The 72,089-nt window shown below is 43.9% G+C and overlaps 1 protein-coding gene across 1 annotated transcript; it reads left to right on the top strand.

Annotated features, from left to right (window-relative positions):
• Nucleotides 1–36,029: 36,029 nt before the first annotated feature.
• Nucleotides 36,030–71,035, top strand: RIMS3 (regulating synaptic membrane exocytosis 3; the record flags this gene model as incomplete). The annotated part of the gene is made up of 6 exons (XM_081335211.1): nt 36,030–36,249; nt 65,235–65,376; nt 65,671–65,783; nt 66,979–67,080; nt 68,521–68,660; nt 70,716–71,035. The coding sequence occupies 6 exons, from the start codon at nt 36,030–36,032 to the stop codon at nt 70,926–70,928; spliced, it is 930 nt and encodes a 309-aa protein (XP_081191337.1). The 3' UTR covers nt 70,929–71,035.
• Nucleotides 71,036–72,089: the final 1,054 nt, after the last annotated feature.

The following is a 72,089-nucleotide window of genomic DNA, read 5'->3' as shown; positions in this document are numbered from 1 at the left end:
CTGGTAAGGAAAAAAAATGGAAGCAAAGATGGTTTCAAGTGGAAGATGGCATCTTCTGGGACCTCCAGAAAAATACTGTGAATCAGCAGGGCAATGGCTTGATAAACATCTCTGGGTTCCCAAATCCTGCTAAGTCACGGTCTATTTAAGCTCCTGGATGGTTGACCAAACGCCCAAATAGAGGGGCTGAATTTGCACACCCCACTGAGCCCAAAGCGAGCTTTTTCACGGGCAAAGGTATAAATGAGGCTACCTTTCTGACTTACAAGCTGGGTTCAGACAACCGTATCAACCCAAAGGAGGATTTTCTCCTACGGGCCGACCTGCCCCAAGCGGGCACAAATCAACCTTCCCTACGCCAAGGAGAAGAAGAAAAAAAGGGGGGGCCGCTGGTTTGGCAGCACCAGGCTAAATCAGGCTCCCCTTTACTCAGCCCGGCAGCTGCATTCATTCACACAGCTTCGTAAAAAAAGAGAAAAAGGCAGCGCGTGTCAACCTCGCCTTCGCCTCTGGTCCGAGGCGCGGCGCAGAGCCGTTTCCCCGGGTCCGCTCCGCCAACGGGGTCCGTCCGTCCGTCCATCCATCCATCCATCCATCCATCCATCCATCTGTCCGTCCATCCGTCCGTCCATCCATCCATCCGTCCGTCCATCCATCCATCCGTCCATCCATCTGTCCGTCCATCCGTCCGTCCATCCATCCATCCATCCATCATCCATCCATCCATCCAGGAAAAGCAGCCCCAGGTGCGCGTGGGCACCGGGGCAGGAGCTGCAGCCCGCCTCTGCCGCCCCCCCGCCCCCCCCCCGGCGTGGCCCAGCCCTTCTCCAGCCCGGCTTCGTTGGCCGCCGCCCCGGCTGAGGAGGCTGGGCCGCCTGCGGGAGAGGCCAGGGCCGGTCCCCACCCCGCGCGCTTAAAGCGGCCAGCCGGGCGCCTGGCACAGCATCTTTCTCCGCGGCTGGCCAGGGCGCCGGGTGGGCGGATGCAGGAGGCCGCGGGGAGCAGCTCGGCGCCGCCGCTGCCGCTGCCGCCGGCGGCAGGAGCCCAGCGGCGGGAGGTGAGTCAGCGGCTCCGGCCGTCCTGGAGGAAGGCAGCGCCCGTGTCCGCAGCCCGGCCGTCTCGGGGCACCAGCTTGGACCGGCAGCTCTCGGAAGCCTTGCCCTGAAAGAGCTAGCGCCCTCCTCTCCAGCCGGGCGCCTTCTTGGGGGACCACCACCACCCCACACACCCCCAACCCATCCTCCGAGGCGTGCCAAGGCTAGCCTGGGGGGTGGTGGTGATGGGCTACGACTTCGCCTGGGGTGTGTGTGTGTGTGTGTGTGTGTGTGTGTGTGTGTGCGTGGCTGGGGTGGGGGGTGGCTGGGGTGAGGGGGGTGGCTGGGCTAATGCCGATTAAGGCTGGCGGAGTTTCTCCTCCGTTTCTTCCCGTTTCCCCGCTGGCCCGCGCCATCCGTGTCTCTCGGATTTCCTTCGCGCTGGGCGCCGAAGTGCCGGGAAGCCTCCAAGCCTAGTTTAGCTGAGCGCGGTCGTGTGAATGCTGCCCATCTGCCTCCGTTTAGGGCCCCGTCCCTCGCGCCGACCCTAGCAAATGGCAAGAATTTAGGAACCCTTGGCTGACTTAAAACTGGGCGTGCGTCTCGAATAATCGCACTCCCTCTCTCTCTCTCTTTCTCTCTCTCTCTTTTCTCTCTCTCTCTCTCTCTCTCTCTCTCTCTCTCTCTTTTCTCTCTCTCTCTCTTCTCTCGCTCTCTCTCTCTTTCTCTTCTCTCTCTCTCTTCTCTCTCTCGCTCTCTCTCTCTTTCTCTTCTCTCTCTCTCTCTCTTCTCTCTCTCTCTCTCTCTCTCTCCCTCTCTCTCTCTCCCTCTCTCTCTCCCTCTCTCTCTCTCTCTCTCTCTCCCTCTCTCTCTCCCTCTCTCCCTCTCTCTCTCTCTCTCTCCCTCCCTCTCTCTCTCTCTCTCTTTTCTCTCTCTTTTCTCTCTCTCTCTCTCTCTCTCTCTCTCTCTCTCTCTCTCTCTCTCTCTCTCTCTCTCTCTCTCTCTCTCTCTCTCTCTCTCTCTCTCTCTCTCTCTCGACTGGGTCTTTAGGACTTTCTCTGCAGAAAGAAGCGAGTGAGTGCAAATTGCAGCCTCACGGGTAAGTTAGTGAGTGGGACCGTAGTTTATTCCATTAGCCTTAATTGCTGGTTCTGCCTGAAGCGGGCTCTTTGCTGAGAGGAACGGCTCGCCTGAATTTGCTTGCAATTTGCTAAGATGAAATCAAGTTGATCGGTTTATGCAAGATTTGCCGAGCTAAGTAACAAAATCTTGTACTGCGTTCGTCTACTAATTTTGGTTAACGCTTACCTGGATTTGATTTTGGGTCCTTGTGGTGACTGTTGCAAGCATTGAATCCGGCACAACTTAAAATATATTTCAATCCTAATTAGGTATTCTGGAGCTCCGAATCCTTGATTTTCAAGATTTGCTTCCTTTCTCTTAACTATAAGCATAATCAATCGTTGTACTTAATACAGCATTTAGAACATTAAATACTGAATTGCCTTTTCCCCATTTCAACAAACAGCTTAAAATTCAGAGTAAAAGGCAGTGATTTCACGGAGTTTGGTTAGAGAGGATGGTTGCCTGAATTCAGTGGTGGGGTCTTAAGTTCATTTGAGGATGATCAGTCTTAAATAAAGGCCTGGATTTGTCACAAACTCCAGCAATACCTTCCATTTAATTTTCTTGTCTTGATTGTAAGAATTGTGATACCGGTAGTTATACTTATGTTGCTCGTTATCTTTGCTGGGAGCAAGACTCTTAAGCACCGCTGAGTGCTTAAAGTAGTTGAAAACTTCTTTTTTTAAAAAAAAATGCCCCAGGTTCTGTAAGTTCAGTGTAATCTAGTTTTACATGTATTACTGCTTTGTAAATGTTTGTTATTTGCCATAAACGTCTGACACTGGATAACTGAGACTGAAAAAAACCAAATAAATATACAGTCAGAAATAGAGCATTCTGCTGTCGTTACAAAATGTTTGTCCAGATTCAGATCAAATTCTCAGATTAGGAGATATACTCTTTTTAAGAAGAGATAAACATAACTTAAATAAATAAAACAGTAAAGATCTCTATAGAGAAAGGGTTCAGCCTACAATTTGTTGTAGTTTCTGTTAAAGATTAGAGGAGAAAGCTTTTTATTTATTCCCATCCCATCTTTATTTTTTTTTTTACAAATAACTCAAGGTGGCAAACGTATCAAATGCTCCTTCCTCCTCTTATTTTCCCCCCAACAACAACCCTGTGAGGTAGGTTGGGCTGAGAGAGAGGGATTGACCCAAAGTCACCCAACCAGCTTTAACTCTAAGGCGGGATTAGAACTCACTGTCTCCTGGCGATTGGCCCAAAGTCACCCAACCAGCTTTAACTCTAAGGCGGGATTAGAACTCACTGTCTCCTGGTGATTGGCCCAAAGTCACCCAACCAGCATTCATGCCTAAACCAGGACTAGAACCCTTGGTTTTCTAGCTTCTAACTTGGTGTTTTAATCATAAGGCCAAACTGGCTGAATCATGGATAAGGTAGTCCTTTCCTACCTGGCACCCTCCAGATGGACTGGGAAACTATCTGGGTAGTCCTTATCTTACAACCACGATTGAGCCCAAAATTTCCATCACTAAGCAAGGCAGATGTTAATTGATTTCCCCCCTTATTTTATGACCTTTCTTGCCACCGTTATTAAGTGATTAAATTAGTAACACAGTTGTTAAGTGAATTAAATTAAATTAAATTATTAAATTATTAACACGGTTGTTAAGCGAATCTGACTTCCCCATCGACGTTGCTTGCCAGAAGATCACAAAAGGTGAACACATAACCCCGGGACGCTGCAACTGTCATACATACAAGCCATTTGCCAAGCATCCAGATTCAGATCACGTGACCAAGGGGCATGCTGCAACGGTTGTAATTGTGAAAAATGGTCATCAGCCACTTCTTTTTGGCGCTGTTTTAACCTCGAATGATTGCTAAACCAATGGCTTTAACTACCTTCTGTAGTTGCAGGATTCGAATCAGCACTGGAGAAAAATCCTCTTTCAAATCAAATCTAGTAATCCTATATTAAATAAGTTTATAAGGCTGTCAGATTCACACATGGTGATTCTGGATGGCACCAGCGGTCTCCAAAGACCAATGATGGTGGTGGGGGGGGGGAAGAGGGGATGGTTTCACATACGCACACGCTCACCCTAGGAAATGGCAAGAATTTAGGAACCCTTGGCTGACTTAAAACTGGGCGTGTGTCTCGGATAAGGCCCTTCTTCTTGTTCCCACTAGACAGATGAAACCTGTAACATATCCTGCCTTCCCGCTCTGGTGGGCTAGGTAGATGTAACTGGGCAAAGGGGGTCCTTCAAACCACTTGGCTACAAGCCACGTAGGTCTTTAAAAGTAACAACCAGCACCTGGAATTGAAACCCCCATAACCAATCATCACAAATGAAGGCACGGCGATGTTCACTCAATTCGATCCCTGAATTAATCCATTTTTAATGGTTTTGCCCAATATGTATAACCAAGCAGGGGGTGGGTTTACACAATCCCCACAACCAAATCAAATCAAAAGTGTTTTTTTTTCTTTTTTATCCTATTGCACAAATGCAACTGCTAGATTTCCAACTGACTTGGTTAAACATTTTTGTGTGAATGCAACCAGCGTATTTGCTGGAAAATGTGTTACCTGACAGGGCTAGCTGCCTTTGTCTCTACATCTCTGAGGGATGTAACAGGCCAGGATTGTCAGGGATCCAGTGAGGCTCTTTTGCAAAAACGTGGCCAGCCAAGGGTTAACACGTTACCTTTAAACACCAGAAGTTCTCTTCCAATTAGCTTTAATAAGGCTGTAGCAGTCCCTTTGGGGATATGTGGCCAGGGCTAAGTAGTGGCAAGCTGAAACTGTTTGCCCTATTGCTGTGATCTTAAAACCAAACTGGAGGAAGGGAGGAAAAGAACAAGAAAGAGAAAGAAAGAAAGAAGGAAGGAAGGAAGGAAGGAAGGAAGGAAGGAAAGAAAGAGAAAGAAAGAAAGAAAGAAAGAAAAAGAAAAAGAAAGAAAGAAAAAGAAAGAAAAAGAAAGAAAAAGAAAGAAAAAGAAAGAAAAAGAAAGAAAAGGAGGGAGGGAGGAAGGAAACGAAGGATTGGAAGAAAGAGCCAAGAATGAATGCTGGAAGGTCTCTGGGCTCTAGCTGGCATCTTCTTTAAGGCCAGCAAACAGTTGCATAAATGGCAAGAATCGAACAGGTTGAGCTGTCACCTCTCCAGAGCTTGCTGGATTGTTGCACATCTTGCCTAATATTGTGTCTTCCTAGGTTTGGTTTCTTGAAAGAGATGTGCTGTAAGCTTTAGACTCTCAGAGTGGTTGGTAGGGAAAACAAAGTGTTCTGTATATTTTAGGGTTAGTAGAGACTAAGCCAGGGGTCTTCAAACTTGGCCCTTTTATGACTTGTGGACTTCAACTCCCAGAATTCCTCAGCCAGGCAATTCTGGGAGTTGAAGTTCACAAGTCATAAAAGGGCCAAGTCTGAAGACCCCTGGACTAAGCCCTCTGTATATTCTCCAGGGCACTGCTGGCTGAGGTTTATAGGTTCTAGAATGGGTTGTATACTTCTGAATCTTGGGGTTCAGGCTCTTAAGCCATGCAACCGTCTCAAGGCTTGCAATGCATACTTTAGATATTGACTCGCTTGGCCAGAACAGCTGTCGCTTTCCTGTAGCAGCCCTAAACCGTCGCAGCCTCTTTCGGGACCTTGAGTGGTTATTCTGGAAATCAGTTCCATTCTGCTACGTAGATGATTGTTGAGCAGGTTTTGGTGAAGGTTATACCCTTTTGCTAAAACGACAGGGAAGACTCCATGGCTTAGAGTCTCCCTGTCTATGTTTTGAAATAACGAGTCCCTTGGAAAACAGAGTTTGCTGAAAGGGGTCTTCTGCAAGATGAAGTCCAACAAGAGGTTGGACTTCAGGACCCACCATCTCCCCAACTACCATTAATGCTGGCTGGGAAATGATGGGATTCGGTCCAAGGTATGTGGAGGAGGAGGAGGAGAGATCTGCAGCGCTTCTTCCAAGCTCTGCTAAACAAGCAATTAGCCTAGCGCTGGCTTACATCACCCGCTGCCCTGGGAGAGCATCTCGTGAGTCCAGAGTGGCTGATTTCATTAGCACCAGAGCAAGGTTGTAGCATGACATCTCCTAGGTCGACTGCTGCTGCTTGCTTTTATTTCAAAGCAAACATATCCAGTTCAGCAGATACAAATGATCAGAACTAGAAAAAGGCCTGGATCTGGGTCACACAATATCCAAAAACTCTGATTTATTTCACCACAATTCGTTCAAATGAGACAGAAGCACTACTGATTGTACATCTCACAGAACAACAACATCTCTGGATTACAAACCAGTTTGCTTGGGTTTATACAACAGACTAAACTAGAACTAATCAAGTGGCATCCAGTTCAGAACTAAAGGCCAGAACTGGAAATATATATATAGGTTGCAAACTTGTACTTCCTTTTCATTCCTGCCAAATTCCTAACTCTGTTCATTCTGACAGTGTGAGAACTCTTGCAAGAAAGTCAGGATCTTCCCTAGAATAGTCAACTTTATGTGGTCATCCATAGGACAGGTGAACCACTACGTAGGATACTAATTTGCCCGAACCCCTGACATCAATTGTTTTGGAATCTTCAGTAGATGGTTTACCTGAAACTCAGAGTAGATATGGACCTTTTCCTGCATTGTGAAACAACCTGCCTCCAGAAGTTGTGAATGCTCCAATACTGGAGATTTTTAAGATGAGATTGGACAACCATTTGTCTGAAATGGTATAGGTTTTCCTGTCTAAGCAGGGGGTTGGACTAGAAGATCTCCAAGGTCCCTTCCAACCTATTCCTATTCCTATTCCTATTCCTATTCCTATTCCTATTCCTATTCCTATTCCTATTCTTATTCCTACTCTACTCTACTCTACTCTACTCTACTCTACTCTACTCTACACTCTACTCTACTCTACTCTACTCTACTCCTGTTCCTGTTCCTGTTCCTGTTCCTGTTCCTACTCTACTCTACTCTACTCTACTCTACTCTACTCTACTCTACTCTACTCTACTCTACTCTACTCTACTCTATTCCTATTCCTATTCCTATTCCTATTCCTATTCCTATTCCTATTCCTACTCTACTCTACTCTACTCTACTCTACTCTACTCTACTCTACTCCTGTTCCTGTTCCTGTTCCTACTCTACTCTATTCCACTCCACGCCACTCTTCCTCAGTGCCCAATCTAACCCTCCTAACATTTTTAAAAAAATGTATTTTATGCTTTCCTGCAGGTGAAATCCAGCCTGGTATGGATTAAATGAAAACTTTGCACTAACTTTGCATTTTGGCTTTAGACATTTCCTGAACCTACAGATAGTCCTCACCTTACGACCATAGGTGAGACCAAAATTTCCATCATTAAGCAATGCAACTGTTGATTGAGTCACCTTTTTATTGCCTTTTTTTTGCCATGGTTGGTAAGCGAATCACCTGGTTGTTAAGCAAATCCGGCTCCCCCATTGACTTTGCTTGTGGGAAGCTGACAAATAGGGGTCCCCCGACCCTGGGATGTTGCAACTGTTGTCAACACAGGCCGGTTGCCAAGTGCTCAAATCGCAAATAAGTGACCGTGGGGATGCTGCGATGGTCATAAGTGGAAGGACCAGTCACAACTTGCATTTTTCAGCACCATCTTAACTTTGAATGGTTGCTAAACGAAGGACCATAAGTTGGGGATTGCAGGCTATCCCTAGTTAATGGTAATACAGGTAAAGCCAGTCAATTTTGAGCACCTGAATCCTAGCGATATTTGGCAATATTCTCCACCCAACACAACTGGTGATCTGGACTGGTTGCAGTATCACATATCCAGAGGAATCGGGATGTAAAGCAATTAGTGGTACTAATTGCCTCCGGATTATGGAAGGAGGTGTCCCCTGGAGCTATTTCTTTTTAATGCATTCGTGTGATGCTGATTACAAAAGTATTTCCTGGCAGAGCTTTTGTTGCCTTGCCTCATTCAGAACATTTGAGAGGGGGAGACTCAGATGCTGCACTCTTCTCTTTGTAGCCCACCGAATTTTCCCACAATTACTTCTGGCTCCAATAATGATCCATTAAGCAGAGGAAGAGGAAAGAACTCTGTAATTCCTGCTGGTATGGAAACACCTTTTAGCATCTAATCCATTAAACAGCAGCAATCAATTAAGGCTGGAAAGAACCATTCCCATGTACAAATGTTTTTTTTTTTCTGGAACAGTTCTTCCGAATCTGAAGGAAGCCTTGCATCCAAGCATTCTTTCCAACGAGAGCGAGGTGAGGTTCTCTCGCATGTCTTGCAAAAAAAAATTTTCTTATGCATATTTAGTGACCAAAGTAGCAAAAGTGTTTATGAAAATCTTGTTTTTCATTGAAGAATGAGGTCTTTGGCCTCCTTGGATGCCTACATTCCAAGTTAAGCTCAAAAGATTGGAGATATATATATATCTTCTTAAAAACCTCCAGTGATGGAGCACCCACAACTTCTGAAGGCAAGTCGTTCCACTGATCAATTGTTCCATCAAAAAATTTCTCATTAGTTCTAGGTTGCTTCTGTCCTTGATTAGTTTCCATCCGTTGCTTCTTGTTCTGCCTTCTGGTTGACTTCTTCTTCTTGTGGCAGCCCTTTAAATATTGGAACACTGTTAGCATGTCACCCCTGGTCTTTCTTTTCACTAGACTAGACGTACCCAATTCCTGCAACCGTTCTTCGTACGTTTTAGCCTCTAGGCCCCTAATCTTCTTCGTTGCTCGTCACAACTCAGTCGCTTTGGTATTAAAATGAGGACCCAATCTGTACTATGAAAGGTATTCTGCAACAGAAAAATTAAGAAGCACAGTTTTGCCATGCATACAGCCTGCCAGAAGAATTTAATTGTACCTTTTCAGGGTTGCCAGCTAGCCAAGCCATGGAGAATGATGGAAGTTGTAATCTGCCAAATGTCCAGGAATGGAAGCTTCTGCTGGATGTGGATTGGGTAATTGGAACTTAACTTAGAAACAGTATTTCCTGTAAAAATGTATTTCAAGAAAATGTGCTTTGAAGGAACACACTTAGCGCACTGTGCTAAGCCATGAATTGGGTTTCTCTGATTTTGGGTTAGCATGATATGTGAAACTATAGATATATCCTGAAGCTTGATTGATTATATGACTGCTTCACTTTTCTTGACTTATAAAGTCACTGCTTAACTTTGTACAATTCCTAAGCTGCCCTGTGGCTGATTACATTGTGCTCTCCTGTGTGTTGTATGAATCCAGGCAATTAGGATAAGTCAGACTAGGAGTAATCATGCTGCGTGAACCAATTTATGTTGTGCACACACAGACTTTTCTATTGTTTGTAATACACACCATCTCCTCTAGAGTTTTGTGCCAATCTCTTTAGAGGTCTCCCAAAGGAAAGATTAAATTCCCGTTGGTGAGGTTGCATTGTCCTAATAAAACTTGAGGACATTTCTTTTTGAAGATCAGCCAATGCTTCAGAAGCAGGCATTAAACAAGAAAAATATTGATTGCAAATCTCTTGCAGGACCTAATCTGGCTTTCTGGGATGTCCAGGAGTAGGTCCTCAGTTAGATAGCTAAATAAATGGATATAGGGCTTCTGCAGGACTGGTGCTTTTTCGATGTGATGGATGGCAGCTGTATTGACCACATTGGATGGGTATTATGGAAAATGAATTGCAGCATGCCTGAAGAACACCAGGTAAGGGGAATTGATGTAGAGGAGAGGAATTATTTCTTTCTTTTCCCCACTCTCTCCTAACACTAGAATTCTGAAATCAATGGGCAGGAGATTCTAAATGAAAGGTCACACTTTTATCAAAGATTTGCAACCTGGGTTGTAAAGCTATAGCTGTTGGGTTTACACAACGTGTCTGAACAAATGAAGCCGTATTGTAATTTAACCTAATGGCAAAGTTTACCTAATATAGTTAGATATTGACTCAATTTCCAAACTAAACTACAAATAACACTATGTTGGGCAAATCCTGGCAATGGAGTCCTACTAATTATGTCAAGGTCAGAGGCAAAATTGAGGGTTCATCAGATACTGGGAATGAAACTTTCAGGAAGGTACTGTCAGGCGGGAAAGATCAGATTCACATGTGAAGGTTCAGTTAAACTGATTTATTACTAATTGTGCCGATGCATAGAAATCTTTTCAACTAATGGTTAGCACCTGCTTGGAGTTAAATAAGGGTGAATGGAATGCAAGGGAGGTTGGACTTAATTCACCTGTAGCTATGTAGGGATTCTAGGCTGATCCCTCTTTTAACTCTGCCCCCAGCTTTTGCAACTCCTTCTACAGGTGCTGGAAATTCAGTAATATGCATTTTTTGGGGGGTGTCCTATCACTTTTTGAAATCTGAAAGCCATAGATCAGTGCTTCTCAACCTTGGCAGCTTTAAGATGTGTGGGCTTCAATTCTCAGAAATTCTGGGAGTTGAAGGCCACACATCCTACAGTTGGCTGAGAAATGCTGCTGTAGAGGTATGTTTGTATAATATGCTGACCTATAAAGGGGTTGTTTGTGCCTAAACCTGCCATATGAATTCTCATGGATTTATTCAGCAGATCTTGATTAAGAAAAGATGTATGATGAAAACAGTTTGGGTTGAATTAGGAATTCTTGGAGTGGTTCCCAGCGTCCCTGAGGGTTTCTGTTTTGGCGAAAATTGATTATTCATAGATGAATCTCATCTTCCGCTATATAGGCAAAGTGGTAGCTTGTGTCTTGCCATCTGTGCCAAATAGAGAGTCAAATATGACCATTTAGATGCATACAAGGATGGGCAGTAAGTGGAAAACCAAGGAAATCCAAGTATGTTTTTTTGTCTGTGTGATAAGCAGATGGAACAGGATACAAACAACATCACATCCTCCAAGCACACTAAGATATTGATAGGCCTCGTTTTTTGTGTCCTTCTCTTCCTTTTCCTCCCCCTGAAAAATAAAGTCCCTAGAGGCCTGATATGAGATATTCTATAGAGCTGAACTGACTTCAATGTGGTGTAAAGTCAATAAAGGATCTTATTATTAGCAATAAATGCATTAGCAATAAGTGAATGTTTTTTTCTCTCTCGTGAATTAAGTTAATAATCATAAAAATAATCACAGCTGTAATTGCACAGATCTGAAGGTCCCTTTGGCTTTGAACCTGGAAAGTTAGGTCAGTAGAGATGGATGAATGTTTTAGTGGTCACTTTCACCTTTCCCATATACAACATTTCTATAGGAAATGAAGGGACATGGTGGCTCAGTGGGTTAGGATGCTGAGCTTGTCGATCAGAAGATCGGCAGTTTAGCGGGTCGAATCCTGAGTGCCGCGTAACAGAGTGAGCGCCTGTTACTCGTCTCAGCTTCTGCCAACCTAGCAGTTTGAAAGCACGTAAAAATGCAAGTAGAAAAATAGGGACCACTACGGTGGGAAGGTAACAGCGTTCCGTGCACCTTTGGCGTCTAGTCATGCTGGCCACATGACCACGGAGACGTCCTCGGACAAGCACTGGCTCTCCAGCTTTGAAACGGAGATGAGCACCGGCCCCTAGAGTTGGAAACGACTAGCACGCATGTGCGGGGGAAACTTTACCTTTACCTTATAGGAAATGACCAGGCTGAGCCTGAGGGAGGGGTCAAATGCATCATCAGTCATGAGTCCCTTCATGCCCACAAGAGAGCTAAGAGAGCTAATTTCCTTTGTCTGTTAGTAATTCAGATTCCTGTAGAGACCTCAAGCTTGCAATGAATCTTTATAGCCATTTGAACTGCCTGGATCTGCTGATTTCCCTGGCACGTAACAATTTCTTCCAATATTGCCTGGAAATATTTGGCCTGGAAACAATAGCAATAGCAGACTTATATACCACTTCACAGTGCTTTACAACCCTCTCTAAGGGTTTACAGAGTCAGTCTATTGCCCCTAACAATCTAGGTCCTCATTTGACCGGCCTCAGAAAGATGGAAGGCTGAGTCAGCCTTGAGCCGGTCAGGATCGAACTCCTGGCAGTGGGCAGAGTCGGCCTGCAATACTGCATTCTAATCACTGCGCCACCACGGCTCTTAGCTCTAAGCAATCCCCTAATGCCACTGAACATCTGTAGATGTTTCTTTCTTTCCAGGTGTGTTGAGCTAAAACTTTCGTCGCTTTGCCTGAGCTGATAAAGCTAGGCATCTGTCATATATGACAAACATCAGTTTGGAAAAGCCTGGCTGGGGAATTCTGAGAGTTGAAGTCCAAACATCTTCAAGTTAACAAAGTTGTTCTCACCTGATCTCACCTGTTATCACCTTCTATTTCCCTCAATCTTTCCAAAATAATTAATTTTTATAGTGCATCATCTATGTGTACTGCAACTCAGAGTATTGAGGGAACGGTCAATCTTTGTTTCATCCACCACTGCTTGCTTGCTTGCTTGATTGATTCCTTGCAGTCTGTAATATTCTTAATAAATGTTGTCTAATTCATAATTCAAAGGCATCTAATTTCTTGTTCTTTCTCAAAGTCCAATTGTCATAGCCATGGCTTCATTGCCACAGGCTTAACCCTCATCATTCTGCCTAATTTTGTCTCTGCCTTCACCCTCATCCTTTTTCTTTTTCCACAACATTGGCCATCTTTATTATTCTTAAGCTAAAGAAAAACAAACTGACTTTCACTTTTCTGAACAGAAAAAGACAGAAGAAAAGGTGAGGTGGCTAGGAGGACACTGCCTTGTCTAATCTGAGCCTCTAACTTTATGAACAGATAAAAGATGCCTCAGATCAAACTTGATTCTGGGAGACATCATCCATATCATTTTATTGGGTGTTATAACATTGGCTTATCACTGTCTTTTGGGGAGATGTTTTTTTTAAAGTCAACTTCTCAAGAGTTTCTATGTGATCTAAGTTCTAACGAGAACCAGCTCTGTCTTTCAAGAGAACCAAATTCAGCTCAGCAATGTCATATCCTGAAGCTATACATAGATCCATACATTTAAAAACCTGGATTTTTCCAGCCCCTCTTTACACCTTGTAAGAAAGTTTCCCTTTGAGACAGTGGAGAACATCAGATGACTTGGTGATCCAACTTGTTCAGAACAGCATGACTACACGTGAAGACAATGTAAAGATAATTCAGTTACCTGGAAGTTCCCACCTCTTGAGGATGGCTTAATTGGTCAAGCTGCACTTTGCATGGGGTCCTGATAGCCCCTTCCATTTCCAGTAATAAAATCAGCCAATTTTATGAGTTTCTGCTCAAAAGGAGAATTATTCTCCTCTGTTGGTCTTTAGCCATCGGACTCATGACGTGCAGGTGTAGCACTGTGGCCAAGCTCCATAGCATGTTCCCAGCGCAGATGAATGCCTTTTGAGCACTAGAGCCGTGTGTGTGTGTGTGTGTGTGTGTGTGTGTGTGTGTAGACAACCTGATATCTTCCTCCCTTCCCCTTTTCTATTCTCCAAATATTATTGCAGCGGCATAGGATGCAGCCTCATGGAAGTGCCATCAGTTGAATTAGGGGAGGCATCAAGCAGCCCACCGTGGAATCACCTGATGTACGGGTGATACTCAAGCAAGCAACTGGTAGCCTCTTCCCCTCCCACCGCCTTGAAATTTGGGGGCATGCCTCCCCTGCTTTCAAAACCTCCCTCATTTGCATTCTTCTCTGTGATTGGGCAACCGATGCTGCAGAGTACAAGCGGATGGCAGTTGAGTGAGAGCCGGTCCATTGCAGCGTCTATTCTAGTCCCCATGTCCAAATTTCCTCACCTTCTTTATGCATCTCCCGGCTGGAGTGTCCATTCCTCTCTCCATGTGGACTCACTTTGCAGACATTGCTCCCGGCTGCTGTTTCTGCTGTTAACTGGATTAGGAAAGTTAACCAGCCATTTCATAGAAGTCTCAGCCTTTTCTGTTCCTGGGATTAAGGAAACTACTGCCAGAGATGTCAGCCATTGCTCAGACATCATAACTGCTATTTAGCTGCTGAAATATATTCTCTCTCTCTCTCTCTCTCTCTCTCTCTCTCTCTCTCTCTCTCTCTCTCTCTCTCTCTCTCTCTCTCTCTCTCTCTCTCTCTCTCTCTCTTTCCTTTCCTTTCCTTTCCTTTCCTTTCCTTTCCTTTCCTTTCCTTTCCTTTCCTTTCCTTTCCTTTCCTTTCCTTTCCTTTCCTTTCTGGCTGGAGGAAGAAAGAGCCATGGAAGAAATTGTATTGTTTTTTGATAAAATGTGCTGTCTTGGTGGCAAGTGGGTGGGTGGAGACCTTTCCTTCACAAGAAGAAGATGCGACAATTTCATTTATCCTTTGATAACCATGTTGCACAACTTGTGTAGATGCCAATTGCAAGAGAATATTTTTGAACGCTCGAAACTTACCTTGGGGATATATTTGCCCAGAGGATGGGGAGCCATAGTCAAGCGGGTAGTTCCAGTGGGGAATTTAATGTTTGAATATCGAGCTAAATGAAATTTCTGAGCAGTCTTCAAGGGTGGCTCTAAGCGTATAGCACGTTGCAAGAATCTGACTTTTCAACTTTCCACAGCACAGTCAGATCTGCCATGTTATATAGAGGGACATTTTCCACAATCCTTATTTGCAATAGATCTTGATTACCTTTTTTCCCCCCTGAGAAAACTGAGATTATCAGAAACCACAGAAAAACAATCTTTCTGGGCTTCACCCCATGCTACTACTGGCCCTGGAATAACACAAGTTTTTTTCCCCTTTCCCAGTCTACCAAAAATCAGAGAAAAGACAGTTAATGCCACCATCTCATCCACATTTTTCTTTATGTCATGTTGTTGCTATGAAGGGGAGCTGCTAAACTGAAAAGCCCCCATTCCTTTGTTTTGTTGAAAAGATGCCCTGCAACAAGATCTGTGTGGTAGGATAAGGAAAGATTCTTGCAAATGAGAAGAAGGCCAGTCACAAGCTCTGCAGAATTGTAGCAGGCACAGAAAAATAAGACCTTTGCATTGCTTCTAACCCAGAAATCACAGTCAGTATTGCAAGATCAAACAGATCCAGAACTGATTGTAGGTTTATTATTTATATGCATTTGTACACTGGCCAGTTTCCAAGATTTCAGCCCATCAAAAGTTAAATACCAGTGATTTTATCAACCCAATTAAAATGGCAGCCCAATACAATACAGTCAAACAAGAATACTAATCAGTCACTGAATACCCCTGAAACGGATCCATTTCATGGCTCTGCAGAAGGCAGATAAGGCATTGAGGCAATGTAAAAAGTGTCCTATGTCTTGGTGGGTCTGCAGATAGCATAGATGTCTTTGCCAGTTATACATACTCCAAACCATTAAATTTACAGCTTGATTAGACCATCTTTCCCCGGCCTCCACTGCAAATCTGATAGTTAGTGCTGGAGTAGAAATCTGCAACCCTTAGCCAAATGTCATACAGTGCTCAATTTCATTTGACAAGGCCTCTGTGGGAAATGATGGAGACCTTTATTAAGCCTAGTAGAAATTGATTTGCGCAAGTCTCATCAAACAGTTTTTCTGCTGTGCTTGTGGGTGTCTATATGTCTTTAGGCTAGAGCAGTGTTTCTCAGCCTTGGAGACTGACAAGGATGAGCAGTGCAACTCTTGAGTGAAAGAGAGCTTGCACAAAAAAGAGGATACTGAGAGTAGTTAAGTTTACATAGCAACCACACAGATACACTGAGGTGTGTACAAAGTTTTACTTGTGGGATAAGACAATAGCACAGTCCAGGAAAAAAAACAGTCCAGGTAATACACGAGTAATGAAAAGATAGCAGATAACAACAGTCCAAGGATTATCTGATACAGAGTCTTCTTACCAGTCCGTAAGTCAAACACAGTTCTACAGGTTTAGCAAAACAGTAGCAAACCCACAAACCATGATAAATAGCAAGTAACAGCAAGCGAGAGTGATCGTAACAGAGAAAGAGAAGCTATGTCTCTAGCTCCCTCTTATGGCTGTAGGAAACAGCGCTGGCCAATCATTAGAAGGTATGATGCAATGCATTACATAGTTAAAGTGATACATTACAGTTCTATCCAGGGCTTTTTTTCTCATAGAACGCTCAGAACGGAGTTCCGGCACCTTTTTTGGATGGAACCTTGTAGGGTAGGCATGGCGGGTTGTATGACATGTGTGAGTTCCGGCACCTTTTTCTTTTACAAAAAAAGCACTGTCTATAACAATGATACAATAGTAGTTTATATATATTGCCAACCCAACCAGTTAGGTCACAGACATATACCTAACAGAGACTTTAAGTTGTGTGGACCTCAACTCCTAGAATTGATGGCTGAGGAATTCTAGGAGTTGAAGTCCACATATCCTAAAGTTGCCAAGGTTGAAGACCACTGGCCAAAGGAATATCCTGCATGACAATCTATTCACCAGTAGTATCTTCAGTTAGTCTGGATGGAATGTCAGGTTTTAGATCTTCGTCTAGTCTGGTTTGTCACAGTCTATAACCGAACATGAAGTTGTACATTCACAACTAGCTCCCAGGAACCCATGGAGAATAATTAAGGGTGAGGAAATCATAGAACTAAGGGTCATAGCTGGGTGAGCCAATCAACAATGGAAAGATTCTGCTGTTTCGAGGGGTCGTTGGTGTTCTCTGAGCATGGTTGCTTCCTTGCAGACATTTCATTACCCAAACTAAGTAACATCATCATTGCTAGTTTCTTTGCTCCAATGGAACCACTTGGTCCTTCACAGTGACCTGTTCTGAACTGGCTTATGGAGGATTTGAATCAGCTACCAAGAGATGGAGGAAAAAGGTGGTGATAAGTTTTCAAAAAGAGTCAATAAAAAGTCCTGCCTCCAAACTTAGTTCAGAAACTGGAGTGTTTAATTACCAGATCTTCTTTGTCCAACAAAATTCACAACTAGTGCCTCACTGATTTTTGTTTTGGGGTTGTTGTTCGGTTTGTTTGTTTGTTTTCAGGCTGCTGGGTGGCTGTGTTTGCCAAACCAGTTACAAGTTTAATGGCTGCATTTACACAACTGAACTACGCATGGATAGTTTCTTCATGGCTTAATATGTTCCCTGAAACCAACCTGTTCGGTTAGTTTATTGTGCAGACTGAGAAAAAATGGGTCAGTTCAGAACATAGCAAGAATGAAGTCAACATCTTTCCACTTTACTGAGTAAGCTGAAAAGACGCCAACGTTTTCCTAAGCTCTTAATGTTCTGTGTGAACTTAGCTTTGTAAACTACAGCTTAGATCTTAACGTTTCTTATAAGCCAAGAAACTTCAGTGGGTTCGGTAAATTATTGTTGAAAGAACCAAAAGTCTTTGCAATGTGCAAAAATCAGCCATTTTGTGCATTGATTAAAAAAATTGTACTATGCGTGTGGATACAATTGAAGGTGAGTATTTTTGTTTCGTGTTGCTGATTTCATCAACACAGAGGAAGAATGCAGAGTCTCGTGCACCCCGTGTTTCAGAAAAGTTCCCTTTGAAGGCTTTAAGCTTAAATTTAAAAACAAACTGTGCACCCAACACTGACTTTTAGCAGTTGCTGGAATGAAATGCTAAGAGCCTAAGAAAAGGGGGTGCCGTGGAGAGAAAGCACAGAAGAAGACTGAGATGGCTCTGATTTTTCATCTTCAGGGAACAAAGTGTGCTTGAGTTACTGAGAGATTGTTATGTCAGTCCAACAACTCTGTCCCTGGCATTTGACCTGTCATTCTTGGTTCATACCCAAGAAATCTGCCTGATGGAGTCATAGTTAAAAGATGCACATTTATGAATCAAAGCAATTTGTCCATTTAGCCCAGCCGTGGCTGACATAGTGGCATCTCTCCAGCGTTTCAGGAGCCAAGATTTCCCTTCCTTCTAGGAGAGAAAAAACTTTTTCTTTGCTCCAAATTCTAGGTGTAACTCAGCCCCAATTGTACCTAGTGCTCTAGAATCTTTGCTGCTCTCCAAGGTTGGTTGTTCCCTTGCTGATGTTTCATTACCTCAATAGGTAACTTCATCAGTTACCTTGGTAACTTGAGCACTGATGCTATTACCTAGTTGGGTAATGAAACATCTGCAAAGAAACAACCAAGCTCAGACAGCACCAAGGACCTCTCATTTCAATCCTGAGTGACAAATATTCTCTTTGATTGGTACTTACTGCTCTGTGTGGAAGCTGACCTGAAATATGAAACATCTGGCCCGATGTGTGGGCTTCTTGATTCTTCCTCATCTCCCGCTTTTGGTGATCATCTTGCATGGCCAAGAATTCTGGAGAACTCAGAAATCTGCAGTCTCTTTTATTCCTCTTTCATTATTTCTAATCAAACACTTCCCCCCATTGTGGATTTGGGGGGGGGGAGGCTTCCCCTCTTGAGGACCAAGACTCTTGTGATTACATTATTATTGCTGTAATTTAATCCAGAAATTGTTTCTCATCCTGGAAGCCAGACTAAGCTGGTCTTTCAGATATAATGGCGACGTTGGTCCTACTCTTGCCAATTTGTGGAATTGCCCTCTAAATTAGTTGACTGGACCTTTTGTTATTCTCTCCGTCGGGGCACTAAAGACCAACACATTTGGAGGATACTTCACTGTGCAAGATGGCTGTATATTCCTTCCCCCTCAACGCAGAAGAAGGACCTCTAGATGCCATGAGAAGAAGGCTTTGTTTGCTTGCTCCTGGATGCTGCTTCTCCCATGCCCACTATATTCTTCCTGTCTATCTTATTTTCCCCCACTTCTGTGCCCCCTCCCCATCTCTCTGCTTTTGGGTGTGAGAAGAACTGGGTCAGGGAAGTAACCATGGCAATGCTTAAGCAAAGACAGTCTCCCATATCATCCACTCCCCCCCCACCCCACCCGCCTGCCTTCTCTCCCTGTTCTCGCCATCCAGAAGAAACCTTGATGTTACAGATGGACTAGATTCATCAGGCTGAAGATCTGAACCCCAGTCCTGGGCGTGGGGGCAAAGCTCTGCCTGTCTACTTCAGCAGGGGAGGTGTGTCGTGGCAGAGGGCTGGCAGATGAGTCGATTCCATGCCTCCTGGGCTGGGTGTCTCTTGGTAAGGAGAATCTCCCTTCTCTTGTAGCAGATCTTTCTCCAGGGTCGGGTGAATGAGGGGGAGGGAGAGGCAAAGGATCCATGCCCTGGGTTCCAATCTTTGGCAGGAAGCTTCCCGGACTGACAGGAGGAAGGAAAATAACAGGTTTATCATGCAAGGATCGATTAAGTTGTTTCTTCTTTGCCAGAGCATTGCATTCCTGCCGGAGCGCTGCATTCGTGTTGCTAGAGCATTGTTGTTTGTGTGCTGCATGTTGCTATCGCAATGAGGGGGGAGAAATATTTCTGTGCACCCCCCCTTCTCTCTCTCCTTTTTAGAAGACTAGCCAAGTGACTCCCACCGATGTAAAGGCAGGTTCAATATCATCATTATCCACTTCTTTCTCATCATTGCAAACAGATGTAATAACAATATGCTGCTGTTCTTTCCAGAGGGAGGTCTAAATGTCATTCGCTTGTTTTCTGAATGGTGGTTTAAAGAGGGTTTCAGAAATAATATCTGGCATTACGATCCTCTGCCTTGTTTAAGTGTCCAAAGTCCCAGGGAGGTTACTCGATAATCTCGGGCATTTCGATAGGATGAAATTATTTGGTTAGCTATTTGTGAACCTGGTTGAGAATCCATCACCTCCTCCATTCCTGAAGTAAGCTCTTAGCTGCTAGCAAGATGATGCCCTCCAGATGTGTTGGATTGCTACTCCCATCAAGTCCCAGCCTTGGTCATCCTGCCCAGAGCTGATGGGGATTGTCATCAAGCACGTCTAGTGCGGAACAAATAGGAAAAGGCTTAGTGTTTACACCACAGAAATGGACAGAGGATGCTATGTGGAGATATAATCACTGAGGCCATGCTGAGTTTCCCAACTCTTGCCCTCTACCTGGAGCAATGTTTCTCAGTCTTGTGAACTTTAACCTGTTTGGACTTCAACTCCCAGAATTCTCTGGAATTCATTGAATAGTGGGAATTGAAGTTCATACCTCTTCAAGTAGCCAAAGTTGAGAAACACTGCACTAGCACATTGCACAGATCCATCACCTATGGATGGATTCCTACTTTGATACACGCCCACTGCAACCTAGCTGATGCATATTCCCACTTTCTAACCTACATTTTGATTGCACTCATAATTTAATATTATTAGTAATAATTTAGCTTGTAATTAAATTTAATTCATAATTCATAATTTTATTCATAATTAAATAGCCAGGGAAGTCTGGGAGTTGAAGTCCACATATCTTCAACTTTCCAAGGTTGAGTATTCCAGTATTTGAGAGGCTGCCACAAGGAGGAGGAGATCAATTTATTTTCCAAAGCACCAGAAGACAGGACAAGAAACAACGGATGGAAACTAATCAAGGAGAGAAGCAACCTGGAATTAAGGAGAAACTTCCTAACAGTGAGGACAATTAACCAGTGGAACATCTTGCCTCCAGAAATGGTGGGCGCTCCATCACTCGAGGTTTTTAAGAAGAGACTGGACAGCCACTTGTCTGAAATGATATACGTCCTCCTGCTTGAGCAGGGGGCTGGACTAGAAGACCTCCAAGGTCCCTTCCAGCTTTATTATGATTCTGAGAAACACTGCTCTAAAGACACTGTTCTAATATTACTTTGTTGAATATTGCTGCACAATGCAAAAATTCTTTCACATTGGTGTGAGCAATATCTTCAAGTATTTGAGGCTTCTCTTAAGTTCACATCTAAAGCTGTGTGACATGTCAAGCTCATTTCCCCTTAAAAACAAGGTGGGGCGAGGGAAAAACCACCTTTCTCCAGGAATATTGTTCACACATCCTTGTGATTCTCTTGAAAACAGTATAGAGCAGGGGTGTCCAACCTTGGAAACTTTTAAGACTTGTGGACTTCAATTTCCAGAATCCCCCAGCCAGCTGGGGGAATTCTTCATTGGCTGGGCAGTTCTGGGAGTTGAAATCCACAGGTCTTAAAGTTGCCAAGTTTGGGCACCCCTGGTAGAGAGAGAAAATATCTCTATTGCTGCTTTCTGGATATATTCTTTAAGTTCCCAGTCTTGCCTACAACCCAGGGATTTTCTGATAGCCCCCTTGTTCAAATGCTAACTAGATCTGACCCTACTTAAGTTTTCAAGCTCAACTAATTTTGGTGCTAACTCCTTAAAATGATTCATAGCTTAAAATCCCTTTGTGTATAAAAGCTGCTAAAAGGTTTGGACTTTTAAAATCCTCTTAAGAGCTTTTTTCTCCCTAAGGAATTTCAGATGCTATAGCTCTGAGATGGGATAAATGACTTGCTAACAGAGAATTCTCAATGCTTTTTCTTAAACTAAAATATCTACCTTTTTCTCTGCAACGACAGCAGGTGAAAATGCTGCAAACAATGGATGCATATGTTATAGAACAATGTAGAAGGCAGTGCTGGCTTAGGAATTCTGGGAATTGAAGTCCAGACATCTTAAAGTCACTAAATGTTGAGAAACGTTGATAAAAAGGGTGACTATAGCTAGAGGGTGCATGTGATGTTAAGCTGTTGAGCTTGGATCTAGGAAATTTAGGTTCAAATTCTCACTTGACCACAGAGTGATCTTGAGACAGTCATTCACTCTGTTCCACTTTATAGGCCAGTGGTGGCGAACCTTTTTGAGACTGAGTGCCAGAACTACAACCCAAAACCCACTTATGCATCGCTGAGTGCCGGGGGCGTCGCCACCAAGTGGGCAATGCTCCAGCAACCCAATCCGGGCGTCAGAGGCCTGCAAAATCAGCCATGGGGGGGGGGGAGCGAAATCACTCTGTAGCCCTAGATCTGGGCAGCAGAAGCGTTTTGCAGACTTCCGATGCCTGGATTGGGCCGCTGGAGCATTGTAAAATGATCGGCTGGGTGGGGGGTGTGAAATCGCTCTGGAGGCTTACTTGGACTCGTGCTGCAGCTGCCTCCACCATCCAGTCCAGATCCGCCCAGCTCTTGCAGCTGCTCCCTGACTCTCAGTGCAGAGAGAAAGAGAGCAAGAGCACAGGAGCATGTGGAGAGGGGGTGGGGCAGCCTGGCCCTGCCTTCCTCTTGGGTGATGGCGCGCCTGCCCACAGGGACGGCTCCACGTGCCACCTGTGGCACGCGTGCCATAGGTTCACCACCCGTTATAGGCTTTTGCTGTAGGGAAACCTGGGTATAAATGGAGGAAGTCATCCATGGATTGCTGCCACATCATGAAAATATATTTGGACTTTGTTGTTCTGTCATTAAGTCGTGTCTGACTCTTCACGGCCCCATAGACATAGCACGCCACACCACCCCCACCCCATTCTCCGCTGTCTTCTGGAGTTTGCCAAAATTCATGTTCATTATGTCAATGACACTATCTAACCATTCATGTTCATTATGTCAATGACACTATCTAACCATCTCATCCTCTGCTGTCCCCTTCTTTTGTCTTCAGTATGCTTGTAAGTCCAAGCATTCTTCCATTTGTTGGTTTGGTTCAATGTGTTACATGTACTCAGTCATTCTATTTTATAAACCCATTGTTGATATTTTAGTGTGGGAGGTTAATCTAGACAGTGGTACATTCATCAATAAACCCTTGCTTACCAATAATATTTTCACCAGTGTGATTTCTTCATATTTTTTAAAAAAATGTGCCATGACTTCTGCAGTCCCTGCAGTTTTCTTAGCAAGTATTTTTTTGGAAGTGGTTTGCCATTGCATCCTTCCAAAGGTTGAAAGAAAGTGATTGGCCCAAGGTCATCCAGCTGGCTTTGGGCTTAAGGTGGGACTAGAATTCATGGTCTCTTGCTTTCTAGCTTGGTGCCTTAATCACTACACCAAATTGGCAATCGTTTAATAAGCTATGGTTTAACATGGAGTATGAATCAGGTTTACGTTTTCCTATTATCGATTTGTGCAGAAGATGCCCTTATGATTTAACAACAGCCTTGTTGAGCTTGACTGCCTACAAATGTATGGATTACAGCTCCCATCATGCCATGCTAGTTGTGGTTGTTGAGAACGGAAATTTACTAATTGGGTAGTTCAGGCCGAGGAGACCTATTCCACATCTTCCTATTTGTCTATACCTTTAAACCAGCTTTGCTGAATGGCTAAGGAGCACAGGGGATGAGATGGATGCCAAAAATCTGTCAATTACGTTTAAATGAAAACCAACATGCTTCTTTCAACGGAAAGCGAGCTGAAAAGTTGCTGGCCTTATTATTTGTGTTACTGTTTAATTTGTACCACTGTGCTAAGTATTGCTTTGACATTTGCCACTGGCGTGGGGAAAGAAACTCCTGCTTTGTGGCTTTTCAGAGAAAAGAAACAGTGCCCGCTAATCTATTTTGCTGCTGGTTACCCCTCTGGAAATGCAGTGGAGTCTTTTGTTTAAAAGGCCGACAGGAGAGGTCTGTTGGTCTAGATTTCCTGGAGAACGGCTGATTGACCAGCTTAACTGAGGCTGGGGTGGCATTGGTGATGATGGCACTTTCACATAGGTTTTCCTAATCCTTTTAGGAAAAAGGAAAAAGATTGTTAGCCCACAATGTGGAGCCAGTGCAGGTGATTATGTCCCGAGTGAAGAAAATATGAATTCTCTCTCTCGGATAAAGGATGCCAATCAGGCGAAACGGATTCGCCTCAAACAGTAGGGGTGCAGCCTCGGTCAACTTTTAATGAACAGTTTTAAAGAAGAGTTTGAACCACTGCTTAAAGTGACTTAAGGCAGAATTTATTTCTAACCAGAAGTTATTTCTGTTTTTTTTAAGGGGTTTTTATTAATATCTATTATAGGATGATAAGGGACGCGGTGGCTCAGTGGGTTAGGACGCTGAACTTGTCGATCGGAAGGTTGGCAGTTTGGCGGGTCAAATCCCGAGTGCCGTGTAACAGAGTGAGCGCCTGTTACTCGTCCCAGCTTCTGCCAACCTAGCAGTTCGAAAGCACGTAAAAATGCAAGTAGAAAAATAGAGAACACTCCAGTGGGAAGGTAACAGCGTTCCGGGCGCCTTTGGCGTCTAGTCATGCCGGCCACGTGACCACGGAGACGTCGTCGGACAAGCGCTGGCTCTTCGGCTTTGAAACGGAGATGAGCATCGGCCCCTAGAGTTGGAAACAACTAGCACGCATGTGCGGGGGAACCTTTACCTTTTTATTATAGGATGAAATACACAGGTAGCCCCATGGTCCTATGATCAAAATTCAGGCATTTTGCAACTGGACTGTATTTATGACAATTGCATTGTCCTGGGGTCATGTGCTCACCATTTGTCACCTTCCCAGATGGCTCTCGACAAGCCAAATCAGAGGGGGCAGCCAGATTACTTAAATGACCGTGTGATTCATTTAATAATTGCAGTGATTCGTTTAAGAAATGTGGTAAAAAATGTGGTAAACTGGGGCAAATCTCACTTAACAACTGCCCTGTTTAACAATGGAAATTTTGGACTGTACTGTGGTCGTAATTCAAGGACTGTCTGTACCGTTAAAAATTGAGAGAGTTAAAGAAAGAAAAGGAAATATGCAGAAAAAAAGTGGTAATTCCAACTTTCTTCAATGCAGTAAATAATCGAAAAAATTAGAGGCTCAGCCTTTTGCCTTACATTTCTCAATGTTTCAAGCCTCCAGTTTTGGTCACCACGATGTAAAAAAGATGTCGAGACTCTAGAAAGGGTACAGAGAAGAGCAACAAAGATGATTAGGGGGCTGGAGGCTAAAACATATAGGGAACGGTTGCTGGAATTGGGTATGTGTAGTTTAATGAAGAGAAGGGTGAGGGGTGACATGATAGCAGTGATCCAATATCTCAGGGGCTGCCCCAAAGAAGAGGGAGTCAAGCTATTCTCCAAAGCACCTGAAAGCAGGACAAGAAGCAATGGGTGGAAACTAGTCAAGGAGAGAAGCAACCTAGAACTAAGGAGAAACTTCCTGACAATTAGAACAATTAACCAGTGGAACAACCTGCCTCCAGAAGCTGTGAATGCTCCAACACTGGAGGTTTTTAAGAAGAGACTGGACAGCCATTTGCCTGAAATGGTATAAGGTTTCCTGCCTGAGCAGGGGGTTGGACTAGATGACCTCCAAGGTCCCTTCCAAGTTTATTATTATTATTATTATTATTATTATTATTATTATTATTATTATTATTATTATTATTATTATTATTATCATCATCATCAATCAGTCAATTAATATTCACTTGGTCAATGGACAGCAATATTTAAAAGAACCAAATAAACAAGAAGAGAGTGAAGCAAATAAATACAATAATATACCAATACCAAAATCATTCCAATTGTCAAATCCTAAAATTAAAGTTTCATTTTTCCCCAGTTTTGAATACAAAATTCAGATGCGGTTTCCAAATGGAAATAAAACTAGATAAATTCTTCTTTTAATTAGGATGGCCAATTTTGCTAGCTTGCTAGATAACATTTCTGGAAGATAATTCAATGCCTCGATTTATACCACCCCCAATATTTTTGTTTTTTCTATCTATCAGATCTCCATTTTAGCTTCATTGGGAATTAGATTTCTAGTACTGATATAATTGCTTGTAGCTTATATTTTCAGTTAGCGATTTATGCTGCATTAATCATGTATCCTTGGTTTGAAACGTAATAGTGATTTTTAGTTTTTCCTTTCAAAAGTAATAGAATGCATTTTAAACTTTCATCAGTCCTTATAATGTATCAAACATGTGTAATCTCCATGATATTTTTGACCCATTGTTTGCTTGCTTGCCTATTTGTTTATCACATTTATATGGCTACTCATCTCACAAAAAGTAGGGAGTGTATTTACTGTAGCAATAGCACTTAGACTTATATACCACTTCATAGTATTTTACAGATCTTTCTAAGTGGTTTACAGAGTCAGTATTTTGCCCCCAACAATCTGGGTCCTCATTTTACCAGCCTTGAAAGGATGGAAGGCTGAGTCAACCTTGAGCCCATCAGGATCAAACTCTTGGCAGTTGGCAGACTCAGGATGCAATATTGTATTCTAACCATTGTACCACCACAGCTCTTATTCTTACAGTAATTTTCCTTTGTACGTGAGCCATTAATCTCATCATGAGTTTTTAAAATCTCTCCTTGCCTATATTCTTTCTTTAAATATTTAATTTATTTTTTTTAAAAAAGGATCTCATCCGTCCTTGCATCTGCTACATGGGGATGAGAGGAGGGTGTCAGACAAACAAGAAATGCAAGCTAGAGAGAGAAAGAAAGGGAAAGTGGCAGAAAGAGAGTGAGGGACTTACCCCATCATTAGCATGTAGCAAGACCCTCTCCCCCACGATTTCACCGGTAGAAAATCAGCTTGCCTTTCTGGATCTTATGTTGTCTATGTCTTCTTATGCTCCACATCTTTTCAAGTTGAAATCTGTAACTTAGAGACATCAATATTGTGAAAGTTGGTAGGTGAGAGGATAATGGAACAAGTCAAGGAGATCATGTACTGCAGTGTTTCTCAAACAAGAGAGCTAACTTAGAACTCAAGGAGAGAACCAACTTAGAACTAAAGAGAAATTTCCAGACAGTTAGAACAGTTAATCAGTGGAACAACTTGCTCCAGAAGTTGTGGAGCTTTTCAAGAAGAGATTGGACAACCATTTGTCTGAAATGGTATAGGCTTTCCTTCTTAAGCAGGGGGTTGGACTAGAAGACCTCCATGGTCCTTTCCAACTCTGTATTCTGCCTTGGGGACTGCATGGTCTTCAACTCCCCGCAAGATGGCTGGAGAATTTTGGGAGTTGAAGTCCACACATCTTCACATTGCCAAGATTGAGAAACACAGATCTACTGGAAAGGTCTATTGCATAAGCTCATGTAAAATAGATGGGAACAATTCATGCCCTCAACTGAACTGCTGCTACTAGATTCAGCAGCTCATGCGAAGGATATTTGCCCTTCATTCACAGTTCTGTTTAGAACCAGGACTTTTCTTTTTAGGACGAATAGACAAAAAAAGGAAGCTTATTTCAATATAGACAGGGCTTTTTTTTCTCATACAGCACTCAGAACGGTGTTCTGGCACCTTCTATTGACTTTAGGAGTAGGCAATCTTGGTTCTTTTTTATGACTCGTGGACTTCAACTCCCAGAAATCCTGAGCCAGCCACACTGAGGGGCAAGAGAGGTTTCCAAGCTGAGCCATGCTGGCTCAGGAATTCTGGGAGTTGAAGTTCTTGAGTCATAAAAGAGCCAAGGTTGCCTACCCTGCACTAGAGGAGGACATTAAAATTATTTACAAGGTTACTTCTTTAGGAGCTAAACTTTTAGACTCTAAAACAGCTAATTCAAAAAAGCCAGCAGGAAAGAACCTCACATTTTTCATCTGTTTCTGTCTTTTGGAATAAAATAGAGAAATAAATTCACCATCCAAATTTAGTGTATGGAAACGCTGAGAACTTCAGACCCTTTACGTCTGGAGGCCGGGGACGTTCAACAGAAGCCATAGGGAACTGGCAAAATGCCTGCAATAACGCGAGATGGATTGTATTGGTTCCTTTCATACACTTCTTTATTCTGTGGCATTTTATTTCTTTCCCTTCCTCTGTTGGTTCTGGTCTCTGCACAGCTGCCGAAGGGACAGTCAAGTTGCCGCTGGCCATTTATCATCATTAAATCCTTGGTGAAGGCTATTAGATGCCACGCAAGGAAAGATGAACTCCTCTAAGGAATTCACCTGGTGAGGGGTCGAGCCAGCCTCCTATTTTCAACAGTTGTCTTTCAGGGGGAAAAAAAGGAGTGAGGGCTACAGCTTTGTTTCCTAGTTTCTAGTGGTGGGTAGTTTATCATTCCGATTTTCCCAGGTGCTAATATTTTCTTCTGATCGACAAGCTCAGTGTTCTGTACCAGCCTGCTACCGGCCCTGCAGAAAAAGCAGGGACAACCCCTTTACAAACGGCAAGAGGCTGGAATAAAGCCTGCCAAATTTATTAACATAAAACAGACACCAACCATGAAACAGGAGCTATGAAACAGGAACTATCCAAGTGGTTGCCTTCAGCAAACCAGCCCTCCCACACATTCCCCTTATATAGAGTTCAGGGCGTGGCTTCTCTCTGCCTCCTTCCGAGGTGCCCCATTGCCTTCCTCTGTTTACTCCTGACTGACTGCCTCCTGCGTCGGGCGTCCTTGAACAGGGCCAGCTGTGGGTCATCTTCATCCACGCTGTCAGGCTCACACAGCTGGGTCTGCATCGTGACCAGATGAGAGGGGCCTTGCTGGGGGCTCTCATCAAGCTGTCCAATCCCCTCAGCAAGCTCTTCAACACCCCCCTCCTCCTCCTCTGAGTCGTCCGACCCAACTGCCGAACCCACAGGCTGACCCTGAATTACAACACCCATCTCTCACTTGGACAGTTTGGCTTGGCAAAATGGATCGATTACCCCAGCCGCTACTTGGAGATTAAAATAACACCCGTTCCCTAAAAAAAACCAAAAAAAACCCCAACCCCACAGAAGTTGCTAGGGATGAGAAGAGAAGTTTTTCCCTGTTTCATTCCGATCAGCTACAGTTGTTGAATGCTACTGTACGGTTCTAGTTTGACAAGCTGGTGGAAGGTGTGCCACAGTCAAGAGTGGTGATTTTTTTCTTCTTCTTCTTGCCTCTCTTCTTTCCCTTTTTCTTCTCTACTTCCTCCATCTCTCTCTGGGTGCCCCTCTCCCTCTTTCATATCACTGGTGTTCCTGGAAACATTTTTCCCAGGTGTTGCCAATATCGTCTCCCTCTGTTGCTGCAAACTGGCTGGGAATGAATAATTTAGCTTCCTCAGGAAGAAGGTGGTGTCCATCACCCTGGAAGGCTGAATTATTCATAGCAAGAGGGGAAAAAAAACAAAGCTAGTAAGTAATCCAACTGGGTGTTTCACACTTTTTCTGGCAGATGTCTGTTCTGAAAGATCTAGGTTGACCCAAAACGAGAAATGGTCCAAGAAACACTCTGATTTTGGAATCGGGGGAGGGGGAGGGGGAAAGTCTCCTCAAGGCCCCCAGTTGCAACTTGTAGCACCTGCACTCCGCCAAGTTACCAGATAGAGGATGTGAAATCCAGGCAGCAAAGGAAGACGTAGGCATGTTTTAACATTCCTGTTCTCCATGCAAGTATAAATAGTTGAAAAAGCTGTGTGCACGTCTTCGTTTTGCAACGATCTGTTCATTTCTATTCCTGCCTTAAATATATACCTAAATATATACCTAAATCGCGACCCCATGGACAACGTTCCTCCAGGCCTTCCTGTCCTCTACCATCTTCTGGAGTCCATTTAAGGTCAATGATCACTTAATCATTGAAAAGGGTTCAGAAAAGTCTTAGCAACAGATACTGTATCTCCCTCAGGATAATCTTTTAGCCCTCAGAATAATGGTTGTTGGAGATTGGCTCTTGTTTTTTCTCTCTCTCCCTTCATTTTTGGGATCTGAAGAAGTTTTAAGAGGAGTTCTATGAAGGGATTTTAAGGTGAGTTAAATTCTAAATTCCAATCCCTAGAAAAACTGGTAGTTGGAAGATATGGAGAGACCTGGCCTATAGAATCGCCAAGAGTCAGACATGACTGAATGGATAACATTGTCAACATCAGGGGTCTTCAAACTTGGCCCTTTTATGACTTGTGGACTTCAACTCCCAGAATTCCTCAGAAGTCCACAAGTCATAAAAGGGCCAAGTTTGAAGACCCCTGGTCAACATCACCATCACAAATACTGGGCTCTCCTCAGATTCTGGCTCTACCTCCTTTCAGAGGGATCCCCAACATAATCTGGGAAGAGTTCGACCCTGTGACTCCTGAAGAAGTGGACAAGATCATGGGGAAGCTGAGCTCCACCACGTGTTTGTTGGACCCGTGTCCCTCCTGGCTGACTTATGCGGCCCGGGATGGGACACGAGGCTGGCTCCAGGCAGTGATTACTGCCTCTTTGAGTGAGGGTAGCTTTCCCGCCGCCTTGAAGGAGGCGGTGGTGAGACCCCTCCTCAAGAAGCCTGCCTTGGACCCAGCAATATTGAACAACTTTCATCCGGTCTCCAACCTTCGCTTTCTGGCGAAGGTTGTTGAGAGCGTGGTGGCGCAACAGCTCCCTTTGTTCTTGGATGAAGCTGATTATCTAGACCCGTACCAATCGGGTTTCAGGCCCGGGTACAGCACGGAGACGGCATTGGTCGCGCTGGTGAATGATCTCTGGCGGGCTTGGGACAGAGGCTACTCCTCTGTCCTAGTCCTTTTAGACCTCTCAGCGGCTTTTGATACCATCGACCATGGTATCCTGCTGCGACGTCTCAGGGGGTTAGGAGTGGGAGGCACAGTTCTCCAGTGGTTCTCCTCCTACCTTCTGGGACGCTCGCAGTCGGTGTTGGCAGGGGGGCAGAGATTGACCTTGAGACCTCTCATTTGTGGAGTTCCTCAGGGATCGGTTCTCTCGCCTCTCCTGTTCAACATCTATATGAAGCCGCTGGGTGAGATCATTCGTGGTTTTGGAGTTGGGTATCATCAATATGCTGATGATACCCAGCTTTTTATTTCGACCCCAAACCACCCCAGTGATGCCCTCGACGTGATGTCCCGCTGCCTGGAGGTGGTCCGGGTCTGGATGGGGAGGAACAGGCTTCAACTCAACCCTGACAAGACTGAGTGGCTGTTCGTGCCAGCATCCCAGGAAATTCCGATTATTCCACCTTTGGCCATGGGGGGTGAGCTATTACCCCCCGTAGATAGGGTACGCAACTTGGGGGTCCTTCTAGATTCACAGCTTTCTTTAGAAGAGCATATTGGAGCTGTGACTAGGGGGGCCTTTGCCCAGGTTCGCCTGGTGCGCCAGTTGCGACCCTATCTAGACCGGGATGCCTTGCGTACAGTCACTCATGCGCTCGTGACTTCTCATCTAGACTACTGTAATGCTCTCTACATGGGGCTGCCCTTGAAGTCCACTCGGAGGCTCCAACTGGTGCAAAATGCAGCCGCACGAGTTGTGCTGGGGGTCTCCCGATACTCCCATGCTACACCTTTGCTCCGCGAGCTGCATTGGCTGCCGGTTGCCCTCCGGGTGAGATTCAAGGTGTTAGTGATGACTTACAAAGCTCTACATGGCATGGGTCCGGATTACCTACGGCAACACCTGCGGCCGGCGTCAACTTCCCTCCGTCCAGTGCGCTCCCACAGAGAGGGCCTCCTCAGGGTGCCTCCGATCAAAGAATGCCGATTGGTGGCCCCCAGGGGGAGAGCGTTCTCTGTGGGTGCGCCAGACCTGTGGAACCGCTTACCGGTCGAGCTCCGGATGGCCCCCGACCTTCGCTCCTTCCGGCGCGATCTCAAAACCTTCTTTTTTGAACAAGCTGGCCTGGTCTGACGGGATGGGGTTGGGTTTTTATAATTAGTTTTAACTTTTAATATGTATTAATTACTACGGGCATAGTTGTTTAATCACTTTTTAATTTTTGTATCTTGTTTTTTATTATGTATTGCCCTGTTCACCGCCCTGAGTCCTTCGGGAGAAGGGCGGTATACAAATTAAATTATTAAATTATTAATGTGCAAAGCTTGACAAAATATTTGCATGTCTGGTTTAAAAGAGGCTCCAGTTGTTGCATTAAGTTAAGGGGGAAGACTTCCGCTTGGGAACTTGGGAAGTTGTTGAGAAGTCGTCCAAAAAATATCTTTTTTTCAATCCCAACAGCTCACTGGGGAATTCTGGAAGTTGACGCCCATTCAGCTGAAAGCTGATGAAGTTGAGAAACACTGGTTCTAAGATTTTGTGAAAATTTGTTCTGAAAGTTTCATAGAACATCTACAGAATAACAATTCTGCACTGTAAATAGAAATGTTGTAGCTTTTTCTGTTTTGCTGTTTTCCAGCAAGCATTTTAATAATATTGAGGCCTCTTGGAAAGAATACTTGTAGCATGACGCTGGTGTTGTTTTGAAAAAAATGGCAGCTTTGGCTTTACGATTAGAAGTGAATAATGCAGGAAATATGATGTGTGAATTTTCCTCTCTTCAGTTGCCTTTGATCACATACATACCTTGCTAAAAATGAGAGGCGGAGCTGCTTTGTGATGTTTTCTCAATCAAGATTTGGGTTTACCTAACATGCTAAGTAATAAAAGAAAATACATAAATAAATGCAGGTTAACCTTAGCTATGTAGAGGGTAATTTGAGCTAACAGAAGTACGATGAACCTGATTTAGGTGTATCATGTGAATGCAATCAGTATATATGTCTTGAATAGCTTTTGCCCTCCGTGTGATCTCCAGTTGTGTTGGGGGTGTCAAACTCAATTTCATTGAGGGCCACATCAGCATTGCGGTTGCCGTCAGGGGGCCGGGTGGGTGTGGCCAGGGTGGGTGTGGCCTACTGAGTGGGCGTGGCTAGAGTGCGTATGGCCTACTGGGTGGGCGTGGCCAGCTCTACACCGTTCGCATCAAGGGTGCCTATGGGGGCCTGGGCAGGAGTGGGACAAATCTGAGGGTCTCTGGCAGAAGGAGGGTCTCTGGGCCAGGGCCAAGGCAGTGGGGGCTATTCCCTCACTGTTTCCAGGATGGCTTCGCGGGCCACATGAAACCACTTTGTGGGCTGGATCTGGCCCCCGGGCCTTGTGTTTGACATGTCTGGGGTACAGGAATTCAACTAGAATTGTAGTTCTAAGAGACCTAAAGCAGAGTTTCACAATCTTTGCAACTTGGAAGATGTGTAGACTTCAACTCCCAGAATTCTAGGAGTTGAAGTCTTCAAGCTGCCAAAGTTGAGAAACTCCGCTCTAGAGAATGGAGGTATTAGTAAAGCAGCAGTAACTCAGTGAAGGAATATATGGACAAGGCTGGAGAAGATAAATACTTACATTAAATGCTTTTCAAGGGAGGGAAGATGTTTCTTAGAGAAAATGTAATCAGCTCCAACATAGTGATACAAGAATATACAGAAATAGGGGCACTTTTAGCTCTGGATCTAGCAAAACTGCAGCAAATGTATTTATGGCATTGTTACTGTTTGTTATCTCAATAACTGAGTCATCTGCGTATGCTAGCTCTGTTAGTTTTTGGTTTCAGGCTGCCTAGCTAATTTTGCATAATATTTTAAGTTCAAAGATTTTCGCGAAAAGAACAAATTTATTGCTCCTGCTAGCAGGATTCATTCCCCAAAGCCAGGAAAAACAACAACAACAACCAACCGGTGGGACCAAAAGTAGGGTCATTCCGAGAGTGAGATAGGCACTATCTAAATTTGATAAATAATTAAACAAACAAACACAATTAATCTTTTTTCAGCTAAAGCTTGAGGGGTTACCAGCCGCCAGGCCCCAAGGACCAGGAAAGACATGAAGAGTTACTCCTAAGCTGTTTCCTTTATTGTTCCTCGCCTATACAGAAAATCTTGCCAAACTAAAGTAATTATTGCCATCACTATAGATACACTCTGGGACTCATTAGGGGGGAGCCTTCTTAACTGTCTTTCCCCTGACCAAACTAAGTAAACTTTGCTCTCTCTTGGTCCTCTGGAATGCAGCCCCTCCCTCTTGGGAATCCAGACTACATTCCACCACATCAGTGAGCCTTTGGAAGTACCACCACCACAACTATTTCCCCCACATAGAGTAGGACTAAGTTTTTTTTTAAATGATACAATCATTGGGTCAGCTATGGAAACAAGAGGTCATACTCACTGTAGCTAGAAGTCCATTTTTGTGGCTGCAGATATCATTGTATTGATAAGGAGGAGTCAGGTCCATCTAGATGCCATATGAAAGTCATTCAGACATTCACGTGAGCCAGAGTTTTAATCCTAGATTCATACTTTTATTGTCCAGACATGCCTAGAAACACAGAAAAGCAATTTTGAACAGGTACAGAATGCTCTTTCACACTAGCAGTAGTTCTCTGCGGTTTTGGTGAGTGTTTCCTAGCCCTAGCAAGTGATACTATCTGGTGTCTTTGGTTGGAAAAGACATGGTCATAATTTGGCTGGTTTTAGTCATACTTAATTTTATCTGAAGTGAGTGTGCTACATGAATGGATTCTGGTGTCAAATGATTGGTTGCTCCTGCTGATGTTGCCGGCAATTGGCTGGGTTCATGCAAAGCTGGATTATCTGGCTACCTTTTTCTCAGCTCTTGAGGTAGGCCAGGTCAGAAAACAACTCCACAAGGATTGCTAGAACTTTCTAGTAAGAATATCTTAAGGCTGAGATCATTTTTCCTCCCATCCTCTTAATACCAAGAGAATTAAGGTGGAGCCAGTTTAAATTTCTAACTTCCTCTCCCTGTTAAAATGTAGGTCCCCCTGAATTCACCCTGAAAATTTTTGCATTTCAATTACTTCTTCCTGAGGCAGTGCAGAATGTTTGCTATTTCTACGCTTGCATTCTAGAAAAGCCCTTTTGAACATTAAATATGATTTAGCTCTCCAGCAGGGCAAGGATTGGCTGTCACTGTATCTGATAGTTGGTACTGGTTATCCAACAGTACAAACTGAACACTCTGGCATGAAGTTTAACAAGCAGAGAGGGCTGGCATTTATAAACCATAATTATTTTTAATGAAACAAAAAAAAACAACAAGAAAATTCACCAGCAGAAGCATCCAGGATGCATCTTCAGTAATGGGCATTTTGACCTTTTCTAAAATTCAGGTAATCTCTTGTTCAATGTATCCTTTTGGAAGAGAACAGAAAATAACAGACATCTTCCTGCCAGACAGACTGAAGTTCTGGGGAGAATAATTGTATTATAAACATATAAAATATATCTTCCATTGTATGCTGTTTTATTGTGGCGTAATATCATTGTGATGTGGTGGTGCAGGTGTTGAACTAGGAGTGGATAGACCAAGGTGCAGGTCCTCCCCCAGCCATGGAAAGTCCTTGGAAAACTTGGCATTAGTCACACATAACTGGGTTGTTGTTGTAAGAATAAAAAGATGGGAAATTTCCCTTGTGTCCCCCTTTCCCAACATATCTACAAAGCTTCCATGAGAAATAGTCTAGTAGTCTTCTGCTGGATAAAGTCGCTTGGATCTCTTCTGGGCTCTGACTGGGCAGGTTCTGTTGAGTTAGTCTTTTCCTGTTGCTTGGAAAGAGTCTTACAGAAGTGGACAGGATCTTCACGATTGTTAAGTCTCTCCACTGTCAAAGTTCTGACTGATGAGCCCAATGATGTAAGCACAGCTGAGGCATTCCAATCTCTAATGCAAAACTTTATTGAGTACAGCATATCGGCACTGATGAGTAGAAAAGCAGCTCTGGCTAAAATGGCGCCAGAATGGTAAATTACAAATGTAGAACCACCCTTCCCCCCTAATAGTGCAGGTCACATTCCCCAGTTAAGTGTCAGACATTTGTTATGAGAAAATCTTCAGTTCCCAGCCAACGGCTCTCTGATGACCTTGATTTTTATGAGGGACCGCTCACACCTACGATGAGCATTCCAGTCCTCCTGCCTCCCCACCCCTGGGTCTGTTGGCAAGCTAAGAAACAACAATGGCTGAAACAGAATAAGTTTCTTTGGAGCTTGACATCCACTTGCTTATTAGATCCAGGACCCTCCTGGTTGATGTATGGTGCAACCATGGTGGTAAATTCATGCCTGAGAGATGAGATGATTCTTCCTACAGTACTCTGAAGGTGGTGGAGGAATCCCTTCCTCAAGAAAGCATTGCTGGATCTAACAGTTCTAGACAATTTTCATTCAGTCTCTGTTCTTTCCTTTTTGGGTGTGGTTGTCCAAGTATAACTCCAGGGAATTAGTTGGACCCATTTTGATAGGGTTTCAGGTCAGGGCAAAGTACAGAGAGAGTATTGATCACATTATTTTTCAGCCCAAAGCAGTGTGCCTGCCTCTGCTATTAACAGAGGGACCAACGCCTCCTACTTCATGTCTCCTGGTCTTCTTTTGCAGCTTCACCCAGCTGGTCCGCAGCCGGTGAGGTCCCTCCAGGTGGCCATGCTGAATGGGGAGACAAGCAACTCTGCCGCCAGGAATGTGGTCCGCAGCTCCAGCATCAGTGGAGAAATGTACAATATAGAGAAGAGTAATGGTGGCAATTCCGATTCAGCAAGTCTCTCCTCCACCAAGAAGCGGCGATCCAGCCTGGGGGCCAAGATGGTAGCTATTGTGGGGCTGTCACAGTGGAGCAAGAGTACCATGCAGCTCAATCATCCTGGTAAGAAACTTCATGATCTGACTGAGTCTTCCTTGGGCTCGAAAAATTCTCTGCTCTGCAACTGTCACCTGGTGTCTCTGCAGGTCTTTCGATTGCTTGATCCAAGAACTGGAATCACATGTAAACCCCAGCCATAAAGATCTTGGTTTGGCTTTGGCTTTGGCTTAGGTACCAAGCTAATCTGGGTACCTCTGAAGGCACTGCCACATGAAGTGTCTTTGGTGGGCTTCATGTGTAATGTTAAGCTGTCATGTGGTTCCTTCAGGCTTTGGCTTAGTATGTTGTGTGAGCAAAACCATTGGCATTTTATTATGAAAAGCTAGCAAACTGTAAACTAACATTAACCAAATTAGGACAAGATGTAGTGTAGACTCATCTTGCATAAGCGTTTTCCATAGTTCTGCTTTCTACTCTTTCCAAAGTGGAATACGCCCAAAATTTAGCAGATAGGAGGTCAGTCTGAATTTTTATTTATTTATTTATATATCAAACTTTAAAACTTTTAAATTTAAGATGACTCCTGTGCTTCGCTTTGTGAAATAAAATAAGACAGGAAAAAAAAGAGAGAAGAAGATGAGCAATATAGAATGCTCGATTCGCATCAAAAGGTTTTAGGAAATCTCAATAAATGGTCTCAATAAATGTAATGGGTTTTGAACACATCGCAACTGTTAATTGATAAGGCACTTATAATCTGTCTCACTTGCATCCTGTTTCTACATAAACAACCTTTCTTCTTGTTTCCTCCCTTCCTTCCCCCCAGTTTAAATCCTACATCGATTTAGCCTCTTTAAGCGTCTGATCAAATGAATTGCAGCTCAAGAAAGCTTTAAGCCATTTAATAAAATTAGTTAGCTGGAAAAGGAGCTACCGGACTTCTTGTGCTTTTTTTTCTTTTTCTTTTTGTCCCCACAGACCAGGGGTCTCCAACCTTGACAACTTGAAGACTTGTGGACTTCAGCTATGCTGGCTGAGGAATTCTGGGAGCTGAAGTCCACAAGTCTTACCAATTTGTCAAGGTTGCAGACCCCTGCCATAGACCAGCAAAGTTCTCCCCCTACAAGGCAAATCTAATCATATCACTTTAAAGGTAAATTATTTAGGGGAGCAAAGCTATTTTAATTTGAAGTAACTCCTGTATTAGCAATGGCTTCTGCAAGTGGAATGCCAATGAGATTCAGCAGATACTCGGTTATTAAACTCATTAAGTTCTTTTTCTGTTATTGTTTATACCCGGTGATTGTATTGTTTGGTTTATGACAGTACAATTATTTTTGGTAATTGAGTCTTGATTACGCTTGAGAGCAGGCATTTAAATCTAGCTCCCAATACTGGCCATACAAACAGTGCCCCTTACGTATCCCAAGAAGATCACTCCAGAAGCAGGAATACCTTGGCCTAGATGATGTAGGAAATGAACAGGCTGAGCTGGAAGGCGGGATCAAATGCATCATTAGATTGGAGTCACTATGCTCTCACAAAAGACCCAAGTCCAGCCCCTTCCCCCAGCCCAAATTCCATTGACCCCTATCTACCACCAATTTGGTTTGACTCTTAGTAGATCAGATTCTTGTTTATAAGTTGCATGTAATAAACTTTTAGGGCTTTGAACTCAATTCCTGTTCCTAGTTCCTTGCACCTGACAGATATTCTGGAAAACAGAAAATAGCTTATTGGAATGCCTGGATTCAGATGACATATTTAGTCTGGTTACCGATTTAACTCATTTTCTGGATTTGTGCAAAGTCCATCATAAGCTAACCCAAAGGTCTGAAGGCTCACAGTGGTCTAACTTACAAAATATTAGCCAAGTTTACAAGTAACCAGTATTCATTTTCTTTTTTTTTTTATATATATATATTTTTTTTTTATTGAAAAGTTTTAAAATACAATTTTCCTTTAAAAAACCCCCCTTCCCCCTCCCTCCAGTATTCATTTTCTAATTGGTAGTATCAGTGAAGACTCTCGGTCATCCAGGCAAAAGTGTCTGAAGTTTGAATCATGACAACTCGACACATTTTGGTTAGCCTGAGATGTTTTGCTGCTCATTCAAGCAGTTTCATCGGTCAAAGCCAGTTAGGCAGAGAGTCATTGGAATGTACCAACTCTTGCTGCACCAACTTCCGGGGTTTCATCCCTAAAATGCCTTGCAGAGGAAACTCCTGAGGTTGGTGTAGCAAGAGTTGGTACATTCCAATGACTCTCTGCCTAACTGACTTGCTTTGATTGCTGCTTGGATGAACAGCAAAACGTCTCAAGCTAACAAATTTTTTTTCCAGTTGCCACAATTCAACTTTCAGACATCTTTGCCTGTCATGATTCAACCTTCAGACAATTGCTAGTACCCATTATTTTCATTGGAGGGATGCAAAACTCATTGCTCCAACTATAACAGTGGTGGTGAACCTATGGCACAGGTGCCAGAGGCGGCACTCAGAGCCCTCCCTGTGGGCACCCACGCCATGCCTCGGAGGTGGCAACTGTCCCTCTTCAACCAGCCACCCCCATAGGTGTCCCTCCCCACGAGCGACATTGAGGTGACCACACCCACCCAATCTTCCATGACCACCACAGCCACACCCACCCAGTAGGCCATGCCAACCTGGCACCCAGCAATAAATAAATGGGTTTTGGTTTGCAGTTTGGGCACTCGGTCTCTAAAAGGTTCATCATCTCTGAACTATAACAATAATTTTTAAAAAATAACACAGGTCACCGGAAGGAAGGAGGCAGGCAACATGTACAAAGCAGTTGGTCTTTAGGTTTGGAAATGAGATGAGACATACGTTAATGCAACTTCGAACAATCTTAGAATTTCTGTGTGCTTGTGTGTATGTTTTCCTTTCCCCCCCTCTCCCAGGGTGTGTTTCCTTTTCACACTAACAGAACACTCTTTGCATGTGGGGTCAGAAAGAAGACTCCTCCGAATCGTAGGAGCAATGCCTAGGATTCAGAGTCTAAAGGGCCCAATCTGTCACATTTTGCCATGAGCCCTGGCGGCGCAGTGGTAAGAATGCAGTACTGCAGGCTATTTTTTGCTGGCTGTTGGCTGCCTGCAGTTTGGCAGTTCGATCCTCAGCAGCTCAAGGTTAATTCAGCCTTCCATCCTTCCGAGATCCAGATTGTGGGGGGCAATAGGCTGACTCTGTCAACCACTTAGAGAGGGCTGTAAAACACTTTGAAATGGTATGTAAGTCTAAGTGCTATTGCTATTACTACACCTCATCTATCCTTTTCTTAAGTGTGTTTGCATTTTGCCCTTTTTTTCCTGCATGCAATGGTTCTCCTTTAAAAAGGGGGGAAAAATCCATGCTGCCATTTTCTATCCAGCAGACACTGAAGGTGTTTCTGTTCTTGCTGAGTGGTGAGCATCAGGATCAACTGACACTAGTTGGCATCTTGCTTGGCAAAGCTATTGCTTTCTCCCAGGACATTTGGCAGAGTCAGAAGGTTAATTGACAGCTCTTGTTCCCTTCACCACCTGCACTTCTCTTGCCAGAAGAGTGATCAAATTATGATTATCCAAGGAAGCGAATCCCACTCCTCTTGTAACCACCAAAATTTGATAGTTAACCTCCGAGAACAATATTTCTATTGCGGCTTTTATGATTTTAACTGATTGTTAACCTGCCCAGAGTTTTTGCAGCTGAGCAGGCAAAAAAAACAAACCATAATTAAAATGAATCTCAGAGCAAGTATACAGGATGTGTAAGTAGTGACTATCCTGAACAATTTACTAGCAGAAACAGAAGGCCTATTGTGTACCCAAACGGTACATGATATGATTTGAATGTAGAATTCTGCCATGCTTGTTTTGAGTTTTGGACAAGCTTCTATCACATTCTTGGGGAGTTTTGGCAATTTGAAACGGGTGAATTTGTTCTACCAGCAGCAAGATCTGACTGCTGGCCTAGTGATGGATTGTATTGCAAATCAGGGCTGTTTCCAGAGGAGGCAGAGGAGGAGAGGACCTGGAGCTTATGGGGCGAAGGAACTGGATGAGGCTGTCGGCAGGCCCAGAGGAAGAGAGAGAGAGGCTTTTGGAGGAGTTGGTGGCGGCGGCAGCAGCGTGCTCCAGGGGCGAAAAGAAGCAAGGCCTCTTTAAGGAAAGGGTGGAAGAGTCAGGATCAGAAAAAGGAAAGAAGGCGAGGTTGTCAGAATACAAGCGAATTTGTAGGGCTAATCCACATGGAGCCCCATTTCCATCTGTCCTGTTTGCCATCGTTCACTCCCTAGAGACTAAAATGGACAATGTGAAATTTGAGCGGGCCCCGAACAAGAAGTATATATTGGAGGTGGTGACCCTTTGAGAGCTGTATGCAATGAAATTTCATTTTGATGTATGCTGGTTGGTGTACATTCAAAGTGACAATAAAGTTATCATCAGTCATCATCATCATCATCAGTTATCATCTTTGTTTTGATTGGGATGGTGGTTAAGCATCAGAGACATCTCATAAAAAAGATGCCTTGTTGGAAGGAGTGGCATGAAAAGCTAAAGAATTATTATAAAAGGTGACATTCTGGTTTCTATTTGACTCCTCTCTCTGCCAGCCCCTGTTCCAAGGGAAGCTGTTGCTACCCAACTCTGCATTGGCTTTGAGGGTGAATAAGAACGACATGGTGGCAAACAGAAGTTGTAGTTATGAGTTCTTGTGTGGGGAGTACAGATAGACCTTGACTTATGACTGGTTGCTTAGTGGCTATTTGAAGTTGTCACCTACCTAAAATAGGGAACAGACAACCTGGCTCCAAAGTTCTGAAGGTTGGGCCTCTCACTGTGGTCATGTGACCACATTTTGGGTGCTTGTCAAAAACGGCTGCGTTTACAGCCTTGTGCAGCATCCTGCATCCACGTGATTTTATGATGGTTTTTCTGACAGTCAGCACTTTTGGTTTTCAGCAAAAGAGTGCCCATGGCACAAAGAATGGGTTTGCACTTCTGACTATGTTGTTGAAATAGAACAGAACAGAACAGAATAGAATTGGAAGGGACCTTGGAGATTTTCTAGTCCAGCCCCCTGCTCAAGCAGGAAAACCTATACCATCTCAGACAAGTGACTGTGTAGCCTCTTCATAACAATCTCCAGTGATGGAACGCCCACGATTTCTGGGGCTAAGCTGTTCCACTGGTTAATTGTCCTCACTGTCAGGAAGTTTCTCCTCAATTCCAGGTTGCTTCTCTCCTTGATTAGTTTCCAGCCATTGTTTCTTGTCCTACCCTCTGGTGGTTTGGAGAATAATTTGACCCCCTCTTCATTGTGTCAGCCCCTCAAGTACTGGAACACTGCTGTCATGTCTCCCCTATTTCTTCTTCTTTTTAGACTAGCCAAACCCAGGTCCTGCAGCTGTTCTTTGTATGTTTGAGTCTCCAGGCCTTGGATCATCTTAGTTGCTCTTCTCTGAATTTTTCCCAAACTTTCAACATCTTTTTGTGATTTAATGACTAAGGTGTTCACCTAATGCCTGGGATGTTTGTACTTATGACTGTAGCATTCCTACTTATGACTGCGGCATTGTAAAATTGGTTCAGATAGACAGCCTATATTGTCATTTTTTCCCTGGGGGCACAATGGCACACATGAAAAATGAAATTTAGTTGCTTGCTCTCGAAGTGTACATATACACAACACACATTTAAACATACTATACACAACATATGTATAGACCTACACCCTTACATATAGGCAACGTATAAACACTAATCCCTGTCCATCTTGAATACATAATGGAAGGAGGAAGCCTGAGAATTCACATGGTTAATGCTGTATGGAATGAAACTATGGCTGAATCTGGATGTTTTGCTTCGGATACCACGGAGCCCCCTCCTCCCAGAAGGTAACAAGGAAAACAGGTCATGGAGAGGATGTGTAGCATCCCAGGCAATCTTGTGGACCCTGCTCAACAACTGTGTCACTAACTTAACAATTGCAATGATTAATAAAAGTAAAAAGAAAAGTTGTAAAATGGCATAAACCCCCCCCCCTTAACAGATGTTTCACTCAGCAACATAACATTTGGGCTTAAATGTGGTCGTAAGTCGAGGGTTACCCGTAATTAGTATTATTAATCTGCAAAATAAATCTTTATATAGAATTACTGAAGAAGGGGTTTGGGAAACGCTTTTTCAAAACTAAAAAAGGTTTGTCAGCTGCGGAAGCTTGAGGGAAAATTTATGTGCCCAATTGTGGTGGTGGGGGGGGGAAAGAACCCTCCTCACTATGAAGAGACAATTATAATCTTGGTGACTTGCCTTGCATTATTTTGTTCTGGTTCTGTTAGGCAGTTTATGGCTCAGCTGCTATTTGAAAAGAAGTTTATTTGGAGCCCTATTAGACTTGTGTGTTTGAAATGCTTTAAAGAGGTTGTAATTATGTTCAGAAAAGCTAAGAAAAGAAATAGGGAAAATCATAAATAGAAAATAATAAGAATCCATGCTAATTCAACTAGATAATAATACTGGAGAAGAGTTTGGGATATTAAACAAAAAAAAACCATTGTGACTGCATGGAAGAAAGAACAGAGAAGGCTGCTAATATATATATGTGTGTGTGTGTTTGTGTGTGTGTGTATGTATATGTATATGGTTTCTATTAAAAGTTTTAAAGAGAACATAAGATGAAAGAAAGGACAGGAAAGGAAAAAAGGAAAAAGTGCAGAGAAAAAGATAAAAAGAAACGGGGGGAAAAAGCTTTCCATTTCCTTTGTGAGAAATGTAAGTATGGTTGTGAAGTTATCTTGCTGTGTGAATGCAAAAAAGCTCACTTTTTCTACAATCTATTTTTTTCTAATCATCAAAACCACAAGTTATGCTCCATCTTGAAAGTCTGGAATAGATATAAAGTAAGATTGACTTCCAAAACTCCTTTATGTTTGGAGGCCATAAAAGAATTTCTATAGAAAAGGCCAAGAGGCATTTTTAGAACAGAAATGATAACCACACAAACTTGGTTCGTGTATTCTGATTTATCAACATTCTCTGAAAGAGAACCTTAACCTGATTGTTACATTGTATAAATACCTGTTGAAAATAAATATGGAGGGGGATGTAGGGAGATGAGAAGACTGAGGCTTGAGGGAGGGGTCAAGCATGTCATTAGTTTTGAATCCCTTTGTGCTCACAAGAGATTTAAGTCCAGCCCACCTTGAATTCCACTGATTCTTATCTACCACCATTTTGCTTTGACGGTTAGTAATTCAGATTCTTGTAAAGAGTGTGAACTGCAATAAACCCGTAGTCATCTGAGCTTCCTTGCTTCCTGATTTATTGCACTTGACAGATGAATATGTTAAAGCTTGTACGATCAAATGGGCGAGAAACTTTGATTACAGCAAAACGCTTAATCAATAGGAGAATATGTTGGGTAAGGACTGAAATTTACATTGCATTATAACTTAAAAGACAATTTTGAAAAGATGATGTACCATTGGCATCTAGCAGCTGATAAATGGTCAATGTATAAATGTGTCAAATGTATAAACACATGACACATGAGAATGTGTCAAATGTATAAACAGTCTGAAGGGCTTTTTTATCATCTCTGGTGGACATATAAGAAAGCGAAGACTTATTGGAAATAGATATGTATTTTAATTCAGAGAATTCTTAATCGGAATGTACAACTGAAGTAGGGGCTTTTAGGTTTGATGGACATACAGCTTGAAAAAAAATATAGCTTTGTTTTTAAATATGACAAGAGTGCAAGGCTCCTGTATATGCACAGGTGGAAGGACTCACACATATTCACAACGCAAGAATTGATGGTGAAAATTAATGGAGTTGGTGGAGATGGTGAAATCGTTTTGAATAAACAAAAGACTTTATCCAGCTTCACTTGGAAACTTCGTTGCAACTGAAATAAATGAAATTCTCACCTTGGGTTTTAACAATTAGACTTGTTTATGACGATAGAAATGCTGTTTGTTTTGGTATATACTAGTTCAAAGGGTCACTGATTTTTAGATTTCTGTCTGTACTGAAGAAAGCCAGAATTTATTTTTTTTCTATAACTTTTTTCCCTTTTTGTTTGCATTCCTTGTTTTTTTTTTAATTCCATTTATATCCCGCCCTTCTCCGAAGACTCAGGGCGGCTTACAAGCTTAGCAATAGCCTTCATTCTATGTATATGCCTGCTTATTAGGGCTTTCACACACACACACCCAAGCGGCATTATTACAAAGTCAGCTTATTGCCCCCAACAATCTGGGTCCTCATTTTACCTACCTCGGAAGGATGGAAGGCTGAGTCAACCTTGAGCCTGGTGGGACTCGAACCTGCACTAATTGCAGGCAGCTGGTGTTACTTAAGGAGGCATTAGCCCACTGCTCCACCAAGGCTTTTTCCCTACCTCTTCCTTTTTCCATTTTTTTTTTGCCGTTTGTATTTTACACTTTTTTGAAAAATCTATAAGGGGCTTCCTATAAGTGTGAATATCGTCTTTTCTTTAATCAAGGTAGTCAATTTAGCCATCTCGGCAAGTTCCATCATCTTCACCAACCATTCCTCTATTGTGGGTTGCCTTGAACTTTTCCACTTTTGAACATAGTGTAATCTCGTTGTGGCTGTCATATATAAAAACAGAGTTCTGTTTGTCCATTTTCCCAAAAGAAAAATCTCTGGTTTTGTTCATCCTCAAAAGATTTATAATTAGGTCTAATCATCCATCTGGTCCAGTTGCCTTTCCTGCTTTATAGTTTCTAATCGCTTTTGAAATTTCTTGTTATACTTCATCATTTGTCTTTGTAGTTCTATCATCCTTGGTAGATTTTGTATTCTGAGATATTTCTCTCTCTTTTCCACTGAAATATCATGCCCTCTCTATGACTAATTAGGTGAATATTGATAAAACGTTTTTGTATACCCACATTACAGGTTAGTTTACTATTTCCCTCTTGTAATTTCAACGTGATTTTCTTTCTGTAATTTATAAGTTGACCATTTAAATGGCTTATTAGCAAATTCAAAACTAATTTGTTTCACATAATTCAATTTTCTTTCCATTTTTCTTATTGTCAACGTGGATAGCTGTTGCTGTAAAATCTTAATTTGTTGAGAATACTTGTGTTCCCTGGAAAATCTTTAATTCTTCTTTTCTTTTTATCTCATCCAAGAACAGAAGAAGCTGTTCTTTACTATCTGATGTATATTTTTCAGGTCTCTTTTCTGCAGCTAGTGCTTTTTACAACACAGGCATTTATTGATCACAGCAAGTGGCACTCCCCCCCCACTAACTGAAAAAAACTAGAGGAGACTAATTTAAACAAATCAGAAAATCCAGGGCTTTAGACTAGAGGGAAGAATTGAGGGGGGGAGAGAAATGCAGAAAAATGCAATGGTAAACCAGTTCCATACTGCAGAGGAGTACTAGAACTGTTAGCAGAATTGTTAAGACATAATAAAAGAGAAGAGCAACAAAGATGATTGGGGGACTGGAGGCTAAAACATATAGGGAATGGTTGCTGGAATTGGGTATGTGTAGTTTAATGAAGAGAAGGGTGAGGGGTGACATGATAGCCGTGTTCCAATATCCCAGGGGCTGCCACAAAAGAAGAGGGAGTCAAGCTATTCTCCAAAGCACCTGAAGGCAGGACAAGAAGCAACGGATGGAAACTAGTCAAGGAGAGAAGCAACCTAGAACTAAGGAGAAACTTCCTGACAGTTAGAACAACTAACCAGTGGAACAACCTGCCTGCAGAAGTGGTGAATGCTCCAACACTGGGAAGTTGCTGGAATTGAGTATGTGTAGTTTAATGAAGAGAAGGGTGAGGGATGACATGATAGCAGTGTTCCAATATCTCAGGGGCTGCCACAAAGAAGAGGGAGCCAGGCTGTTCTCCAGAGCACCTGAGAGCAGGACAAGAAGCAATGGATGGAAACTAGTCAAGGAGAGAAGCAACCTAGAACAAAGGAGAAATTTCTTGACAGTTAGAACAATTAATCAGTGGAACAACCTGCCTCCAGAGGTGGTGAATGCTCCAACACTGGAAGTTTTTAAGAAGAGACTGGACAGCCATTTGTCTGAAATGGTATAGGGTTTCCTGCCTTAGCAGGGGGTTGGACTATATGACCTCCAAGGTCCCTTCCAACTTCTTCTTCTTTCTTCTTCTTCTTCTTCTTCTTCTTCTTCTTCTTCTTCTTCTTCTTCTTCTTCTTCTTCTTCTTCTTCTTCTTCTTCTTATTATTATTATTATTATTATTATTATTATTATTATTATTATTATTATTATTATTATTATTATATTATATTAAATAAATATTTTTAATTTTTATAATTAGAGATGTTAAGACTATTGTAGTGCCAACAGTAGACAAAAAACACACACATCATATACTTAAAGACATAAGCAAGTAGCTGGCACTGTGTACAGGATATGGGCTAGATTCTACGAAATCCAAATAAGAGATTCCACAGAAGGTTGTGGAAAATAGGAGGGCTAAGATCCAGTGGGATGTCTACATCCAGACAGACAGGCGGTTACTAACCAATCAAGCAACCAGACATCATCATAGTAGATAAAGACCAGAAGATGGTGGTGGTAATAGATGTAGCAGTGCCAAGCAATGGCAACATCAGGAAGAAGAAGTAGGAGAAACTGGAGAAGTACTAGGGCCTAAAGGAGGAACTGGAGAAGATGTGGAAATTCAAAGCCAAAGTGGTCCTCATAGTAGTAGAAGCTCCTAAGCTGGGAGACTCTCTGTCCAGAATTGTGCAGTGCTAGGAGCAGCTAGCATCCCGTGCAGAACCTTCAAACTCCCAGGCCTCTGCTAGTGGACCAGAGACTGAGGAAGACAAAGACTACCCATAAGTTTGTTTGTTTTTCTTTTTTTCTGAATGATCCAAACATTCTTCTGTTTTGTTTTACCTTGGTTGTATTTACAGTAATCAGACACTGGCTGCTACAGCAATTTCCAAGCTCCAGATAAAGGCTGAAATAAACTTTCCCCAAAACTCCTGAATAAGTTTGTAACAGAAGTGACACTGAAATTGCTCTCTCTCTCTCTCTCTCTCTCTCTCTCTCTCTCTCTCTCTCTCTCTCTGTGTGTGTGTGTGTGTGTGTGTGTTGTCATATACATACATCCCAGTCCTCACCTGCTTAACACAGGATGAGGCAGTCATGAGAATCCTTCCTTTTTTCCCCCTTCCAAATTGGAGTGGGGGTAAAAATAAGGAGAACATCCACAATGCCATGAAGAGGCTGGGATGGAAGCCTGTTCATCTGGGTTTTCCAGCATAAATATGCAATAGGTTGCAGGGTAGTAGTGTAAAAACACAAATATCATGAATATGGAACATCTTGAGAGGCCTCATTTTGCAGGATTTCTTTAGGATTTTGTCATGGTCATGGAGGAATTTAGAGTGGTTTGTTTAAGTACTTTCAAGTCATAGCTGGCTGAGGAATTTTGGCAGCTGAAGTCCACAAGTCTTAAAGTTGTCAAGGTTGCAGACCCCTGCCTTACAGCACTCTCTGGGCAGTTTACAATGTCAGCATATTGCCCCCAACAATCTGGGTCCTCATTTTGCCAACCTTGAGCCCCATCAAGATCGAACTCCAGACTCTGGGCAGAGTTAGCCTGCAATACTACATTCCAACCACTGTGCCACCAGGGCTCTTGGCAATTAATCTTCCAGCTCTACCCCAATCTTCTTGCAACTCCATTTGGGAAGTTCAGCACCTTGGACAGGGCAACATACAGCCCAATTGAAAGGTGATTGGAAAAATGAGTAAATAGTCTATTTTTTTTAATGCTTAAACTATTGTCCAGCTCCATGTCACGGGACTCCTCCTCACCTTCACAGCCCATTGAATTGGCAGATTCAAAATATCTGCAGCTTACAGTCACAGCAGGAACTGAATGATATCATAGATTTTATCCAGAGGTTTTGTAACTGACGTAGTACATGAGAATAAAGATGGAATATACATGATATTAAGCATTCAGGGATTTTGCTTCCAAACTGAGCTTTCAAATCTGTGTAAGCTATAGCCATTTTGTTCACGACAGCAGAGAAGTATGTATTAAGAAATCTCCTTTGGTCTTTATATATATTCTTGTTGCAGGCGGCAGTTTTGCTATTGAACAGCATAACCGCATAAAAGATAGACGCCTCCAAGTTATAGGTTTTGCAGACAGTTGCAAAGAATACCATGGGTTGCAAGAAGCACCAGCCCACCAATCCAGGACCAAATGAAGGCTGATTTTCCCCTGAGGCAAAAATCAGCAAAGAAAGCCTCATGTAGTTTAGGACAAGTGGATGATTAGAAGATACAGTGATGCTCAGCAAGGTTGAGGGAAGGAGAAGAAAAGCAAGGTCGATGAAAGGATAGGGTCAAAGAGATGATGGGAATGTCTTTGAAAGAACTGTGTTATTATCAAAGGAAGGTCAAGATGGTGAGCATTGATCCTTGCACCTCACCGGGTGTCAAGTACAATTCCATGGCATCATATGCAAACAGATTGAGTTGGTTTGCTGCCTTAGATAGAAACTCTGTTTTTATCTATTGCTTTTATTTAGAAAACCAGTTTGATATAGTGGATAAGGCTCCAGGCTAGAAGCCAGGAGACTGTGCATTCTAGTCCTGCCTCAGGCATGAAAGTTGGCTGGGTGACTTTGGGCCAGTCCCTTTCTCTCAACCCAATCCAGCTCACATGGTTGTTATTGTGGAGAAAATAAGAGGAGAAAGGAGCATTAGGTACATTCCCTAGCTTGAGTTATTTATAAAAATAATAAAAGGTGGAGTCAAACATGAATGAATGGATCTCCTAGAATGTCTCTCTCCCTGGCTGTAAAAATACTACAAAAAATATCTTACAATATTGTTTGTTGTATTTCCATTATCTCCTAAACTGTCCCATTATTTCTATGAATTGTCCCTATTAAATATCTAGTTGGCTATTAGAGATTGAGTAAACAGTAAACTCAAATGTTGTTGTAAACTGCATTTGTATTTATAAAATTTAACATTGAGTGCAGACACATACAGGGTACAGGAGGAGAGGTAAATCTTCTTATCAGAATTTTGCTTTGCTTCTATGTATTTCAACGTAGGTTATATGGGTGCTTTGGTCCAGCAATGGCTTCCGTATCAAAAAAAGAGAGGGTTCTATGCCTGTCTATTTATTTAATTTTAGGCACTGCCCAACTCCCAAGCAACTCTGGCCAACTTGTACTATCAATGTTCTTGGCAGCCATACCATTCCCAAGATAAGCATTTCTGCAGGTTACCTGTGTAGTATATAAATGAACTAACTAGTCTGTCATTCCCTTAACATTTCCTTAGTTGGAGCATGACTCACAGTTTGAAGGCCACTGTTGTTCAGGGTATGATCGATGAAGATGAGTCACCACCCAGAAAGCTGGAGGAGATGCCATGTCAGATTAGACTACTGGCCTCTCTTGTGGTCTTCCCAGTGATAGTTGTTTGCTTTAGGATCAACACAACTGTTGTTGCGGTTCCATACTGCTGTTTCCTTTAGTGCTATAAAAGGCAGTGGGAGACTGATCAACTGCCAGCAGGTCCCTTCCTAACCTTTGAATCAATTGAAAATCTTACCTGCTGTGATGTTCTAGCTCAGGGGTGTCAAACTCAATTTCATTGAGGGCCGCATCAGCATTGCGGTTGCCCTCAAGGGGCCGGGTGGGTATGGCCAGGGTAGGCATGGCCTACTGGGTGGGCGTGGCTAGAGTGGGTGTGGCCTACTGGGTGGGCATGGCCAGCTCTACATCATTGGCATCAAGGGTGCCTATGGGGGCCTGGGCAGGAGTGGGACAGATCTGAGGGTCTCTGGCAGAAGAAGGGTTTCTGGGGCAGGGCCAAGGCAGTGGGGGCCGTTCCCTCACTGTTTCCAGGATGGCTTCGCGGGCCACATGAAACCACTTCGCGGGCCGGATCTGGCCCCCGGGCCTTGTGTTTGACATGTCTGTTCTAGCTGAACATTTTCCAAAAATGTTCCTCAGAGGACTGTAGGTAAACCTAGGAAAGAAACAAGGACATGAATTTTGGACATAAAGAATTATGTCCGAGACCATACAGTAGTTATTATTGTGCAAAACAAAGTTCTGTTTATAGGTCAGTGATCCCCAATTTGGAATCCCCAAGGAAATTCAGCTATGGTGAATGTCATCTACATATACCTTCTCTGACAATGTCCGACTGAGATAAAGGATTTTCATTTTTGTTGAGCAGGCTTATTGGTGGGAGAACATCAGATGGTTTCTGGAGGGTATATAATGGGGATATCTCCTTAATGGGTCAAATTGTGGGATGAGATGGTGAAAGCAGCTTTATGTAACAAGACATTGGGAAAAAAATGGGGATTTTTTTTTAAAAATAGTTACTTGGGATGTTAATATCCTTATTCATAAATTATAATTGAACAGCATTATATGAAAGCCTGGACTGACCACAGCCAAGATGATCAAGTTCTAAATAGTGCATAAGACTGCAAAGGAAATAATCTTGAGCAAATGAGATCTGTGTTGTCAAGATCTTATTGCAAACACCACTTACAGACTAACATGTCTCTGTTACTTATCTACAATAGTTAGCCCTGAGGCCAGGTCAGGAAATACCCAGGATTACAAGAATTTTACTTTATTGTTATATGGCAGGGCTCTTCAAACTTGGCCCTTTTATGACCTGTGGACTTCAACTCCCAGAATTACTCAGCCAGTGTGCCTGACTGAGGAATTCTGGGAGTTGAAGTCCACAAGTCATAAAAGGGCCAGGTTTGAAGACTCCTGTTATGGGGTATGATGAAAGAAACTTGAAAGCCCACCAGTGTTTCCTTAAGCCCAGTCCCCCTCTTATGCCAGGCAAAATCAAGCTGGGGTTACTTTGAGTTTCATCTCATGTTTTCCTAGAACTGAGTTGTTGTTTTTTTCCTTAATGGTTTATCCATTCTTTCTTCAAGGTTATCACTACATTCCCCTCCAAAAAATATGGATTAACCATTTAATATGGGATATTTTTGCCATCCTCTTGAGATGAGTGAGCTTGCCAAAACATGGTCTGCTTTACCACAATTTATTGAAATGGCTGCTCAGAAAACATGGTTCCCAAATAACAGTTTGGTAGGGACTGACTGTCACATGATGGTTTCATATGAACCTGGACTCTGACAAGTTGATATGGAAGGAGGACAATTTGGAGATGTTAAGAGCTACAGTAGTTATCATTTTTAGATTAAAAAGTTGATGGATTGGGCAGACTCTAAGCAGCTTGAATCCCTCTATCTTGAGCTCCCACTTCTAATCTACGTAGGCTTATCTTCAAGTTTCATGATTTCTATCCCTTTCAATACATCAGTGTTTCCCAGCCTTGGCAACTTTAAGATGAGTAGATTTCAACATGCTGGCTGGTGAATTCTGGGAGTTGAAGCCCACTCATTCTAAAGACCTTGTGGTTGAGAAAAACTGCAGTAGATAGTTGTTATAGGTACTCCTCGACTTACAGCTGGTTGCTTAATGACTGAGATTATGATGGACAACCCCAAAAGGTACTTGTGATCTGGTGCCAAGGTTCTGACAGTTGCTCCCTTCCTGCAGTCACATGACTGCATTTTGGGCATTTGGCAACTGGCCTGTGTTTATGGCCTTCAGTGGTGTCCTGCATCATATGGCAGTTTATGATATTGTTGTGTTTACTGCCAGGTTTTAGCAAAAGCATCCCATAGAGAACAATGGGCTCACTTAAAAACTGCAGCCGTTGTTCAATGACCATGGATTCACTTAACAATCATGTTGATTTCTTAATCACCACCACAGAAAAGGTTGTAAAAATCAGGTCAGCCATGTGATGATCCCTTTACGACCAATACGACTGCAATGGGCAGGCTCCATTATGTTTGTAAATCGAGAACTATCTCTGTTATGAAGTTGGCAGGATTTTCTTGGGCTGTTTTATATTCCCTTGAAATTAAGGCCAGCAAGTGTATCTGAACTGCTCCTGCTTGGGAGAGTGGAGAAGGTTCACTGCAAATTGGAGAACCATGGCCCAAAGCTAAATTCATGTGGTGAATGTCACCTGGATTCCCAGAAGGGAGGGGCTGCTTTTCAGAGACCAAGGAGGTAACAGAGCTTGGAAAGTTTGGTTCACAGGAAGAGGATTAAAATGTCTTCCCCCTAGCAGTTCCCAATGTAAATCTGTAGTTATGCAAATAGTTGCTTTAGTCTGGCAAGATTCTGTCTATAGAGAACTACTCTTAAGTAACTCCATGTGTTGTTCTTGGTTCTTGGAGCCTGACAATCCAGGAGTGAACGAATAGATAAAAGGGTTTTCTTTCAGCAGAATCCCGTACCTTCCTTCCCTCTCTCTTCAGATTCCAGATTGATCCCTTATGCTTCGTGTCTTCCCATCGGATTTCCTGATTCTTAGAGTCAGATGAGATTTCAGAAATTGAAGGTGCCTAAATCCACCCTTGATGTCTCCTCTCTCTCTCTCTCTCTCTCTCTCTCTCTCTCTCTCTCTCTCTCTCTCTCTCTCTCTCTCTCTCTCTCTCTCTCTCTCTCTCTCTCTCTCTCTCTCTCTCTCTCTCTCTCTCTCTCTCTCTCTCTCTCTCTCTCTCTCTCTCTCTCTGTGGTATCTGGTCCTGCAAGTCTGCAGCCCATGCCCTTTCTCTGAGCTGTAGGAGTTCTGCCAGGTCTCTTTCCTTCCTCTGGGACTGACCTGCTGGAGGATGCAGGCACACACATTAGTATTACTGATGCCAAGAGAAAGCGTGAGGCTGGTTTTGCAAAAAGGACAGAAAGAAGAAATGGGTTGGGGGGGGCAAGAGGAGGAAGAGTTGCCATGGAGACCTGTGAATGAGGCACCAAGGCGCATGTGAAGTGTTGATTAGGAAAGAAAGTGAGTGCTGAAAGGAGCTAAAATGATATTACCAATTGCTTTCTTTAGCAACACTACACTGCTTTCTTCCATAGGTGTTCCTCACTGGATGGCCTGTAAGGTCTTGTGCCTTCAGAAATCAACCAAAAATAGAGTAGAGTAGAGTAGAGTAGAGTAGAGTAGAGTAGAGTAGAGTAGAGTAGAATAGAATAGAATAGAATAGAATAGAATAGAATAGAATAGAATAGAATAGAATAGAATAGAATAGAATAGAATAGAATAGAATAGAATAGAATAGAAGTTGGAAGGGACTTTGGAGGTCTTCTAGTCCAATCCTTGCTCAGGCAGGAAACCCTATACCATTTCAGACAAATTGTTGTCCAATCTCTTCTTAAAAACTTTCACTGTGGGAGCATTCACAACTTCTTGAGGCAAGTAGTTCCACTGACTAATTGTTCTAACTTTCAGGAAATTTCTCCTTAGTTCTAGGTTGCTTCTCTCCTTGGTTAGTTTCCATCTGTTGCTTCTTGTCCTGCCTTCAGGTGCTTTGGAGAATAGCTTGACTCGCTCTTCTTTGTGGCAACCTTGAGATATCGGAAGACTGCTATCATGTCAGTCCTCCTTTTCATTGAACTGGACATACCCAATTCCAGCAAATGTTCTTTATATGTTTTAGCCTCCAGTCCCCTGATCATCTTTGTTGCTCTTCTCTGCACTTCAACTTCACCTACTAAATTCTTAACTAAGGAATGTTCAGGAACAAGTCTGTATGTGTGCAAATACAACGGCCATGGGGAACCAACCCATCTGGCCTGATCTTCCAGGGAACTGATTTCAAATTCTAAGCAAGCTAGTACGATGCATGCGAAATATGGAGTTTAAACCTCAGAGTAGGTTTGCTGGTGTTAAAAGGGTGCTGACGACCATGGAATGGATGCTTTGATTGGCGGAAGATTGAAAAGATCATGCCCTTGCAAACCATAGGCTGGGAACCATTGCTTAAGAGAATGCATTGTTGGGAAGGAATGGTAGCAATGCACAGTGAGTTCTAGATAATTGATGATTCTAATTTAGCTGTATTTTTTAATTGCTGTGATCCTAAAGGGGAGATTTGTAGGTGCCTTCAAGTTAGTTTTTAACTCCTTGATGACTCCTTGCACATGTATCTGCATGATTTCTTGGCAAGATTTCAGAAGTGGTTTGCCATTGCCTCCTTACCAGGGCTAAGAAAGAGGGACAAGGTCACACCCAGCTGGCTTTGTATCCAAGGTGGGACTAGAACGCCTGTCTCCTGGTTTCTAGTCTGATCCCTTAACCATTAGACAAACTGGCTCTCGAAATACATTGTAGGATGACTTAAATATCCTTGGATAGATCATTACTTCTTAAAACATTGGACTTTAATGCAAGTTGAAGTCATACCAAATGATCAACCGAACTGGGCTCTAGGTTATCACAGTAGAACTTTAAAAAGAGCAATTATTTTTTTTTAAAAAATGGCAAAATCAGATTTTATTGATTTCTATACTTCCCATTTCACCTAAATGATTCTGGGCATTTTACAAAAAAATATGCGTTTCTAGTCCTTGTAACGTTAAAGTTTGAAGGCAGAAATGTGGCAGATATATCAGAGATCTGGCTTTTTGCACTTTGTATGTCTTTTGCAGCTGTAGATTCATGTTAGCAATTTGGCTATGATTAAAACCTTCAGTCTCTCTCCCTCTCTCTCTCTCTGTGTGTGTGTATTTAGTGCAATTGTTTGCATGAATTAGTCTCATTTGGAATTTGTTTGATATTGAACCCTCTGATTAATGGAATGATTCTAAGAGCCACCTAGGGACCATCTGGCGAGATGTAATTTGATTTGCCAATTTTCTCCTGCCCAAAAAATAGCCATTGCTTCTGCTGCGGCAAAGAGTGGATTTGCTGACTTGAAAACAACCCCTCAGTTCGAGTCTCCGACTTTCTATAATTATAACCTCAGAAGCTGAGTTAATATCTCAAAAACAAGTTCTGATTTGAATACATGACTCATGTCATGTCTAGCTTACACTTGTTCTAGAGGCTAGTCTCAGTATGCTATTGTTAGGGTGTTTTTTTAAAAAAAATAATCTTTTTTGGAAAGTTGGTTAAATCTCAGTGAATCTGTAAAAACAGGATGGCAATATGGGGACCGTTCCAAATCTCTTTGGAACAGGCAGTCAAAAAGCAAATGCTAATCAAATGCTGTCGTCTGTTCTTCCATTCTTTTCCTAAAGCTGGTTTTGCAGAACAAAGCACTTTTTTTGGGGGGGGGGAAATTGCCGGTCTTGCGAGGTAGTTCAGACCAAAAGCACACCCAGAAGTACTAATTCTATCTTTATTGTAAGATTACATCAGTATTTCTCAACCTTGGCAACTTGAAAAAGCTTGGTTGGCTGTGGAATTCTGGGACTTGAAGTCCACACTTTTTCAAGTTGCCAAAATTGAGAACTACTGGTTTCATTAACAAAATCTTGGAAGTCAGAAGTATCTCTCTCCCCCATCACCTTTACAGTCCAAGAAACTAGGGGTGGTGGTGTCCCTCCTGAGACATTACCCCCTCCCTCCTTCCTTCTGCAGGCTCAGCTCCCTCTTATCTGCCTCATGTCTCCCAGTCCTCCTCATTTGCCATTAAGGGATTGACCAACTGGGGTTCCTATCACCTTTGCCAGAGCCTTGGTGGAGCACTGGGCTAATGCCTCCTTAACTAACACCAGCTGCCTGCAGTTAGTGCAGGTTCGAGTCCCACCAGGCTCAAGGTTGACTCAGCCTTCCATCCTTCCGAGGTAGGTAAAATGAGGACCCAGATTGTTGGGGGCAATTAAGCTGACTTTGTAATAATGCCGCTTGGGGTGTGTGTGAAAGCCCTAATAAGCAGGCATATACATAGAATGAAGGCTATTGCTAAGCCCATTGATTTGTGTTTCTTAGGATTGTAAGCCACCCTGAGTCTTCGGAGAAGGGCGGGATATAAATGGGATAAAAAAAGGCCTGGAGGAACATTGTCCATAGGGTCGCGATGGGTCGGACACGACTTCGCAACTAACAACAACAACAACAAAAGATAAGATCAGCAATGTGTTGTGCAATTAGCTCGCATGGTGTAACAAGATGGTGGGTGTGTTGTCACTGTGTTGTGGTGTTGGGGGCACGAAGGGAGGCTCAGCCTGTCTCAAGGTATACATGTTGTACTTTGATAATAAAGGTTCATTCATTCATTTATTTATTCATTTCTAATGCTTGATAGCTGAACAATAAAACAGAAGCACAAAGGGGTTCTGTTGTGACTCAGGGCCAGCCTGTGGGTCCGACAGCCGGCTCCGATGTATCGGAGGACTCAGATGTGGGGGAGGAGGGAAACGAACCGGCTGATGATGATGATTTGGAGGCTTTGCAGAGCCCTCAGCCGGGGACCTCTTCTCAGCTGTGTGAGCCCGAGAGTGCGGAGGATGATGACCCACAGCTGGCCCTGTTCAAGGACGCCCGACGCAGGAGGCAGACGAGCAGGGACAAACAAAGAAAGACTATGGGACTCCTCGGGAGGAGGCACAGGGAGACCACGCCCTGAGCTCTCTATAAAAGAAGTGTTTGGGGAGGGGCTGGTTGCTGAAAGCAACCTTTACCGCTTGAGAAGACAAGCTCTTGTGTTTTTGTTAACTGCGTAATTAAATCTTGGCAGAAGCCTTTTAGCCTTGGACGCTTTCCAGACTCTTCTTTTGATTAGGGGTGCGAGAAGAGGGCTGGTTCAGAACAGTTTGCTTTCAGCCACCCACCCCTTAATACTACGATGGAGCAGCTTCTTGCCGAGAATGCCCAGCTCAACCAGCAACTCACCTTGCTGGCCACTCAGGTGGCACAACTGCAGGCTCAGGTACATGCTGCCCCCCCACCCAGGAGGAAATGTCAGATAGCTATGCCGGATAAATTTGCTGGTAAACCAGAACTGTTTCCTGCCTTCCTGGGACAATGCCAGCTTTATATCAGCGTGAGAGCAGCTGATTTCCCCACTGACCGAGATAAGGTGGGATTCGTGTTGAGCCTTCTGTCGGGAGATGCAGCTCGTTGGGGCACGCCTCTGTTGGCACAGCCTAGCCCTTTGTTGGATAACTTTGGGGGGTTTTGTGACCATATGCGCCTCATGTACGAGGACCCGATTAAGGCGCAGACCGCCACCCGACGTCTGAAAGCTTTGAGGCAGGGTCTGCGCCCCCTACAGGCCTATATCAGCGATTTCCGGCTGCTTAGCCAGGATTCCGCCTGGAATGAGGCTGCGCTCGTGGATGCCTTTCAGGATGGCTTGTCAGAGGAGATGTTGGATGAGCTGGCCCGCGTGGACATTCCCTCAGACCTGAATGGGCTGATCCATCTTTGTCTGCGGATCGATGCCCGGCTGCAGCAGCGTAAGAGTCGCCGTGCCACCCCACAGACCCCTGCCGCCCCTGTTGTGCGTGAGCCCCCAGTCCAGAGGGAGGAGCCAATGGAGCTGGGTGCCGCCAGGTCCCGTCTATCGGTGACGGAAATGGACAGACGACGATCGGAGGGGTTGTGTTTTTACTGTGGGGACCCTGGACATTTGGCTGCTTCTTGCCCGAAGAAGCGTCAGCGGGCGTCAGTGACCAAGCCTGCCCCGAGAAAGTCCCCTGCTTTGCTATCGGGAAACGGCCCGAGCCCGATCTAGACGGTGTGAAAGATCGGGCGACCCACAACGATCACGCCGAGCGACGCCGTTCCGACGGTGCCTGTGAACCTCCACGGCATTTGATTTTGGAGGCACGACTGATCCTTCCTGGCAAGCCAGAGGGGATTCCGGTCCATGCCTTAATTGACTCTGGGGCTACCACTAACTTTATGGATTCGGCCTTTGTGGCCAAATGGGCTGTTCCCCAGTGTCCGGTGGATCCGCCCATGCTTGTGGAGACCATCGATGGTCGAGTGCTCCTGTCCGGGCCTATCACGGCCGCCACGCAACCCGTGTGTATGGCCATCAGTACCCATGTGGAGGCCATTCAGTTCTACGTCACTTCGGATCTGCACTTCCCCGTGGTCTTGGGACTGGCGTGGCTCCGGGCGCATGATCCACAGATCTATTGGTCTCAGAACTTGGTCACCTTCCCAAGTTTGCAGTGCGTGGATCACACCCGCCATATCTGTGCCGGCCAGGTGGAGGGTTCCCCAGGGGTTTCCTTGCCTCCCGAACTGTCCGACTTTGCTGACGTGTTCAGTGAGTCAGAGGCGGACCAATTACCCCCGCACAGGCCCTACGACTGCTCCATTGACCTAGTCCCTGATGCGCCTCTCCCAGTGGGGCGTTTGTACTCCATGTCGGAGCCCGAGTTGGCTGCATTGCGGGACTTCCTGACAAAGAACTTGGCTCGTGGATTCATCCGGCCCTCGTCCTCGCCAGTGTCTGCGCCCGTGCTCTTCGTCAAAAAGAAGTCGGGCGAGTTACGGCTTTGCTGTGACTACCGGAAACTCAATGCCATCACGGTGCGTAACCGCTACCCGCTGCCCCTTATCCCCGAGCTCTTGGACCGACTCCGGGAGGCTAAGATCTTCACGAAACTGGACCTGCGTGGAGCTTACAACCTCGTCAGGGTTCGGCCGGGTGATGAGTGGAAGACGGCGTTTGGTACTCGCTATGGACATTTCGAGTACACGGTGATGCCGTTTGGCCTGACCAACGCCCCCGCTGTGTTTCAGCATTTTATGAACGACATCTTTCGGGATCTGTTGGACCAGTTTGTTGTGATTTACCTGGACGACATCCTGATTTACTCCCCGTCGCGTGAAGTGCATCATCAGCATCTCCGTCAGGTCCTGCAGCGCCTCCGGAAACATCGGCTGTTTGCCAAGTTGGAGAAGTGCCAGTTCTACCAGGTGACCATTGATTTCTTGGGCCACCGCATTTCTCCTGAGGGCATCGCCATGGATCCAAGTAAAGTTGAGTCGTTGCAGAGTTGGCAACCCCCGCGTCGCGTGAAGGATGTTCAGCGACTTCTTGGATTTGCCAACTACTATCGGACATTCATCCCTGGCTTTGCTGCCTTGACAGCCCCCCTCACCCGGCTCCTGCAGAAGAAGACTCGGTTCCAGTGGAACGCCCCCGAACAACAGGCGTTCCAAGCTTTGAAGGACGCCTTCATGAAGGAGCCCATCTTGAAGCATCCTGACCCGCAACGGCCGTTTGTCGTGGAGGCGGACGCCTCCGACATTGCCATTGGGGCCGTGTTACTCCAGGCAGCGACGCCCAACGGTACCCTTTTCCCTTGCGCGTATCACTCTCGGAAATTGAACCCCTCGGAGCGCAACTATACCATCTGGGAGAAGGAGCTGCTGGCCATCAAGGCAGCGTTCGAGGCTTGGAGGCATCATCTGGAGGGGGCGCGGCATCAGATCGAGGTCCGGACGGACCACAAGAATCTGGAAAGCCTGCAGACCGCTCGGAATTTGAACCAACGCCAGATCCGGTGGTCCCTCTTCTTTGCGAGGTTTGACTTCCGGGTGCGGTACATACCAAGCGGGCACAACCAGGGAGCGGATGCTCTGTCCAGGAAGCCCGAGTACACCCGAGTGGAAGACAAGCTTCCGCCCAGGACAGTGATCCCCGTCGAGTCTTTTGCTGCGGTGCGGGAGCCGGTGGATATACGGGCTCGGATCCGGGAGGCGCAGCAGCAGGAGGCGTGGGTGGCTCAGCGGAAGGAAGAGGTAGGGCCAGATTCGCCTTGGTCGGTCACGGATGGACTCCTGTATTATCGTGACCGGCTCTATGTTCCAGGAGGGCCACTCAGGGGACTCGTCCTCAGCCAATGTCATGATAACCCGGCTGCGGGGCATTTTGGCCTGTTCAAGACTCTGAACCTGGTCTCCCGTACCTTCTGGTGGCCCCGAGTCCGACACGATGTCCAGTCTTATGTCACCTCCTGCGTCCCATGCAGGCAGGCCAAGTCAGCGACAGGGGCCCCGCCTGGTTTACTGCAGCCTTTGCCAACGCCCAAGAGACCCTGGGGGGCTGTGTCCATGGACTTTCTGACGGATCTACCCCCATCCTCCGGCTTCACGACAGTGTTTGTGGTGGTGGACATGTTGACCAAGATGGCGCACTTCATCCCCTGTCGCGGCTTACCGTCAGCTCGCGCCACTAGTCGCATGTTCATCCAACAGGTGTTCCGGCTGCACGGCCTTCCCGATAGAGTCGTCTCCGATAGGGGGGCCCAGTTTACAGCCCGCTTCTGGCAGGAGTTGATGCGGGCGTTGGACATTAAGGTTTGCCTCTCGTCCGCGCATCATCCTCAGACCGACGGGGGTACCGAGAAGGTCATCGGCATCTTAGAGCAGTATCTGCGCTGCTACGTTAACCTGCAGCAGGACAATTGGGTGGACTACTTGGCCATAGCCGAGTTTGCCTTTAACAACTCGCAGCACACCTCCACGCAGATGACACCGTTCTTGGCCAACGTGGGTTATCACCCCCGGTTTTTCCCCCTTTCTCCCGTGGACTCACCGGAGCCGGCAGCGAACGAATTCATGGCGGAGTTACAGGCAATCCATCGGTTGGTGCGACGGCAGCTGGAGAAGGCCAAGGCCGACTACAAGAGGTTCGCCGATCGGTCGAGAAGGGATACGCCTCCACTATCGGTGGGGGATCGGGTCTGGCTGTCCACCAGGAACCTGCCATCCACTCGGCCGGCGAGGAAGCTGGACCACCGTTACCTTGGACCGTTCCCAGTCGAGGCCGTCATCAACCCGGTCGCCTATCGTTTAACTCTGCCACGTTCCCTGCGCGTGCACCCCGTCTTCCATCGGTCCTTGCTGGTCCCCGAACGACCGGCCTGTCCACTTCGCCAGGCGGAACCTCCACCATCAGGAACTCGTGATGGAGACAGCACCCCCGAGTACGAGGTCGCCAGCATCAGGGATTCCCGCTGGCTGAAAGGTCGCTTCCAGTACCTGATCGAGTGGAAAGGGTACGGGCCGGAGGACTTCACATGGGAAGACGCGACCGCCGTTCATGCCCCTGCGTTGGTGACCGCTTTTCACGAACAGTTCCCATCCCGACCGCATCCGGATCGGCAGACCCGGGGGAAGGGCCCTGCGGTGCGGGATAGTGTTGTGACTCAGGGCCAGCCTGTGGGTCCGACAGCCGGCTCCGATGTATCGGAGGACTCAGATGTGGGGGAGGAGGGAAACGAACCGGCTGATGATGATGATTTGGAGGCTTTGCAGAGCCCTCAGCCGGGGACCTCTTCTCAGCTGTGTGAGCCCGAGAGTGCGGAGGATGATGACCCACAGCTGGCCCTGTTCAAGGACGCCCGACGCAGGAGGCAGACGAGCAGGGACAAACAAAGAAAGACTATGGGACTCCTCGGGAGGAGGCACAGGGAGACCACGCCCTGAGCTCTCTATAAAAGAAGTGTTTGGGGAGGGGCTGGTTGCTGAAAGCAACCTTTACCGCTTGAGAAGACAAGCTCTTGTGTTTTTGTTAACTGCGTAATTAAATCTTGGCAGAAGCCTTTTAGCCTTGGACGCTTTCCAGACTCTTCTTTTGATTAGGGGTGCGAGAAGAGGGCTGGTTCAGAACAGGTTCTTTGCTTTCCTGAGCGATTAGGAGATTAGTGCAGCTATGCAATTTAGACCCAAGAGTAGGAGAAAGCTCCAAACAGAGACAGATTTACCGCTCCAAATTCATTGTGAATTCTGAAGTTGGCTCTTTGTGGGATTGGTGGGAAAATCAAGTTATCTTTGGCATGTTGGACTACCTGCCAGGCATGGCGAGTTTGGTCTCGGCTTTCCAGAAAATTAAACATGCATCAAGGAGCTAAATGCTGATAGATCATTTGCTTTGGATGGGTCTCCCACATCCAGTAGGAATGAAGCCATATGCAACTGGTGGATGGGTGGATGTCAGCAGCAGGGTTGAAATCCTAATCCTCTTCTTCTGCTTTTTACGCAGTAGACTTTTAGCTGTTCTTTTCTTGGTCTTGGGACTCGAGAGACACCTGTTCCATGTTTAGATAATATTCTGTCTGGCCTGTGAATTGTGGCTTTGCTAATGTTAGCCTTTACAGCACACTCTGTATTTTATAAAGCAACCTGACAGCAACAATCAGAAGTCATATTTATGTCAGTGCCTTGAAGAAGATTCTTCCTCCCTATCTAGGTGTGAGAGAAAATCAGGTGGTGTTTTTCTGTCAGCACCACTGTATGAAGGCAGTGATGAGTGAGCCAAGAAGAGCCAGAACTCAATCAATAGGCTTTGGGATAGTATTATTTTGGGGGTGAGCAAGATGGTCTACTTGGGGGTATCAGGTAGCTTGACCACCAGGAGGCAGTTATGTGATCTGTTTCATTCTGATTAGCGGTCAGAGTTTGCAACTTTGCAGGATCATGTGACCGACCAGTCTCTTATCATTGGATGTATTTTAATTTGCTAATTATGCAAACTGAATAAGTTGCACTTTGCCTTACCTCAAACTGCAACGTAGGGATGATAATGATGATTGACATAAAACTGCATTTTTATGGCAAAGTTCAGTTGACTTTACAATGTCAGGAAGTTCTTTTTTGAAACACATAAAAATGACAACTGGCTTATCTCGTCTCTCTGTCATCATCACTCCTGATGGAAAGATAGCTGTAAAGTCTTTCTTGTTGGTTCTTCACAGAGGGTTAGATTTTAGGTGGAAGAGATGGTCTCTCCTATTAATGCCATATAATAAGGCACTAAAGATGCACTGAATTGCATCTGGAAGCCAGCTGTCAAACAGTGCCACTCTCTCAGAAGTGGAGTTATAAGGCAAAACCAGGGTTAAATTATTACTGTGCAGACAGCCGTAGCTTCTGAACAGTCTTCACGCTGAGCCCATGTAGAGTGAATTTCAGTGGCCTGGTTGTGAGGTGATAACCACACGAACAATGTCTCCCAGTGCAGGAAATATCTGACACATTATCCAAAGTTGGGCTAAAGCTTTCCTGGCCATCTTTCAAGAGATATAAGTCCAGGAGATTCTCAGATTGTAAACGTGGTCTCTATTTGGGAGTGCAACTTCATGTAGAGACAAAGTTGGAATTTTTCCTAGAATCGGAGGACTGCAGAATCAACAGCAACTGTATCTTGCTATGATTAATACCAAGCCCAAATGCCCAATCACACAGAGTGAATTCAGGCAACATTCTAAACTACAAAAAAAGCCCTTACCAAACTAATCAAACCCTAGTATATTGTCCAAATGCAGCTGTTAGGGTTGTAAGTGACCTGGGTGAGCTTGTTGTGTGAATCGCAATACCTGCTACCGGCCCTTTACAAACGGCAAGAGGCTGGAATAAAGCCTGCCAAATTTATTCACATAAAACAGAGCAAGACAAGACACCAACCATGAAACAGGAGCTAAGAAACAGGAACTATCCAAGCGGTTGCCTTCAGCAAACCAGCCCTCCCACACATTCCCCTTAAATACAGTTCAGGGCGTGGCCTCTCTCTGCCTCCTTCCGAGGTGCCCCATTGCCTTCCTCTGTTTACTCCTGATTGACTGCCTCCTGCATTGGGCGTCCTTGAACAGGGCCAGCTGTGGGTCATCTTCATCCACACTGTCAGGCTCACACAGCTGGGTCTGCATCATGACCAGATGAGAGGGGCCTGGCTGGGGGCTCTCATCAAGCTGTCCAATCCCCTCAGCAAGCTCTTCAACACCCCCCTCCTCCTCCTCTGAGTCATCCGAGCCAACTGCCGAACCCACAGGCTGACCCTGAATCACAACAATGGTTTGCAGAAATACCCATAGTCAGAGAGTGGTCATTTGAAACTTTGTTCTAGAATGTAGGCCCTCCAATGTATTTACAGCCAACTGATAAGACTGACTGAATGTTGAGATGCTAGAAAGTGTACAGACAAAAGCAAGATTTATCTTCTTTGTTGCTTTTGTCTGTACTCTTTCTAGCACCTCAACAGATCTGGAGGCTAAATCATATGAGGGATGACTGAGGGAACTAGGCATGTCTAGCCTAAAGACCAGAAGGACTAGGAGTGACATAATAGCTGTCTCCCAATATCTGAGGGGCTGTCACAGACAAAAGGGATTTGACCTATTCTCCAAAACGCCTGAGGGCAGGACAAGAAGTAATGGGTGGAGGATCACTGAAGAGAGATTCAACCTAGAATTAAGGAGAAATTTCCTGTCAGAAAGGACAATTAATCAGAGGAATGGCTTACCTCTAGAAGTTGTGGGTGCTCCATCACTGGAGGTTTTCAAGAAGAATCTTTGTCTGGAACGTATAGACTCTCTTGTTTGAGCAAGGGATTGGACTTAAAAAATCTCCAAGGTCTCTTTCATTCTATGTTCTTTATTCTAAATATCCTAAATGTCCCTTCTATTCCATGGTCTTTATTCTAAATGACTTATACACCTATTGTATTTTACACTTCACTGGCGTCTAGCCAAACAAAAGCGTAAATCACAAACAAAAAACAACTGCATACAAATATTTCATCACCTGAGGAGCAAAAACATTTTTTAAAAAAGGTTATATCGAAGCCTGCAGAGACCATCAGTGCTAGTCTCTGGTTTTGGGAAGCCCAGGGGTGAGATGTTTCTATGGGCCCTGCTCCCAAGGGCAGCCATTCCCCCAGCTTGCTACTGCTTCTGTAACAGTATTTGCTTTTCTCTCCTTCTGGGTTTAATCTGCTCAGCCTCCCAGAGGTAAAAAAACATGTGGTAGTGACTACTCATCCTTGCTTCATTGTTTGCTTGCAAACAGAAGGCAGAAGACTTCTGGAGTTGTGTCTTACCGGGACACAGGCTTTCAAAAAACCCAATAACACTGTCTGTGCATGCTAACCGTAAAACAGACACAACTGCCCTGTTCAGATTCAATCTCTGATTTCCAAAGAGAGAAGAAGGGGATGGAGGGAGGGGGAGAGAGAGCCAAATCACTCAAAAGGGCTTACTTTCACTTGAGAACGCAGAAAACTGGGACCTTTTGCATTCCATCCAAAAGCTAGAGTTAGGCAGGAAAGAAACTAACCAGAATCAGCTTAGCTCTCACTGAATGTATTGTAGGACAAGTCCCATCCTTTCCTGGCAGTGAGATGATGCCCCTGGACTGCCTAACCCTCTATTCATGTGGTTTCCCCCCCCCTCCAGATGGTGGCTTAAAGAAACTTCGAAGTAACATTCGTCGCAGCACTGAGACTGGGATTGCTGTGGAGATGAGAAACAGGGTCACCCGTCAAGGCAGTCGGGAGTCAACGGATGGAAGTACTAACAGCAACAGCTCCGATGGCACGTAAGTCCTGCTGTTGGTTAACATAGTCACTGAATAAAGAGTAGACATTGCACAGAGAATTTAAAAACAAGTGCTCCATTTTTTTAAGGAAAATGTCCTGATATTAACTCATAGATAGGACCCCCCCCCCAAAAAAAACCCAGGATGCATGAAAATGTCTGATTCAGTTGGTTTATTGACTCAAGTCTCATGTAAAGGCAAAAAAATGTAGAAGGATGAATCTCTTTTCTGCATGTTCTTTCATGCTATGTCTTCTTTTTTTCTCACACTTGTCTTTCTCACCCTTTCCTTCAGATTTATTTTCCCCACAACCAAGCTGGGAGTTGAAAGCCAGTTCAGTGACTTCCTAGATGGTCTTGGACCAGCACAAATTGTAGGGCGACAAACACTTGCTACTCCACCAATGGGTGAGTGAACCTTTGGTGACCATCTCAGCCCTTTAGGTTCAGGGTCACTTGATGGAGGAGGATCTCATTTGGATCTTTCTTAATTAACAATCTCCCTGGATTCACATTTTGTGAGGGACTGTCTAGTGTTTATATATTGAGCCATAATTCCTGTAATTTAGAAATCATGGTTTATGGCTGAGTGTTTTTTGAACCTATCTAATTGTGATTTACTCAATAAAATCTTCTTCAGTGTAAGCATGATTCCTGATGTCAGCTGGCTGGGGAATTCTGGAAGTTGAAGTCCATACATCTTCAGCTGTCAAAGTTGAGAAACACTGGTTCATACTATACATTTTTGTAGCAAGTCCCCATGTATTGCATGAAATTCGTGACCACAAAGGCTATTATAAGTCCTAATAGAATCTGTCTAACAATAAGTCCTTGAAAATCTTCCTACCTAATTAAATAAATTTGACATGAGTCAGGTTTGGCCATCTGCAAATTTCGGAAGGTGAGTGGGACTCAGGTTGTTAAAGTTGCTTCAGGATATACGCAATATTCTACCAGTAGGACTATTTTTGATTCGTCTTTCTTTTATCCTTAAGATGTGAACAGATCAAGGTCAATTGTAATTATTTTTTTCATGTTGATTTAAGGAGAGTAATTCATTTTGGCTAGAACTCATGGGTGAAGAATATGTGATTCTCCAGGCACTACTGAATTTATTTATTTATTTCTATTTATGTGTTAAACTTATAGGCTTTCTATATTTCTTACCATTGGCCAAGTTCCTTAGATTTCTTGGAAAGTCTGATTCAGCAATATTTGGAGAACCATAACATCTCCATCACAATTCCATGGGTTCCATTACTTTGAAAAAGTCTCCTAAATATAGATCTACCACAAAACATTAAGATGAGCTGAGACACCACAATCACACATGGAAATGGGGGAAGACGTTGGTGTGAAGGGCAAAAAGCTATTCTTTATTATATATATAAAAAAACCCAATTGAATTTTGAAAGACCTTTTTCTCGGGAATGCTAGTAATCCAACAGCTTGTTAAAGATGGATGCACACAAACTGTTTCTAAAAAAACAAAGGATACTTTCCCCCCCCATACACAGTTTGTTTCTTTATTTTGCATAATCACATGTGGACAGCACAAAGCTCTGGAGTTGTGTCCATGCTGACTTTACTGCCGTTTTCCTAGGTGATATCCATGTTGGGATGATTGACCGGAATGGCCAGCTAGAGGTAGAAGTGATAGAAGTCCGAGGCCTCATTCCCAAACTAGGATCCAAGTCTTTCCCTGGTAAGTAATTCCTTCAGAATAGGACTGAATAGAGATAAAGTGAAAAGCTGCCTGGGACAATTCTTGATACATACAGAAAGTTGTTTGTATACTTTATGTCTCTTCTTTAAAATACCACCGATGTAAATTCAGCCAACTGACCTAGAAGAATTCTAAGCAAATTAACATATTTTCAAGTCAGTTCAAACTTTTCAAAAACTTGGAAGCTAAAGATTTTTTTACTGTGACAGCGAGTCCTCACCTAGTCAAAAACAGGCAGCCTGACTGCTTCTGATTGGGTGTGACCCAGACTGGATCTGGCTGTTACCCAAACAAGGAGTAGACTGACTCACTTCTAGCCCTCTACACAGAGCAGGCAGGAGAAAGCGGCAAAGTAATTTGAAGATTGATCGCAATATAAATGCAATTCCCACTTTAACACACAGAACTAACTGAAATTCTTTCCTAACGGTTTGCAGGCTTTTCTATAATAAATCAGAAATGTTTGCATTTTTGTGGGCCCTTTTAAATGTTCTATTCCAGTTTATTAGGTTGAAGCCTGATACACACCTGTTAGTATATCCATACTGTCTTGAATCTGGGTTACTAGGTTACCTTAGCATTTAATGCAAGAGGTAATTGCATTAAAGTGTACTTAATCAGATACTTTATTAATAAAATAGCTGTGGACTAGGACTGACGGGTTCCTCTTTAATGCAATAAATTTGACTTGACACATGCGGTTAGTCCTTGAGTTTAACAATTACAATTGTAGATCAAAACAGTCGTAAAGCAGGCCACCATGTTATGAAACCCAGTTTTATGATCTTTTTTTACAGTGGTCATTAAGTAACATCATGGTCAGTAAGCAAGCCCATTGTTTATTATGGGGTGGTTTTTGCCAGAGACCAGAAATAAAGACCAGTTTCCGGTGAAATCATTGTAAATCACAGTCATGTAACCGCGGGGTGCTGCAAATGGCCAAGCACCTCGAATGAGGTCCCACGACTTGCAAGGGAAGACCAACATCAGGATTTTGAAACTGGGTCTCTGGTAACTTAGAATGATTGCTAAGCAACCAGTTATAAGTTGAGGACTACTTGTAGATGTATTGCTGGCCAAAAATCTTATTGCAAGAATTAAAGCATCCTTGAGGGGGCTTTCTGAGCTTGGCTGTTTTCTTGCAAACATTTCATTACCCAAACTAGACAACACCCTAAGTGCTAGATACTGATGATATTATCTAGTCAAATAATGAAACATCTGCAAGAAAACAACCAAGCTCAGAGAGCACCAAACCCTCATTTCAACCCTGAGCTACAAATATTCTCCACTGCATGCATGAATGCACATATACACTTCTACAGATGCAGCTGGTAGAACGTTCAAAACATCCCAGCCTGGGGCAGAATAGCCATTATTAAGCTCCCTGTTTCTATTCCCTTCTCTCTGCCAATATAGCCACCTACGTTAAAGTATATTTGCTGGAAAATGGGGCTTGCTTGGCCAAGAAGAAAACAAAGACTGTCAAGAAGAACTATGACCCGTGCTACCAGCAGGCCCTTCTGTTTGACGAGGGCCCTCAGGGTAAAATGCTACAGGTGAATGCTTTCCTCCTCTTTGAAGGGTAAGAGGATCCTCCTTCAGCCCATATGCATTTTAGAGCCACAATTCAGCCACAGGCCTACTGAGATGCCCTCACAGCAGTCCCCTGGTGTCCCCATGGGAGATAACTTCCTACTAGGCTTTAGACAAGCAACCTATATAGGTCCAGTAGACATTCTAGTCAGTTTGGCCTTTATGGGAAGGTGGTTCTGGTAGCTATTAAGCAGACAATCGGTATGGTTGCCGTAGAGATTCCTGTTGGGTTGTCCTCTGAAAAGGTCTCTGGTGTCCTCATCAGAAATAAGATGTTTCGGCTGGGGAACGTGTGTGGTTTCCCCCCAAAAGATTCTGAAAGCCCCAGAAGGGAAGTTTTTTTTTTAAAAAAAAATTCCATTTATATATCCCGCCCTTCTCCGAAGACTCAGGGCGGCTTACAAGCTTAGCAGTAGCCTTCATTCTATGTATATGCCTGCTTATTAGGGCTTTCACACACACCCCCAAGCAGCATTATTACAAAGTCAGCTTAATTTCCCCCAACAATCTGGGTCCTCATTTTACCCACCTCGGAAGGATGGAAGGCTGAGTCAACCTTGAGCCTGGTGGGACTCGAACCTGCATTAATTGCACTAAGTGGGATGCTATGAAGATACTTGAAGAAGAGGGTTATCCTGAATTGCCTCAACTATTGAGTTTAAGATCTAGTTTCCTGTAAAGTCCCAATTTAGATAAAAATGGAGATGTTTGGCTTCAGGAATATGCTGAGTTCAAAGTTCAAATCAGCAACAAATGGCCTTTCAGATATTGCTAAGGAAATCTTCCAGAAATCAAGAGAGGCAGAAACACAGATTTCACATTCCTGAAGGAGGAAATAGGAATTTGATAGAGAATCAGGAAAATATTTTCCTGAAATCTTAATTAAGATCTTGGTGTAAGCAAGATTTTTATTTTGAGCAGTGGGATTTCAGAGGGTTGGCTGTATGGCACCCAGAGTCACTTTATGTGAGATGAATGACCATGCAAATTTGATTATTAAATAAAGTCAATAAATAAAAGGTAACTTTCCATAAATGATGAGCTAAAAATTATTGACTCATTTTTAGTTGAAAGAGCAATTTATGATATACTTACATTCCATCTCCTCCTTTTTAGCATCTTTATCGCCCAGTTAGGGAAAGCCAAGAATTACAGATCTGATTCTAGATTGCAGAGGAGAGCAAAGGGCAGAATCCTGACACCTCCCACTATTGGATGGTTGTAAGATATTAAAAGGGTACCAGGACCAGGGTGCTTCTCAATTTACTGATTGAAATGATCCTTCTTCTAGTTTTGCACACTGACTAAAAACTGATACTGGGGGGGGGGGGCGGAAATGTTATAACTAATTGAACCTTGTGATGTTATGTGGATGTATTCACTAAATTTTTAAATGAATGGAAGAAGCATTTTAGGGTATTTTCAAACCATTGGGTACTTTTAAATAGCCCCTAGCACTACCAGTCAAAAGACATTTTAATATCTCCTAATCATGTATAAACTGGGATCCACATCAGTTAAGCAAGAGCATATATTTTCCCCCATTTCCAGGATAGTAAATGATTGACAGAATGCAAAACTCATTTTTTAAAGGCTGCAAGGTTTATGCCAATGAATTTAAAGGGATATCTTTGAGAGGCAAAACAGACCCGCTCCTACCTTACCTAAGAATAAGTTCTGGAACCCCTGGAAAGGTTAGTTTAGAGTCAACATAGGTAGGACTATGCTGTTAATGATTTATGATAATAGTATGAAGAACCAGGGTGTTAGCCAAAAAATAGAAACACCCCCAAGGATTAGGTTTTTTTTTTAATCCCATTTATATCCCGCCCTTCTCCGAAGACACAGGGCGGCTTACAATCTAAGAAGCACAAATCAATGTGCTTAGCAATTAGTTAGTTATGGCATGTTGGTAAAGGCCTTCTGCTTTCCACCTGACTCTGTAGGTCTTCTAGCCTTCTAATTCTCCTGCCTTGGATTCTCGTGGCAATCCAGCTCTTCTTCCTTTTCCCCTTTAGGTGATTGTCTGGGGAGATTATGGCCGCATGGACCACAAGTGCTTCATGGGGATGGCTCAGATTGTCCTAGATGAGCTGGACCTGTCCAGTGTAGTGACAGGTTGGTATAAGCTCTTTCCCACTTCCTCACTGGCAGACTCCACCATTGGACCCCTTACTCGTCGCCTTTCTCAGTCTTCGCTAGAGAGTTCCATAAGCCCTTCTTGTCCTTAAAGAAGACAACACAACAACAGAGAATGCCTTGTTCTACCATGGCTCCCGGAAGTATGGTTTGTAAATATTCCATGTCTTTTCCTCCCATCACCCTTTCTCCAACCTCCTCTTCCTCCTCCTCCAAGAAAACTGCTCCAGTGACTTTAGACATGTCTGATCCTCCCGCTCTGGGGTGGACAACTTAGGAGAAGTCCAAAAGGGTGATGGAGGAGGAATTGAAAGGGAAAGAAAAGAAATACGTATTTGAGGGGGGCGAAAAACCCCCGATAAAAAATGGCCAGTTTCAAGACTGTTACATCACCCCAAAGAAAATGGCCTGTGGAAAGGAGTAAACCGTTTCTCACGTTTGAAACATCTTAGGCAGGATCTCAACCGTTAAACCCACTTCAAAATAGCATATTAGGTTTTCTTTCTCTCTCAGTCCTGTTTTCTTTTGGCATCTCTGGAGGATAAGCTTTGTTCTCCTAGTGTTTCTTGAAAAAAAAAGAAGGGAAAAATGGAATGCGGCACTAACGTCTTTTTTTTTAAAGGAATGTAGCATTTTCAGACATTATGTAGCTTGCCACGTGCTTACGGATTCCTCTGCAATAGTTGTACAGTACGGTCATCTTCCCACCTGGCAGGAGCTGTCAGCATTTCACTTCCTGCTTAAATCCTGGGTTTGGAATCCTGGAGAAAGCAATTTTGTTTGCATTGCATATCTGGAGAAGGATAGGAGGATCTGCCAAAGGTGCGGAAGAAGAGAGATCTCCAAAGGGTGCATCTGACTGTTAAGTTCAAAGAATACTAAGACTCATGTTTTGCTTTGTCATGCTTAGAGAAATTTAATTGTGTCTCCTCCTTTAGACACTCCTGTTTTGGATATTGGATCTTTGATGCTACTTTAGCAAGGCATATGCAAAGAACACTCTTATTGAAATGGGCCCTTTGTTCAGTTTGTTCTCATTGTGTCTGGACCAATTTGCAGCCCGAAAGGCAAGATACCAAATCAATCAATTTTCAAACAGAAGATAAAATATAATGAGAAGAAATGTACTGGGCAAACATAGAAGCTCTTCAAAATTTCATAGGAGAGCCCCTGGATTTCTCAAAAGGATGAGTATGGAGTCTCTCCATTTATTAACTGTTTCAGTTTAATCCAATCTGGCTGCTATCCAAAAC

This window comes from Vipera berus (assembly GCF_964194415.1).
Source record: "Vipera berus genome assembly, chromosome: 9".
Taxonomy (NCBI): Eukaryota; Metazoa; Chordata; class Lepidosauria; order Squamata; family Viperidae; genus Vipera; species Vipera berus.
The sequence above is the reverse complement of the archived record's forward strand: the minus strand, read 5'-3'. Positions and strand labels throughout refer to the sequence as shown.